Source organism: Chenopodium quinoa, unplaced genomic scaffold (assembly GCF_001683475.1).
Source record: "Chenopodium quinoa cultivar QQ74 unplaced genomic scaffold, ASM168347v1, whole genome shotgun sequence".
Taxonomy (NCBI): Eukaryota; Viridiplantae; Streptophyta; class Magnoliopsida; order Caryophyllales; family Amaranthaceae; genus Chenopodium; species Chenopodium quinoa.
Window position 1 is genome coordinate 5499068 of NW_018745650.1, and position 52822 is coordinate 5551889.

At 37.1% G+C, this 52822-nt stretch overlaps 4 protein-coding genes and 2 long non-coding RNA genes across 9 annotated transcripts; 3 read left to right on the forward strand and 3 right to left on the reverse strand.

Annotated features, from left to right (window-relative positions):
* Window positions 1-15417: 15417 nt before the first annotated feature.
* Window positions 15418-21576, forward strand: LOC110716808 (ribosome maturation protein SBDS-like). Its single transcript, XM_021895448.1, has 5 exons — window positions 15418-15657; window positions 16345-16474; window positions 16561-16761; window positions 17017-17184; window positions 20881-21576. Exons 1-5 carry the CDS (start codon window positions 15524-15526, stop codon window positions 21325-21327), a joined length of 1080 nt encoding a protein of 359 aa, XP_021751140.1. The 5' UTR covers window positions 15418-15523; the 3' UTR covers window positions 21328-21576.
* A 1131-nt stretch (window positions 21577-22707) lies between these two features.
* LOC110716891 lies at window positions 22708-26984 on the reverse strand. Of its 4 annotated transcripts, none has more exons than XM_021895543.1 (12): window positions 26771-26984; window positions 26587-26643; window positions 26448-26499; window positions 26275-26348; window positions 26061-26191; window positions 25767-25848; window positions 25489-25616; window positions 25238-25402; window positions 23774-25108; window positions 23268-23381; window positions 23090-23184; window positions 22708-22913 (listed from the first exon to the last, which is right to left on the reverse strand). In XM_021895543.1, exons 1-11 carry the CDS (start codon window positions 26793-26795, stop codon window positions 23119-23121), a joined length of 2229 nt encoding a protein of 742 aa, XP_021751235.1. In that variant the 5' UTR covers window positions 26796-26984; the 3' UTR covers window positions 22708-22913; window positions 23090-23118. The 4 variants fall into 4 exon arrangements, with proteins under 4 accessions (XP_021751235.1, XP_021751236.1, XP_021751234.1 ...); XM_021895544.1 differs by having other exon boundaries at window positions 25280-25402; window positions 25489-25633; window positions 25763-25848; XM_021895542.1 differs by having other exon boundaries at window positions 25489-25633; window positions 25763-25848.
* Window positions 26985-41025: 14041 nt separating this feature from the next.
* LOC110716988 lies at window positions 41026-44896 on the forward strand. The gene is made up of 3 exons (XR_002510655.1): window positions 41026-41513; window positions 41706-41760; window positions 44435-44896. It is a non-coding gene; the product is annotated as an uncharacterized LOC110716988 (long non-coding RNA).
* A 4817-nt stretch (window positions 44897-49713) lies between these two features.
* Window positions 49714-50779, forward strand: LOC110716869. Its single transcript, XR_002510617.1, has 2 exons — window positions 49714-50310; window positions 50500-50779. It is a non-coding gene; the product is annotated as an uncharacterized LOC110716869 (long non-coding RNA).
* Window positions 50780-51024: 245 nt separating this feature from the next.
* Window positions 51025-52039, reverse strand: LOC110717028. Its single transcript, XM_021895668.1, has 2 exons — window positions 51551-52039; window positions 51025-51453 (listed from the first exon to the last, which is right to left on the reverse strand). Exons 1-2 carry the CDS (start codon window positions 51758-51760, stop codon window positions 51025-51027), a joined length of 639 nt encoding a protein of 212 aa, XP_021751360.1. The 5' UTR covers window positions 51761-52039.
* Window positions 51856-52798, reverse strand: LOC110717029 (keratin-associated protein 10-2-like). Its single transcript, XM_021895669.1, has 3 exons — window positions 52344-52798; window positions 52039-52151; window positions 51856-51971 (listed from the first exon to the last, which is right to left on the reverse strand). Exons 1-3 carry the CDS (start codon window positions 52796-52798, stop codon window positions 51856-51858), a joined length of 684 nt encoding a protein of 227 aa, XP_021751361.1.
* Window positions 52799-52822: the final 24 nt, after the last annotated feature.

A 52822-nucleotide genomic window follows, 5' to 3' on the forward strand; every position in this document is an offset into this window, starting at 1 on the left:
CTCTTTGGCCTCATAGCTGCCGCTGATGTGATATGCAACTAGCTGAGAGTCTGTTTTCAGGCAGACATGATCAGCTTCCAGGGAGATGCACAATTCTAGGCCAGCGATTGCTGCCTCATATTCGGCTTCGTTATTCGAGGCCTTAAAAGAAAATTTTAGTGCATACTCAAAGGATTTGCCTTCAGGAGATGTTATCACTACTCCTGCCCCCGAACCGTTTTCGGTGGAAGATCCATCCGTAAACACGGTCCAGACTTTCTTTTCATTGTCTAGCGCTTCTTGGTATGAGCATTCGGCCAAGAAATCCGCTAGAGCTTGAGCCTTAATGGCAGCCCTCGGACGGTAACTGATGCTGAATTCGGTAAGCTCAAAAGCCCACTTGGCTAGCCTACCAGATTTTTCAACCTTGCCGAGAACTTTTTCCAACGGCTGATCAGTTAAGACCACTATCTGATGGCAATCAAAATAGGGTCTCAGCTTCCGAAATAATCAATGGCAAGAGGAGTTAGAGGTAGAGCCCGTGCTCCAAGAAGAGCAAGGCCGATTCCCGATCCTAGGAACAGGATTGGGACCTGGAATGGACAAAGGCCAGAGTCTGACCCTGCTGAAGGGATTAGGGCGACTCCCCTTTCCTCGGCTCCTCCTCAGAGAACGGAGGAGCCGAGCGCTTCTGGACGGGATGATGAAGTTCCCGCTGTCCTTTGGGATATCCTCCCCGGGTTTTCAGAATGGGAGAATGCCGAAGTTGCTTCGGCCATGATAAAGAACCGCCCCTACCCATGGTGGGTGGAGAAAACTTGCCAGTTCATCTCTTACCGAGCTGAACAGATCTGTATATGTAGAAGTGCGTCGAGAGAGAAGTGTCGACGAAGCACCTGAAGTGTGCTGCGCTGACCCCTTGGGATCAGCTGAACCTCAAAAGTTTTCAGCTCTGCAATGACTGACTTAATCTTGGCGAGATAAGCTATCATGGAGGGCTCTTTGGCCTCATAGCTGCCGCTGATGTGATATGCAACTAGCTGAGAGTCTGTTTTCAGGCAGACATGATCAGCTTCCAGGGAGATGCACAATTCTAGGCCAGCGATTGCTGCCTCATATTCGGCTTCGTTATTCGAGGCCTTAAAAGAAAATTTTAGTGCATACTCAAAGGATTTGCCTTCAGGAGATGTTATCACTACTCCTGCCCCCGAACCGTTTTCGGTGGAAGATCCATCCGTAAACACGGTCCAGACTTTCTTTTCATTGTCTAGCGCTTCTTGGTATGAGCATTCGGCCAAGAAATCCGCTAGAGCTTGAGCCTTAATGGCAGCCCTCGGACGGTAACTGATGCTGAATTCGGTAAGCTCAAAAGCCCACTTGGCTAGCCTACCAGATTTTTCAACCTTGCCGAGAACTTTTTCCAACGGCTGATCAGTTAAGACCACTATCTGATGGCAATCAAAATAGGGTCTCAGCTTCCGAGCAGCTACTACTACCGCGAAAGCGACTTTCTCGAGTAGAGGGTAGCGAGTCTCGGCATCCGTCAGTGTATGACTGACGAAGTAGATCGGTTGCTGACTTTTACTTTCTTCCTTCAGCAATACTGCGCTGATGGTGGCTGGGCTAACGGCCACATACAGGTACAAAGTTTCTCCTTCAGCTGGGCTAGCCAGCGTTGGGAGTTGAGCCAGATGCTCCCGAAGCTGTTTAAAGGCGTCTTTTTGCTCTTCCTCCCAAACAAGCTCTTTTGTTTTCGGGAGTTTCAGGGCTTTGAAGAAAGGTAACCCCTTATCCGAAGCTCTTGAAATGAACCTCGAGAGGGCTGCCATTCTTCCGGTGAGCCGCTGAACATCCCGCTTCGTTTTCGGCTCAGGAAGGTCGAGCGCCGCTTTGACTTTGGAGGGATTGGCATCAATCCCCCTTTTGCTGACCATGAACCCAAGGAATTTCCCTGACTTCACGCCGAAGACACACTTCTTCGGATTCAGCTTCATTTGATGTTTTCTCAAGGTGGCGAAAGTTTCAGCCAGGTCCTTTACATGGTCCTCAAAATTTTTGCTCTTGACGATCGAATCGTCGACATAGACTTCCATGTTTCGGCCCTTTTGATCGGCAAAAACTTGATCCACCAGCCTTTGATAGGTTGCCCCCGCATTTTTCAATCCGAAGGGCATCATTTTGTAATTGTACACCCCAGCGTTCGTGACGAATGCTGTCTTTGCTCGATCGTCGGGGTGCATGAAGATCTGATGATACCCTGAGAATGCGTCCATGAAACTAAGCAAGGCATGGCCACTTGTCGAATCGACTAGCTGATCGATCCTCGGCAAGGGATAGAAATCCTTCGGACAAGCCTTATTTAGGTCCGTGAAGTCAACGCACATCCTCCAGGTACTATTGGGCTTCTGAACCATCACCACATTTGCCAGCCATTCTGGATATTGGCAAGGTTCGATGAACCCTGCCTCCAGCAATTTTTTGACCTCGGCTGCAATGTCTCGGTTCTTATTAGCGGAATAATAGCGTTCCCTCACGAGGATCCGTTGGTGATCATCGCCACGGTGGCCAACCACGACGTCAGTAAGGTCCTTGTTGACGGTGGCAGTGGAGCAAACATTCTGTTCCGAAAGGCCTACAATCAAATTAAGCTGAAGCCCAAGCACCTTACGCCGGTACCCTACCCGGTATCCGGGTTCAACGGGGCATCAACTTATCCAGATGGGAAGGTGACACTTCCTGTCACCATTGGCTGCGACGAGGCAGCCAGGAACGTCATGATTGAATTCTTGGTCATTGACGCTCCTTCAGTGTACAACGTGATTTTGGGGAGACCCATAATTCATGAGATCCAAGGGGTCGTCTCAACTTATCATCAGCTGATGATTTACATCTCAGACGCCGGCTTCCCCGAAAGGATACAGGGCAACCAAAAGGACGCCCGAAGGTGCAACTACCTCAAGCCATCCAGTAGTCGCCCAGATGACGACAAGGATGAGGAGGAGAAAGAAAAAGAAAGAGAGCCAAGCACAAAAAAGCCAAAGGGCCTAAGTGCTTCGGCCCAAGGATCTGTGCCCAGAGAAAAAGGGCCCGAAAGGGAAAAGGCTAGCTCTTCAGCTGAGCCGCAAGACTCAGAGAGCCAGCCGATGAACAAAAAGACTGGGACACCTGCTGACATTGGCAGCAGACCAGATTATGAGGAGTCCAGTCCATCAGCAATGGACATGGACCAGCAGACTGAAACAATTGAGTTGGCCGAAGGAGACATTGAGAAATGTGTAGCAATCGGGATGGACCTTGATCCAAACACCCGTTGTGAACTTATTCAGCTCCTTCGGGACAACAAAGATGTGTTTGCTTTCTCGGCAGCTGATATGCCCGGGATAAGTTCAGACCTCATCTCCCATAAGCTTAATGTTGACCCAACGTGTCGACCAGTTAAGCAAAAGAAGCGGAATTATTCCTGGCCTTGCCCTTGTTCCTGGCCGAAGGGACCGCGCTCCGCCCTCTTAGAGAGGTAGGAGTGGTTTTCGTCCCTGGCTGGGAAGTCTGGGCCTCGGCTGCAGGAAACGAGAGGCGACTGCGCACGCTCAGTTCCTTGCCGCCGAGTCGGTCGAGGACGCTTCGGCGAACAGTCTCAGGTTCTCGGTGGGTAGATTCTGGCCGAGAAGCTGAGCTGCTGCTCTTATGCGTTTCTGGTCGGGAGGTTGAGGATCCTTTGAAAAATTGAGGGTTCTTTTTCCTCTCTTTTTCAGTTTTCCAGGAATCCTCCTCCCACTCTTCCAGTTCCCGGAAGGAAGGAAGCTTCCCACCATCATGGTCTAACTTCCTCCGCTGATGCCGGGTATGCGGAGGAGTTCGATCACGAGGTGGTGGCATATTTTGTGCCCTCATCGCCTCCATGAGTACTGCCAGCGCTCTTGCCACCTCTTCCGAGCTGGGCCCCGTCAAAGGGGTCCTTGGCCGAGTGTGGGAATGAGGGCGCGCAGCCGATGGTTGGCTTTGGGACACTGAATGTGTCCTATGGTCGGACTCACCCCTGCTAGACCGAGAGTGACCCGGCCTATAATGAGAGTCATGAATTACGGGAGAAAGGGAATCCTCCCTGTATGATCCTCCCCCGAGCTGGCACCCATGGGAGAGTTCCGGTCCGGCGAGGGTGATGGTGTAGGGGTTTTAGGCTTTTCGCCCGCTCCTTGACGGAGGCTTTTGCTCTTGCGGTTCTTAGCCATTGCTGCTAAGATATTTGCAAGATAATTGGCTTAAAGATTTTTGAAAGTCTTCCCCACAGACGGCGCCAAATTGTTTCGGGTGAAAACAATGGGACCTCGCCGAAGGTCCGCTGAAACGGAGAAGACTGGATTCGGTCCAATTTATGTTGAGCCGAAGGTCTCCTGCACAGTAAACACACGTAAACTAGCCTCGGGGGTGTTGCCGAGGAAGGCCCCTCCGATGCTAAAGTCAGTACAATGTGTAAAAAGAGAACACTATGCAAGAGAGTTTGTTGCTTGAGGCTTTGATGGAATATATGAGAATGTATAAATGAACATGTGAATCTATCAATGAATCAGAATCCGAATCTCCGAATATTGATGGCTTTTATACCTCTTCATAAATGGATAGGTTGGGCCTTAGCCCAATTGACTTGCTTTGTGGGTTGACCTTTGACTTTAGCACAATTGGAGAGTTGAACCTTGACCTTGGGCTTTTGATTGGATCATTTAATGCCTAGGCCCAATTGGACTAAATTGGACCCAAACAGGAAGTGATTTAATGGCACTGCATTCGAAAATAGATGGGAAACAGAGACTGTGATGAAGGAATTTCCAAGGCATGCCGTCATCATCGACCTCGTCTTTAGAGAAGCTCAATTGTGAGATGCTCCAACCCCCCTCTTCCAAGTCTCTGCAAATTTCGGCAATTAAATATTCGAAGGCTTCGTAGGGAAGAAGTGTATTTTTGGAATAGGTCCCCTAATTCTGATAAGCTCTCCACCTTCTCATTCTTTGGAGTTTATGGACTGGAGAGTTTATTAAAGGGAGTTACTTTCTCGGGGCGTTTGGTAGGAGGGATGAGATTAAGTGGGATAAGAAGGTGGAACTAATAGATGGGATAAGGATAAAAAATTCCATTGTTTGGAATGGGTTGGGATTAGATTGGAACAACTAATAAAAATACAAAATTAACCTTACTATCCTTTCTTCACTCTCTTCTTCTTCTCTTTCATTAAAGGTAGAAATGTCTTTTACCCATTAAATTTAATCCCCATCCCTTATACCACCCCCCTTAGTTATTAATTTGGAGGGATAATTCCCTTTTTTATCCCCCTCCTATCCCTCCTCCTAATCCCCATCCCTCTAAACAAACAAAGACTTGTTAAATCATTCCTCTTTTATTCTACCCCCCTTCTTCTATCCCTCTAAACAAACACCCTGTCTAAATAGCACCGAGACCGATACAGGGACAAAAATGGGGACGGGTACGGGGACGAAAAATGGCAAAATTAAAATTTACAAAAACGGATATGGCAAAAAATTCAGAAAATCAAATTTTTATGGTTATTTTTTTTTGTAAAATTTTTTGTCGACATTTTATTTTTATAAGATATTTTACTATTTTTATTTATTACTTGCTAGAAAAAATAAATAAGTTAAGGAAAATGGTATATATAGCCCTTAGGGCTACATATAAGCATTAAATACACACTATAAAATCTTAAAAATTTAGGAAATCATAAAAATATAAACACTAATTACACTGATTTACGCGTGTTTTTGTCATGAATTCCTAATTTTATACAATTTTCAAGAGTGTATTTAATGTTTATATATAGCCCTTAGGGCTACAAATATTAAGTTAAATGAGATAATTACTTAAAAAAAAAGTCCAATGAGAAAAGTCAAAGGCTAACATCTCAGATTTAAATAAAAACCAAAAGTAAAAATTACGTGGAGATATTCCCAATTCCCTCACCCCCTCAACCCACATATAAAAATAAAGTATTTACCCCCACCTACTTATGAAGCACGATTGCATAAAGTAGCAGGGCAAAAAAGGGGAAAAAAAACCAGGAGGTTTGAGTCGCTGGTGAAGAAGAAGACCACCTGACTAGTGGTGGTGGGCATTGAGTCGGCAACTGATGGTGGTCGATTAAGTCTTCACTTCAAAGAGAGAAGAGGGATCAATAAAGTGAGAAGATGGAAAAGAGACAATAATGAACTTGGGGACGCCAAATATGTTTGGATCCGTACCCAAGACGTACCCAAATGTTGAGTGCGCAGTAACCAAATTCTAGTGCCGTACCCAATTTTTTCGGAAAGGTCTCGGGTACGTATTTTAGCTGTACCCGTACCGTACCTGTCCCCGATACGGGAAACGCCAGTGAGTTGCCGTCCCCGTGCTTTCTAGGTTACTATTTGACGAAATAAAAATACTCAGGATGACATGGTTATTGACCTAAATACCCCTAAAATATTTTCAACCGCTTCCCCCTAATTCAATCAACCCCTTACTCCATACCAACACCACAACCACCTTCTGCAATACCCTACAAATTTCTTTCCTTTAAAATACCTATTTTGCTCTTTTTTAAAATACGAAATAGGAAGTTCTAAGACATTATCGCCACCGTGAAAACGGCTAAGGCTATTATCAAAGACACACAGTGGAAGACTCACTTTAGAACCATTCAAAACAAGTCAACTTAAAAAGTCAAACCAAATGAAAGTAAAGTCAAACCAAAGTCAAACAAAGTCAAATAAAGTCAACCTACAACTTGAAACCATTGTAGGCCCCTTATCAAAACCCAAAACGAATATTTAAACCTTTGCGTTAGTCTCACAAGCAAATATATAATAATCAAAGCAAATAAAACACATTATATTTTTATGAAAATTAAACATGATTCGCTCTTCACTCATGCCTATCATGAATATGCTTCATCACCTGAAAAGCTTCTCTTTACTTTGTCCCCACTACTTGCTATTAGAAATGGGTCATCGTAGGGCCAAGATAAAGACAAGGCTAAACAAACATGCAAACACACAATCAGCAAAGCTGAGTACATAAGTGTAAATAGTAGACACTAACATGCTTTTATCCTATCAACATACAACTTACCTTGTTGCACCTGTTTACAAGCATACAACATACAACATAACCAACAAATAACAAATGGTTTGTTTATTAAATTTTATTATGCATCGAACGGATTTCCCCCCTAACCTGCCCCAATAAAAGGGTACTAACACGGGAGCTAACCGTGCCAGTATAAAAGAACCACTCATAAGTGGTGGAATTCCTACGCATAATAAAAAGGAAAATACAGCGTCCTGTATTCTCAGTAGAAGCTATGGTTAAATATAAAACCCCATAACTCCCCCCATATGTTCATACTCAAGGTATATATGTTCCAAGAGTTTTGGTGCGTAATCTCTTTCACTTTACGTTGTTTACATATTTTTAGACTTGGTGATGACTCTCAATCCATAACACAATCAATCATCATTAATCATTCAAGCAATCAAACATACCAATTTAATTCCTGAATAATTAGTGATCACATTTAATTTAATGTTGAACCTTTTTTAAACTACCTTTACATTAAATAACACCTTTAGCGCATAACGCACCACAAATCCTATCCTTCGGTGTTCAAAACACCTTAAGTGCACTTAGGAACCAATATAATTTAATCCTCTTGTACATAGACACTTAAATAGCTCCTTTCTCATGCTTATAGCATCAATAAAAATTATATGAACCATAATAAAATTCCCTTTCAATATTCCAAACTCAATTAAACATTTAGTTTAATTAAACATGTTCTCAATCATGCCAATAATAAAAGTGTGGTTCATAATCAACATGCAAACATAATTAATTCCAACCAACAATTCACCTCAAATAATTCATACTTCACAAATCAATCACCAACATCAATCCAATCAACAATTCCAACCAATACCTATCATGATACTACCTTGGAATTAATTAAACAAAGCCTAGCATGCTTCTACACACTTAAATAATTAGCGAGTACGCGAACGTACCTCGAATATGATCTCAAAACGCCACGTGTAGGGAATTTTTCAAACCCAACTTTGAGCCCCACTGTGATCATGCTTTAGGCATGGTGGCGTTCAGAGGGAAGGAAACTAGAGATAAAAGAGTCGTCAACAAGTTTTAGGAACTTGTAAATCGTTCACAGGTGTGAAGGTTACACCCCATTCACGATCACGGAGATCGCTAACTCCATAGTGGTCCGGAACCATGACTGGATATTCGGGGATGATGGTACGAATCCAACCTAAAAGAGACTTAACTCGCCCTAAATCGGCCTCTACTTAATTCTTTTGATATTCATGTGCGCTTTTCGATCAACATACATACATCAAGTTAATCCTAAACCTGTTAAATCTACGTCGGTTGATTATTAATGCACAAATAAATCTATTATTGACTATCACTTGAATTAAAATTATATTAATCTAAAATCAAATTATTAATGATCTTATTAAGCGTAATTTCAAGTACAAATTCTCTTTACCCCTGCAAGAAGAGGTGTGATCAAGCAATAACAATCAATCATGAATAATCAAGCAATATATAACTAATTGACACAACATTCATCATGATAATAGTATTATTAATAGCAAGATCCTAGGCATGATACTAAATGGATTAATAACAAACCTTAGCATGTCACTAATAAAAAAAAGATCAAAGCTTTAGCCTAAACATGATAATAGAAATATGATATTAGAAATATTAGTTAACACCCTAAACATGATACTAGGAATCATAATCAACATCCTAACATGATACTAGAAATCATAAAAACATCCTAACATGATACTAGGAATTAAAATAATATTCTAAGCATGATTTCTATATCAAAGGAATAATTAAGTAATCGAATTACTTACTTTGATGCCTCGTACCTCTTTCTATCAAAATAATACACACGTTAGTAAATTTCAAGAAAGATCAAATCAAACAAATAAATCAAATATGAATTGAAATATAGATTTGGGACCAAACCCTCAGAACTATCAACCTTTCACGTCGAGGTCGAAGGCAACGTCGAGATTGGCTTGGAGTATTCAAGGCTCGTAAAGGAGGTATAGTGTTTGATTAGGGAAAAGTATGAAGGATGTGTGTTAGGACGTGTTTAGGCTAGGCTAAGAAATGAATCAAGAGAGAGAGAGAAAGAATAAGAGAAGGGATTAGATGATGATTGTTGGTGATCAAGCTTGTTGATAATTGAAAACGGGGTAAAGCGACCTCTATTTATAAGAAAAAAGAGGGTCGAAGGATAAAAAAAGAGTTAGAATTTGAATCAGAGTAAAACAACTTCCATCGCGGCGCAACAGCTTTGTCGCGGCGCGACATACAACAATTTTTGCGGTTTTTGTTTTTATCATGACTTTTGATCCAAAAATCGGAATAAGATAAATAATATAACGTTGGAAATCTCTGAAAGTCTAATTTCCAACCCCATTAGAATCAGATTGATATCTTGTATGAAATAAAAGATATGGCCGAAATAGCGGAATGGTGTCAGTTTTGGATAGAGATTGATATTTCGTTTATATCTTTTTCATTATAGCTTGGAATTGGGATTATAATATATCATTGGAAAGATAATTTCAAGGGCTATCCAACCATATAATATTTGGATAAAAATTATAAGGCAAAAAAATCATATTTGGACGTCTTTGAATTCATATAGAACAAGGATTTTCAAAAAGAAGAATTTTATTTAATTTCAAACTCTTTGATCTTTATCTTTCGGAAAGGATAGATTAGAACCTTCTAAAGACTTCTAGAAGTTTCTAATGAATCCTAATTGGTTTAGGGTTTGGATTAAGGTATTTGGACCCTCACATAGTCATTGGATCGTAGGTAAGGTGCACCTAGGCTTGGTTTGGGTCTGGTTTAGTATTTTGGCCATAACTTATTCATTATAAGTCGGATTTGGGCTTATAATATATCGTTGGAAAACTCTTTACAACCCCATCCAACTAAGCCATAATTGGACCAGGATTATGGACCAAAATAATCTGGTTTGGACGTTTTTAAGGTTTGGACATGAAATGAATGATTCTAAGGACACGAAATGAATGATTTTGGGTTTATAGGCACGAAATAAATGATTTTGAATTAAAACATTTATGGAAAGGTTAGAAATGGTCGGGGCTTAAGGAAACTTCACGAGACTTTTCAACTCTTTGCCTAACTCAATAATAAAAAACGTGAAAGGTACTCATCATTGGGTTTGGTTTCTGGGGAGACACAATCAGGTGTCTACACCACGACTATACAAAATCACTCACTTGCAAGTCTCCTACAACCCAAATACAAAGAGACATTAATATCTATTCAATATAAATTTCCAACAATATATTCACTCTTTAAATCACTTTCCAACCTTCTAAAATATGCTGAAAATTAATTTAAACCACCTACTTTTATTCCCAATTAATAGGTAATATTCAAGAAACATATAAACATATAAAAATTCCAGCATTATAAAAACATATAAACTTGCTGTATTTATGTTTAAAAACATCAATTTCAATAGTTTTGATTAACTACAATCAAATTCCATCAATAAGCAATAGTAACCTAGGGTTTTCAATTTGGAGTTTTCTAATTCAAAAACAAATCTGAAAATTATATACATATTAATCATTATTAAAACACCATAAAATCATCACACACACCCAAGAACAATAATTAATCAAGGTTGGATTAAATTAAAATCCAAAAGAGAGTAGTTTTTTTTAAAAAACTTACGAACCGCACAAGAGGGAGGGGAGAGTGGCCGACACACCACCTTCCCGCGACTGGCTGTGGTGGTGGTGGTAGCCGGCCACCGGTCGGTGGTGTGGGGGTGTGTGGGTTGTGCGTGAGGTGAGAAAAAGGGGAGGGGAAGAATTAAGGGGAAAGAAAATAAGAGGAAAGAGAAAGAGAGTTTACCTTTGGGTATTCTCCACCTTGGGCAAAGTTAAATTTGCTCATATGATGGGTATTTATACCCTCTCTCAAAACCCTCCTAACTTAAATTCCCTTTCTACCCTTAATGATTCCTATTCCTATTCAAAATAGTCATTGACTTTCTTTAAAATTCCATTGACCTTAAAACTTCCATTTTATAAAATAATTATGCCCCAAAGTTTCTAAATAATAAAATAAAGTATTTCCAAAACAATTAAATAAATAAATTAAAAATGGACTTTTAATTAAAATAAACCTTTTTAAATTAATAAAATACCATAACTAGGGGTGTACATAAATAGGACCGGACCTGAAAACCAACCTGAACCGAACCTGTTGGGACCGGACCTGATCCGGACCTGTAGATTCAGGTCCGGTCTCGGTCCTTAAAATTCAGGGATTCCGGTTTTCCGGTCTGGTCCGGGTAAAACCGGGGGTTTCAGGTCTGGACCTGAAACCCGGTAAAAATATAATTTTTTTTTAAAAATATATTAAACAAACCTTCCTTTCCAGACTCTTCTTCCATTTGCTGAAACCCTCCTTGCCTCCTTCTCCTCTCTTCTCTCTCTTCCAATTCGCTCCTCTCTTCTCTCTCTTCCATTCACGCTCCTCTCTTCTCTTTCTTCCTCCATTCACACTCTTCTCTTCTATGCTATCGTGACCATGTTTGAGCTTTATACATGGTAAATTCGGTTTTAATGGTCAAATTTGACCATGAAAATTCTAGATCTAGAGTTTTCACGGTCAAATTTTATTAAATAAAACTCATAATTGATGTTTATAAGAGGTAAGTATGCTGTTCTTTAATTTTTTTTTCATTTATTTGGTTTTTTTGTCGGTGTTCTTCCGTTTGTTTTCGAATTTTTGGGTGAATTGGGCGAGCTGGGTGAATTTGTTGTGTTTGGGGTTTTTGTTGTTGTTTTGGGTGGTTGTTTTGGACGGTTTAAGGTGAGTTGTTGTTAGGGTTTGGATTACGGTGTGTGGTGGAGGGGAAAGAGTAGCAACCATGGCTATTAAAACCGAGTTTATTAGGAAGGGGAAGACTGGAAGAGAACCGATCTAACGGTCCGATGCAAATCAAATCGCCAGATTTCAAGTTCTACAACCCCAAATTCGAAAAACCTCAATTTCAATCTTTGTTTTCGAATTTGAGGAGAGAGAAAGTTGCTGGAATGGAGCTTCAGAACACAGTGAAGGAAGCCCTAAATGCTCTCTATCATCACCCAGACGAAGTTGTTCGTATGCAAGCTGCTCAATGGCTTCAAGAATTTCAGCGTACTTTTGGTTTTTGTTAATTTAACGATCTATTTCAAATTTTTTTAGTTTGAGATCTGAATTCAAATTTTGAGCAATTGTTATGATTATTCTAGTTTTGATTGAGTTTAGTTCGATCAGGTTAAATAAAAGCTGATCGATGGTTGTATATTTTCCTAAAGATTTAGAGCAAATTTCTTCATTTCCAACAGGTTATTTATTAAAAAAACGAAAAAAAAATAGGTCTATTCGGGTCTAAACCCGGACCGGACCTGATTTTTCAGGTCTGACCCGGAACCGGACCTGTTGAATCAGGTCCGGTCCCCGGTCCTCAAAATTCCCTAATTCAGGTCCCCGGTCCAAACAGGTCCGGTCCAGGTCCGGTCCGATTTTGGACCGGTGTACACCCCTATACATAATTCATTTCGAATTATTTAAATACTTCATAAAATAATATTTTAAATTAAAATACGTATAAAAATACGGGGTATTTCACCTTCACAGTCACCCTCTACACCACCATCTTCTTCACACTCTCCACACCACAACCAGCCTCCACAACACCACCACCTTCACGGCTGCAACCGACAGAGAAAAAAGAGAAGCTCACACGTGCAAGCTAAAATTGACAACATAACTAGTATTGGGCTGATTTACAAAAGTGTTACTGTGTATCCAATTTTTAAAATATGTGTTATAAAAAAATTCCTCTTGTAGAACCTCTCTTATAATTTTCCTAAAACTTTATGTTATACTTAATTTACAATTATTACGAAACAAGGAATTATAATATCATAAAACTAATATGAAAGGAATGGTGTCCTTCGAACAAGTGTATTATTCCGATAGAGGGTTCAGAACTAATTAGAAAAGCTATATATTCAGTGAGGTCAAGTGGTTGGAATGCCTAGTCGGAGGCCGCTTCCGATCAGTAATATTAATGTATAATTAATATTACAACTTGTTCTTGACTGAACCCTTCGGGCGGGTCACACCCAATCGTGTAACCGAACAATGGAGACGAATTAATCCGAAGGATTAAATAAGTCGATAGAGATTTTACGAACTACGACATCAGATTCCGAACTTAGAGCGTCGAAGCCGAGCGTCAAGCGTCAAGTCGATTTCTGGAATCGACAAAGACGAGAAAAATGATTTATACGACGCGAGGGTCAAAACCTTGGTCGTGGCCCCGCATTGGTCTAGCATGGTGCTAACTATGCGGGGGTAGGCCAAGGATGGCTAGCTAATGTCGCAAGCATGGCAGCTAGACCGGCTAGTCTTGCGCACAACATGACAACCAACCCAGCACACCATGCGGGGCATGGCTAGCAGCCTTGTGTTGCGTGTGTGTGCCAGCCCGCACGCTAGCAGGCAGGTACGCGCACTAGCTCACTAGCCAACCGCGTGCGCTGGGTTGGCAGCAGCTAGCAGGCCCAACCAAGGGGCCAGGCCGCCAGCAAGGTTTGCCTTGGAGCCCAAGGGGGCTGCCAGCTGGCTGAGAGTGAGGGGAGGCTGGGTATGCTGAAGAAGTGGTCCTCCTCCTTTGTGGTCCTTACCTATTGCCTCCTTAGTTTTGTGCCAAGTGTCGTTTAATTGTTTGTTCATGCTATTTAATTTAATTTGGAATTAAATTAATCGCTTACTTTCTCATTTCAACAACTCTCCCACATGGAAAGTTAATTGAAGTTTTTGGGAGCATTTCCCTATAAATACCCACCTTGTGAATTGGGATTTCTCACTTAAGTTGAACTCAAAAGGTATCTCCCAAAAGAGTGAGAAAGCCTTAAGTTCGTAAAGCTCTAGTTTTATTTGGCCTATCCCCGTCTAAGTTACGGGGAAGGGGCCGGTTCGGGCACGAGCTGAGGGTGTGAGACGTTGGAGGGCTTGCACTTGCGAGTCTCGAGGTTTTCCAAGTCCGACCTCGTGATACGAGCGAAGCACGCGTCAAGGGTGAGCTACTCTTATCCTTTCTTTCTCTTTCTTCTCTTTATTTGCTTATGCTTTCATTAACAACATGATATGCTGTTATGTTGTAATTATTATGCATGCGATCCTTTTGTGGGTTTTGTTTTCGCGTGGTGTCATACACCGCAAAGCCCAACATAATGTATAAAGCTAAACTTTTAGCTAGGTCACGAGACAGTGACACTTGGTATGATAACTTTTCACAAAGTGTCGTGCCACATCGACGACATATAAGATTTAATACGACACTTCTGACGCTGGATAAGCGAATTTAATCAAGATAGATTTTTAGGATAAAAAAGTTGAATTTAAGATAGATTTTTTGGATAAGAAAGTTATTTAGAGTTTTATTTCTTATACGATTTCTAATTTTCCATATGAATAAAATAGATTGTAACTTTCAAATAAATATCTTATAAATATATTACTTTTATATCATAAAATTCTATTTAAAAATACGAATTAAATAAGATTCATTTATGATATTTTTTAATCAATTAAAACGAGACATTAAAACTTGGCATCTTGGCTTTTCGTCAAGTCGCGACAATTACGGGTTATTTGACTCGATTATTTAAAATTAGCGAATTTGATAGATTTATTATTAAGATAAAAAGTTACTGTATTAGAGTTTGTTTTTAGGTAAGATAAAAAAAAATGGAATAGAAAAAAGTAATCAAATTATAACGTACTAGGAGAGTTAAAATATTTATATGTTTAATAAATAAATAAATAAATAATAATAAAAAAAAAGCAACTCACTAAAACTCTAGGAGTCTATATCATCACAACTTTTTGGGCGATGGTACAACTTTACGAGCTACGGTAATATATTTTTATTTTTACAAATATGATTATCAAGTGGTTATTAAATTATGAGTAGCAAATTCGAATAATATAGATATTTTTCCCAAGTCAATGATATCCAACGTACAAATATCCTAAATCAAAAGAGATATACACTTCTTGCATAACATTGTTTATATCAATGATTGTTTTAAAAATTGACATCTAAATAAAATGTTAATCTTATTAGTAAACAAACCGGGCATCGCCCGGAGCACAATACTAGTTGTATGTACAATTTACGGAGTAATTTTATTTTTTTTTTTTAAATAAAGAATATGGACACGCGTACAAACAAAAATTGTACTGTAAAATGAATCCCGTTGGCCCAGGTTATAAAACCCGTATTTATGAGCATCATGTCTTTTTCAGAAAATATAGCAAGCACATTACAATTCCTACGAGTCCTACCTAAGAGTTTTGTAGGCGGCGGCAGCAGCGGCGGTGAGAGAAAGCCAAGGTCGAAAAAGCTAATAAAATGTCGAGGACGTTGTTACAGCCGATAGGCCAGAAGCGCCTCACAAACGTTGCCGTCGTTCGATTGAAGAAGCATGGCAACCGCTTTGAAATTGCTTGCTACAAGAACAAAGTCCTCTCTTGGCGCTCTGGCGTGTAATCTTCTCTCTCTTTCTTTAGTTTTTACTTTTGAAATGAATTTTTGATTGGGTTTACAACTCTATGTTTCATTTGGTTGTGTTTCTTTCTAATTCAATGTTGGGTCAAATTTGATTAGGGTTCTTTCTTACTTATATGAATGAATTGCTTTGATTTGATGAGTGTTTTGTAGCATGTATTTATTTTTCTTTTTGGGTTTTACCTTCAATAATTTACCCATTTTACTTGTATTAATGTTCTACTAATTAAAATTTTTCTTTTTGGGTTTTACCTTCAAGAATTTACCCATTTTATTTGTATTAATGTTCTACTAATTAAATTACAAAATGATGTTATTATTAAACGAGGCTAATCCAAAAAATATTTTACATAATAACAATGTTTGTATGTCTTATTATTAGGATTTCATCACATGGTATGCACTATTATGTGGTAAGGAATTGATGTGAAACATTGTCATGTTTCTCTTTAAAATGTATGTGGCGGAGATGTGTATGATATATGGATGTGTGGCCAGACAAGAAAGTTTTGGTTGATAAATGAGTTGATTAGGAAGAAAGTAGGGGTTATACCTATTGAAACACTTTGCGAGTTTTTGATTTGCTGAAATTTGATGTAACAATAGGTTTATCAATTGCTCCTTAAATGTGAACTCTTTTGGGTTTGTTAATATTTTTGAAACAGAGAGAAAGATATAGATGAAGTATTGCAATCCCAAATTGTATATTCGAATGTGTCAAAAGGAGTCCTAGCCAAGTCTAAGGATTTGGTTGCTGCTTTCGGGACAGATGATCAGTCAAAGATATGTTTGGAGGTGTGCAGGATTACCTTTGCCTTTTAATTTTGAAACTCTAATGTTGTAGGGATGCTGGTCTTTTGATACAAGTTTATTTTTGTTAGATTTTGGAGAAAGGAGAGCTTCAAGTTGCAGGGAAAGAGAGGGAGGCCCAGTTATCGAGTCAATTTCGGGATATTGCAACTATTGTCATGCAGAAGACTATTAATCCCGAGACCAGGCATCCTTATACAATTAGTATGATTGAACGTTTGATGCATGAAATCCACTATGCTGTTGATCCCCATAGCAGTTCAAAGAAGCAGGTTAGCAGTTCTTCGATTCATTGGTTTAAATTTCCTTTCCCTGAATTGCTAGCATCTCATTCTTTTGTTCTCACAATTTTAATTTCTTGCTTTGTGGATTTGACTTGTTCTGTTGTTAGAGTCATTAGTATAGTTCTGCATCTTTGTTAAGCTAATGCCTTTGATTATTGAATTGCAACTTTATCTTAGTCCTGAAATAGTCCATGCTTTTTCTTATGTAAATGAGTTCCTCATTTTATTATGAACTTAATGTAGGCACTAGAGGTTATCCGTCAGCTTCAGCAGAAATTTCCCATTAAAAGATCTCCAATGAGGCTTCGAATCACTGTTTCTCCAGAGAGCTTTCCCTCTATCAAGGAGAAGCTAGAAGCAGGGCATGGGGATATTGTGTCAAAAGAGGAATCTGGAAATCAACTTTCAGTTGTAAGTTTGTTCTCTACATCAGTGCATCTCATTTCCTAATTTTACAGACCTGATATCGTTTGTTTATATATTTTTTGCTTGACTGTTATGTTTGCAGCTCTAAATTTCCCCTTTTTTTTTTTTTTTTTTTTTCATTCCTGCAACTTTATTTGGAGTTGAGCCTGTTTCTTCAATAATACTTTTTTGGGTGTGTTATTTGAATGATTTGGGACTTTGGGAGCATTGGGAGTTAGATCATCTTTGAAGATAATGTGCCTAATTATCGTAACAATTAGGGGACATTTGGTATGTGCTACTTTAAAATTGGTTACCCAAAAATTGGTTAAGCTATCTTGATTGTGAAACCTCATAACCCGCGGTATCAAATTCTTTTCCTCAATTTCCTAAAATACTATGCCTAAACCCCCTCCCCTTATGAATGAAATTCCAGACCTCCTCCTTCATCTGCTTACCTCTTTCTCATTTAAGTGCTCTTTTCCTCTCATCTCCTCCACCGTCTATAGCTTTTCTTTTATACATGTAACTATCCATTGCATATCATCAACGAATATCTGATATCATCCCCTGTTATATATTCATCTCAGTAGCAACTTACTATAAGCTTTCAACAAATCAAGTTTCTAATAGGACTAGTCATAACATGTTATGGATGATAGGAGAGAGAGAAAGGAGTATAAAAATGGAAGCAGCAAGTTATTCTGCTTCAAATTGATTCTCCTACCCTAATACTCAAGGTGGCTGCTGTTAGTTTGGCCTTTTCTATATAAATGCTTTAATTTTTGGGGGCAAAACAAAAAATCCAAAAAATATTCAGTCTCAATCTATACCCAAATAAGATTGGTTCAAGTATTAGATTCTTATGACTAACGCTGCTGAGTGAGAATACCAATGATTAGAGAAGATACAACTTTGTTGATGAGGACGAATAGGAGGTCCTAGAATCTTTGGTAATACTTATAGATTTCTAGATTGACTCTATCTTGATGTTTCAGTTTTAATATGATTATGTGTTGGGGTTACTCTTTTGCTCATATATATATACATATTGTATAATAAATAAAGGTGTTATGGTAGTCTAGTATTATTATGTTAATAGTCTTTAGTTTTATTAATAGAGAAGGGAAAGGAAGAGGCAGGCAGATTTCTGAGTGAATTATTAGTAGTGTTGTGACCTCAAGTCGCTATTAGGATAGCTGTGACCTAAAGTCACTATTAGAGATTTGGCATCCTAAAGTTGCTAGTTTGTACAAACCCCCATTTTCAATATATGTAATCAAAGATTCAACCTTTCTCTCTTTAATTTTTTGTTCTTTGTGCGAGTAAAATCAGTCAATCTTGAGTCTATTACATATTGTAATATTAGAAGACTAAGATTCCTCTTTAGTGACTTTGCGTGCACTCCACTTGTTGGGAGGATAAATCGTAATACTTTGCTCAAGAAATAGAGACCAATTTTGTAATATCTGCGTCCTCTAAGCCACTTATGGTAAATGTATAACCCTTAATTGATCCTACTTAACTTGAAATAAGCTATGAATGATGAACCTTTGATATTAATGTTATACAATCACGAACAAATCCTTCATTATTACAACCTTTTTTAAACAAATATAATACTCAAACCAAACAACACCCAAGATCAATGAAATCAAAATCAATGAGTATTAATTTCCTATCATTCAAACAATCATATTACATGCGAAACTACTTAACAAAACCTGGTCCTACCATGACATATAAAAACCATAAAATCAAAACACAATGTCTAACTTTATCCACTTATTTTTTATAATCTCTTACTTTATCTACCTTTTTTTTTACACACTCTTTCCATCCTAACTCTCTCCATATGCAAATAATTACTGTAAAGAACATTAAAATTTAATATTATGAAAATATACGGTGAAACTAATCTAACATGTTACTTGATAACGTTTCCTTCCATTAATAAAAAATAAAAGCGGTTAAAGTTAATATGTGAACAGTGAAGAAGTTAGTGTTGCAATATTTTTTTAATAGGAAGTATTTATATCACTCTAAATTGTTTAAATAGTGTACTGCTATACAAATATTCCATGAAAAAATTGAGAGGGGTGCTGATCCCTGTGAAGTCTGCTGTTACACTTGATCATATTATAGTTAAACTTTAATTTGAAACGCCTTTTCCACCTGCCAGCTTATCTGTTTTTTGAATTTCAGTGAACTGTCTATACAAACTTCTTCTTGCTATTTCAAATCTTTAATCAATGAAGCGCAATCTGTTATTGCGCTTTGTGTAAGTTGATCTGCCTTTGCTGAATGTTCAACCCAAGGCATAAACGATCAATATCCTAATGAATAAACTCTGGATACCATATGACATACTCTGGATACCATATGACAAAATCATTAACTAATCGACGCTGATCCCTTTATTGGTAGGGTGTAGGAAGGTTTGGATGTACACTACCGCACATTAAATCTGTTGGGAACTAGTAAAGAGATTGTTTCTGAAAGACCATCTGGGGGTAGTTATATCCCCCCAAAATCCAAACTCTCAGCAGTGTTACACTGCTTCATTGTTTACGTATCTTGATCCTATAATTAGTGCTGTCTGCTGAAAGATCTTGTACATGGCAAATTATCTTTCCCTACCACTAGCATGGAAAGCTGGCCTAATATTAATATTCTGTTACAAAGCCTTGGTCAAGTAATCTAGGGCATATAGTTAAGGTATTGTGCATTTGTTTCACTGCTCTTGAGCTCCTTTAAAATCATGGCATAGACTTTGAGGTAACAATCCAACATTATTTTCCTTCATAGACTGCTGCAAGTGGTGCTGATTCATATTGAACCAGTAGAAATTTCCATCAATTCACCTTGTTATTCTACACATTGGCTTGAGCATGTTCAGTATGTGGATCGTACTTCTGGGTGTTGGTTACAAATCTATAGAAGGCAACATCTGTAGTGAAAGGATAGAAGACAGACTAGCCAACAAAAATATTAGGTCAATTTGGTGCTGTCTAGCATGAATGACCCCTTTCATGTGGGAATAGAGAGAGCAAATCGTGTTTTGGAAGCAGTAAAGGATGCTAAATTGCTAATTGATTTATAAATGGGTGGGATTAATCTTGCTTTTGGGTTAGGCAAGGACAGATAAAAGTCTTCAATAGCTTGAGCTAGATGCAACCATACTGGAGTGGAGCCCTACTTGCTACCAAATCTGTAAGTGTATTCCTGTAGTTTTGGCTTTGGCTTCATGATATGAGTTAAGCCAATATACTAGAATTTCTGGAAATATTTAGTCAGACTAGCCTTTCATTAGTGTTGTTTAGATTGAGGCCTTAGTTATTTTGCTCTCTGGCCCATTGGTCAATCATCCCTGCATTGAGACATACTACAACCTTTAGGTGCTCAACTTGTAATGATTGTTGTTATGTTTTTATTGACTTTAAATTTTGCCTTGACCAATACGAAGTATAGAATAGCCTTTTCCAATACCTTTATTGTTTAAATATTATGTATTAGTTTTTGGAGGGATGGGATTTTTGCGAGCACATGAAAATGGACTTGAGGAGATTGCTGTCAGCCTGTCAACGTATGCTAATATAATAATGTGTGAGGGCTGCTTATTTCCTGAATTCCTGCTCAGACAGGAATTATAAGCTCAAAATTTTTACCATGATATTCACGTGTTCTGATTTACAAGTGCAGGTTTGTGAATTGGATCCAGGTATATTCCGAGAATTTGATAGCTTTGTGAGGAATCTACAAGGAAGGCTAGAAATTCTTGCTGTCTCTGTTCATGCAGAGGGAGATACTGGTGTTGATGCTTTTGATGAATTCAATGAAGACATTCCACCAAGCCTGCCCAAGGAACCTGCAGAACCTTCTGTTCATCAGCTAAGTGAGAGGTTACAAAAGCAGTCGGTTTCAAGTAGTACTAAAATTTCTGAGCTGGAAGTGAAGCAAACCAAATGCAGCACATGCAACGCCGTGGTAGGTGATGCAAAACAATATAGAGAGCACTTCAAGAGTGAATGGCATAGACATAACCTTAAGCGCAAGACTAGAAACCTTCCTCCCCTTAGTGCTGACGAATGTTTGCCTGATGTGGAATTTGGCGACTCAAAGGAAGATCTCAAGGAATACTCGTTTTAATAAATCTTGAATCTCATCTTGCTATTCTGTGCCTACTGTACTGATGCTGCTATAGTGGAACTGGTTTTACGAGAAGACGTGCTTATGTACAAATTTTGACATCACCAATAAGATTTGTGTAACATTGTAAAGGAGTACGTGAATCTGAGCAGTATGTTTCTTTAGTAATCCTTTATGCTTATCAAATTCTCGAATATATTTGTAGATTCTAACCTTTTTACTGCCAAGTTTGCCTTAATTTTTGTGATATTTTTGTTCATGGTAAACACTATAATAAACTAGGTTTACATTAATATAATGTACATCATGCTTGAGTTTGTTAATGTCACGTGAAATAGATATTCAGAAAGACAGCCTACACCGGTACAGTAATGGTATACCCACTGTTGGCTTTCATATACCCTGAAAATCTCAGTGTATTCACTTTGGGTGGCTTTGCCATGTCTCTTCAATCTTCACTTTCTTTCTCCTACAATGGCGGATAATAATCATGTTGGATACCAAGAGTTGGTTAATATGGAGGAAAGTGGAAACCGAGGAATCATCACTGGCATCAGCTTTGTTGGTGATGAGGCTTGCCTCAACAAATTTTAGGAGCTTGTGCAGGTAGAAAATGGATTAAGGTAAAATTCAACATTAGTGGGTGACCTGGATTTGGGTTTTGGTAAAATGCCTGAACTATTTGAGCAGTGAATTTTAAATTGGGTGGTGATGAAAATGAGAGTACCCAAGATCCCATTGTTGAAGATCATATAACTCCATCAGGGATTTAGGGGTATGGCATTCGAGTTAGGCCGTTGAGAGTTTGGAGGAACAAGCAATGTATGATTTGATTGCATTGGAATTGCCAGAATGAGGAGACAACAATCTTCATGAATCAATAAAGGTACTCTCTTTGTTTGTTTTGTTCTACTTACTTTGCTTTATTCTAACTTAGGCATACTCCATTTACCATTTTACCCCTTACTTAAATTTTGTGTTAAGTGATTGAGAGATTAAAGTTTGGGATTATCAAATTTGTCTCTATGATTTTTGTTCAGTTGCACAAATGAACAATAAATTCAATTTTTGCATTTGCTCGTTTTATTCATTTGCTAAAATATTTAAGCTATAAATAATAAAATCAAACAATGTGTAACTAAAAATCATAGTCAAGGATGTTGATTCATGATCTTGTTGATTTATATAGGTTTTCATGATTAAAATTGCCTCTAATTTTGTTTGTTTGTTGGTAAATTAAATGAATATTGTGTACACCAATTGATTGAGATTGAGTATACCGGTAGGAGCAGATTAAAGCATTTTAGATTAGCTTTGTGGTATTGCACGTTTTGTTTATCTTGCTCACTATGGTATTTTAGAACTCTTCCCTGCTTTTCAGAAAAAACAATTATCTCCCTTTTATCTGAGAATATGGTTTCCTGAAACTCTGAAAAGAGTCTGCAGCAAGATGAATAAATACAATACTAGAAATTACATTAGCACAATGCAGTTTGATATACTTTTACATACATGTCGATTTACAGGGTATTTGTATGTTAAGCGCATCCTAAGCTGGTCGCAAAATTACCCATTGGCTGTATTATCTGCATATAAAGGAGAAATTAAGAATCAGTGATCATCCCAGCTTATAGAACTAATGAGATGCAGAAAATATATTGAATAGAAGGGAAAGAAAAAGAAGTTTTTTGTAGTATGTAATAGCTTAAAAGGTTATACTGTATTTTTTGAAGCGTCATATAGAGGGTTTTGAAGTATTTACCTTTTGAACGAATACAAATGTAAGACCTCTTATTTTCCCTGTCTTGTGAGGAATACAAGGAGGCCAAAGCCTGCCATGATCGCGATCTTCATTACCTGCATATGTATAAACAATTTTGCTTTATATTTCAGACACTGTTTTATGCAAAAAACTGATGGAGATTGAGTAAAAACAAAACCTGCCCGCCTGGTCCAGTAAAAGATATGTTGTCAGGCCGTCCGTTGGACTCCAAATTTTTTGATCCAGTAGATCTTTTCTCACTTTTTCTTTCGGTGAGGCCAGTATCTGTGAACTGAAATTATAACAAAAGAAGTAAAACATATCAGAAGTTTCCTTATTACAGTTATTTTGACGATACAATACAGCATGGTAACACATTGGTAAATTGCATTTCCTCCTCTGAGTGTCATTTTTTCTACTTGTAATAATAAAACGTTATACCACGGCACTAAGCATGAAAATTAACAAACTTGTGTGATTTCATTATTTTATTTCAAAGTGAACTCATGCAAGTTGTTTAGAAGAACTTGCTAGGAGTGATTTCATAGATTTGCTGTCAAATTAGAACATTTTATGCATGATGTGCTTGTAAATGAATGAGTGATTTAGATCTGTCTTGGCTGAAAGAGGAAGTATATGCTAGTGTAAGCTTCATTTCTTGTGGTCAGCTAGGTGTGGACTGACCTTTTCTTGATCATTATCTTGACTGCAATTGGAAAGACAATCTTCAGGAACATTCAGAAGTGGACTGTCATCACTTAAAACACATGAGCGTATCATTTCATCCAAAAATATCCAGCCGCGTAAGCTATCAATTGAGCAATGCTCATTCCCATCAAACAATTTAGATGCTCTACATTGAGAAGATTTCCATTGCTTGCTTCTCCATTTCTTATCAATAACTAAAGTGTCATTGGTAGTATATCCATACTTTTGATGGAACAAATCAGTAGAATACTGCTTTCTTCTCGGTAGTGCTTCAAGAAGTGTCTTCAACGAAAATATACTTTTTTCAGAAATAGGTGATGAATGCAACTTTTTCATAGCTTTTTTCTTCTCTCTACTCTCTTCACTTGTAGGTTGGGTATTAGATATGCTATACTCATCTGAAATCTCTAGATGAGTTGATCCGTAGTCCTTATCTTTCTCTCTTCCTTTCCCCATTTTCTCTGAAGTAGAAGAAGCTGATGCTGATTCTGAATTGGACATATCTGTTTTGGAACTCAAAGCAACTATCTTCTTTAAGACTGGCATTTTAATGGGAGTATGCACTCTCGTATTACTGCTTAACTGACCTGTTTCCTTAGTTTTATTTTTACTGGGAAACAACTTCTCTTTTCCTATCTCCTCTGGAGTCGAAGTACTAGGAGCTGCTTTGGAAGTTACAGCAACTGCCTTCTTTAAGATTAGTTCTTTAGGAGTATCCACAATTGTATTTCTGCTGGACCTATCTGTTTCCTTTGTTTTATCTGTAACAGGAAACAATTTCCCTCTTTCTTTCCCTATTTCCCCTGTAGTCGAAGTAGCTGATGCAGTTAAAAATTTGGACAAAACTGGTTTAGTATTAGCAAAAGATGTCTTCTTTAAGATTGGCACTTTGAAAGGGTTATCCACTCTAGTACTACTCCTTAATCGACCCAATTCCTTTGTTTCATCAGTAACAGGTAATCTTTCCCTTCTTTCTTCACCTACTTTTTCCTGAGTTGAAAGAGCTGGTGCTGATTCTAAGTTCGAGACAACTGGTTCAGTATTGATAACAACCTTCTTTAAGTTTGTCACTTTGGCAGGAATATACGATGTAGTATCACTGCTTGATTGAACCATTTTCTTTGATTTATTAGTATCAGGTGATGTTTCCCTTCTTTCTTTTTCTATCTCTTCCCGATCTTGAGCTACAGAAGCTGGTGCTGAATCTAATTTGGACAAATCTGGTTCAGTATTGACAGTAACCATCTTCTTTAAGATTGGCACTTTGGAAGGAATATCCACCATAGTACTACCGCTATATTGAGTTGTTGCCTGTGTTTTATTAATAGCAGGCGATTCAGGGGGGAAAAAAAATCTTGGTATCTCATATTTAAGGTGTAAATGCAATAAAAGACGAAAACTTAAAAGACACTATGAGCATAACTATCAGTAAACAGATACCTTCACTGGACTACTTTCAATAGCAAGCATCAAATTCCTTACATTGGTAGGTTTTTTATTCGACCGACTCTGCTGCTCCACGTTATGTCCTTGAATTCTTTCCTTCAGCTGTTGATAAGCCGGCAACTTATCCAATGCCCCAGTTGATTTGGAGGTGGAAAAGGCCTGTTTGCAGAAAGTGTATTTGAAACATATGTTTATGCGATTCACGAATTTACAATGAACTTTAAGAAAAACACGACAAGAATTACTTGTTTCTTCTGACCAGGTTGAGCTTTGTTCAAAACTTCATCATTGGAATCTGTGAATATTATTTTAGCTTGGTCGTCAGATGGTTCCACACTTCTTTCCTGAGTCTGATGCTGAGACTTGAGTGAATCTTGTGAAGATGCAGGGCTGATATCAATTTCAATTTAGAATCACACTACAAGAAAACTGTCAAAACAAAATTTCCCTTCGTACCTCATGTTTAATGCACACAAAATTCATGATAGTACAAAGCTGAGGAACAAAGATGATGCGGACCTACCACCAGAAGCAACTGCTAAATCTGAGCTACTATGACTCTTCTTCTGAAGATGCACCTGCTTTTTCCGAGCTGCAGATTCTCTCTGCAAGTCAATAAAACTCCTACACATTATATAAGGCAGAATGGCAATGAGATAACTCTTAGAGACTCATATATATACGTTGTACATGATAGCCACAATCATACTTTATTGGTGATTTATTCACTTTGCAATGATAATACAAGTATATCGACAATATCATTATAAGGTTCTGTTGTAGGACTGATACAGTCAAGAATCTGACAGATACTTACCATACTACGGATCCGGTTCAGCTCATTTTCTGTAAGGATAAAATGCAGTCTCATGCGGATATGCCCCCCGTCTTTAAGTGGGAATAGATCATCCCAAGTACCTTTTTCGACAATGGACCTAGTTTCAACATCTGCAAAGCACCTACACTTCCATCAGTGGCCATCACTGAATCACTGCTCATACTGATATATATGTTCAGCAGAATTTACTGACCTGTATGTGCTATTTCACTCCCTTCAGAGTCACGTATCGACACATTCAATTTGTCCCGAAGAGAAGCTAATGCACTACAAGATTCATATAGGCATAATTTCCATCATTAGTATCCAATCAAAACAAACGTGCAAAGGATTACGACGAATTAGCATGAAGATAAGTGACATTACAAAGAAGTTTCTTTATTGTCTTGCATTTCATGTGCCTGTTTTCCCATAGAAACTGCATTGCCCCAAGATTTAGAGTTTAAAATACGATACAAAGTAAAGATGTAGACAACATTTAATCAAAACGAAACATTTTCCATACCCTTTACACCCATGGATGAAGATTGTGGTGGAGATGGTAGTCCCACCAATTCAAGTACTGATAAAAAAAAAAAAAAAAAAAAAAAAAAAAAAAAAAAAAAAAAAAAAGAGCAGAAATTTGTTATATCAGTTATAACACACTTCATGTTGGTACACAAACTAAAACATGAAGAGCTACAACATACCCGATACATGGATAGTTCCTGGCATTGAAAACGAACGATTATACTTGAAAAATCGAGCAATGTCAAATTAAATGCTGATTATTAGTTGTTAAATAAAGAGAAAATAATTTTCAGGGAAATTTTGATAAGCTTTTAGATAGGATGGTTAGGAGTTTGGATTACATGTGGATGAACCTCAGTGATGAAGGCATCTAAGGCATGGACCCACCTAAACTCAAAGATTTTTCGTTGGTGACCTCAAATTTTCACATGCCTAAATCACATATTTGTCTCTTTCATGAAACTATATATATATATATATATATATATATATATATATATATATATATATATAATATATATATATATATATATATATATATATATATATATATAGCAGTCACAAGCTTACAACATCATGATCATAAAAAAAGGGGGGGGGGGGGAGGGGACTAAGAATCGGATCGAATCAGTTCGAGTTACTTCAAATTTGGGTGAAACCACATAATTTATAATTTTGGGTTAGAGTATATTTCTGTTGGTGTTATGTTCAGTTCGGTTAATGTAAATTTGGGATGAGTTTGTAATGATTTATTCGAGTTCGGAGTCGAGTTTAGATAGGTTGAGTATTAGGTTTAGATCAATTCTTGGTTTAGATCAAATCTTGGTCGGATTACTGCAGATGAAGCTGGATCAAATTATCTTAGGTTAGATCAAGCTCGAATCCAATGTGTCTTGGGTATGATTCAAGTTCGAAACAATGTGTCTTGGGTACGGGTTGGATTGGACAAGCCTCGGGTTTGAGAAAAGCTTGCACATGAAATCAAATCAACATGAGCTTTAACATTATTATGATTAGATTCTTCGAATCAACGAAATTAGAGTTTAATTAGGTTTACTGTGGTTTGATTAATAATGGATCTGATTAAGTTGGATTTGAGTTAGTCATGTTGAATTAGGTTTGAAATTATCTCAGGTTGATTTTGGCTATTAGCTAGATGGAATCGAGTTGGATTACCTATGACATAGTTGAATTAGAGTTTGAGCTGACTTAGGTTGGGTCTAGAACAATGCGGGTTGAATAGAAATTCGGGTCTTATCGGATTGGGTTGAATAAGCTCTTAAGTGGAATGGAATCCCGGGTTATGTCTTGTTGGGTCAATTGCAATTGTTCTCAGGCTAAATCAGGTAGGATACGAATTGTTGTCAATCGAATGCAAGTTTCATTTGGTTCTGTTCATACATATCAGATCCAAATTGAGTCTTTAGTTTAATTTCCCCGCATTGGTTGTAGATTGACTTTAGTTCTTCAATTCTTGGTCTAAATCATATGTTGGGTTAACATCGGATAAATTTAGGTCAATTTCTTAGATCCAAATTCTTTGGATATATGGGTTGGTTTTCGATTGGTTTCAGTTGTTTAGTTAAATTAGGTGACTTTTTGACAGTCCTAGTTCTAATCGTTTTAGTTCTAGTTAGGCTAGTTAGTTTCATGGTTCTAGTTAAAAATTAATAGTGTATATTGATAGTGCAAGATATTGCGTTATTTCCAATATTAAGTAACATACATTAGGCACATTAAATGATAAGGTCATGAGAATGTAAGATACCTCAAATGATTAGAATAAATTGGCAAGCACCTTACATAACTTTTTTTTTTGGACAAGAGCAAAGACAAGATTATTAAGTACTAAATGACGTACAACTAAGTCTATTAACATTAGCCAGGTGGTGAGCCTTGTTCACCTAGTCTCTATCCACCTTCCAAAGGACACAAAACTGGAAAAGAGAGCCCAATTTCCATATTTCCTTAAGACTCCAAACTAGTTCCACCCATCTCTCTGGTTGGTCGGGAGAGGATCTGAACTAGTAAAGTTGAATATGAGTACGCAATAATTCGTTGAAATGCCCGCTCTGCAGCCCATCGCAAAGCATGAATACAAGCTAGGAGTTCAACATCTAGCGCCGAAGAGGTTTTACTGTAGCTGCCTCCACCATCATGAAAAACATTCCCATCCCAGGGGTAGGCCCATCCAACACCCGTATTTCCTGAGTGTTTTTGCCACGAACCATCAATTAAAATTATGGCTTTTGCATTCCGAACTGAAAAGTGTGCATTCTTCAATTGACCAATACTAAAATTTAAGAAACCCGGAGGCAAACTACATACTCCCGCTGTTTGGGGGATCAAGAGTACTATAAGGCAACTCCTCGGGATCTCTGAACTTAATTAAGATATCCATTGTACCTTTAAAATTCCTGTAGAGAGCTGCCATATCCCCATGGTCTTCTCTAAACAGTACACCTTCCCATGTCCCATTCTTAGTCACCCACAAGCTCCACAAAACAACAATAAACACACCAATGCGTTCACTGTGAATACCATACTTGTTATAAACCAGCAAGATATAACTAAGAATACATTTTCTAAAAGAAAGGGATTTATCGAATTCCGAAAATATATTTAAAGAGCAATTTCTCCAAGCATATTTAGCTAGTGAATAGAACCGGAAAAGATGTTGCATATCCTCCATATCTGCTCCACAATACCCACGTTCTATATCCACTGGGATCCCTCATCAGTTGAGATTAGCCTTAACAGCAAGGCTATTTAGAAATAGTTTCCACAAGAAAAGACTCCACCTTGGAGGTACATTCAAGGACCAATAAGCTTAAACAAATTTCTATCTCTCTCGGATTGTTGCTCATGTACGCGTTCTTTTAAAAAGAAGGCATAGCCTGTCTTAACCATATAATTCCCTGAAACATGATATTTCTAGTAAAGGAAATCATCCTCTGGAGTAGTCGGCAGCTCCATACACAAAATAGTTTGTGCTGTGATCCAATCAAACCATTCCCTAACAATCTTTGCTTTCCAAGTTCTAGAATCTGCATTAATTAGATCTTTCACCATCCACGAACCCAAATCCCTTATATGGACATCATTTTGCAGCTCTGGAACCTCTCCATGTACCCACCTCATGCTAGCCACCTTAATTTGATCACTCGAACCAACACTACAAGAAAACAGCTTGATTCCGACGGAAAAAATCCGTCGGAAACATCGGAAATTCCGTCGGAAAACGGTCTCCCGTCGGAATCAGTCTGTCGCAAAACCATTTGTAGGAAATTCGACCTTTTTCGACGAAATTTCCGTCGAAAGGCTAGTTTCCGACGGATTTATTTCTGTCAGAACTTTTTTCACTTTAATTGAAATTCCGTCGCAACCCTGCTCACCACCCCTAACCCTTACCCCACCCAGATCCACCACTGTCCACACCCCTGCTCACCACCCCAACCCACCCCACCGCCACCCCCTAACCCACCAGACCCCACCTCACCACCCACCAAAACCCCCACCTTACCACCCCAACCAAAACCCACCCACACCAAACCTAAACCATCCTAACCATTAACTTACCGAGCACCAAACTCACACCAGCCCCCACCCCACCACCACCGACACCACTACACACCACCACCATTCCAAAAATAAACCCTACAAACCGAAATTAATTCTAAAAATATGAAAAGCCCAAAAAAACCGAAAATTAACCCCAAAAATATGCAAATTAACACAATATAGTCAAAAAATACCATAAAAAACAATCAAAACCAGTAGATCTACATCTTAATCAGAATTTCATTAAAAAAATTCCAAAAAAAAAAACGATAATTAACCAACGAAAATTAAAAGAAATATATATATATATATATATATATATATATATATATATATATATATATATATATATATATATATATATATATATACAATAAAATTTATAAACTTAACATTACAATTACATACAAATTAAAAATAACTAGCTTTACACTCTTGACGGTGGTTGTTGGCTCGCGATGGTGGTTGTTGGGCCGTTGTTGTTGTTGTTGGCTTTGTTGTTGTTGTTGTTGTTGTTGTTGTTGTTGTTGTTGGCTTTGTTGTTGTTGTGTCGTTGTTGGCTCGCGATGGTGGTTGTTGGCTCGCGACGGTGGAATCGGAGAAGAGGAGTAGAGGAGAGGGAATCGGAGAAGAAGAAGAAAGAGAGAAGAGGAAAGAGAACAGGAGAGAGAACAGGGAAGGAGAAGAGGACATGAGAACAGAGGAAGGAGAAGAGGAAAGAGAACAAGAGAGAGAAGAGAGATCAGAGAAGAGGAGTAGAGGAGAGAGAATCACAGAAGAAGAAAGAGGCGGAAGAGAGAATGAGAAGATGAGAGAGAAAGAGAAAAAGAAAAAGAAAAATCTCTCTCCTCTAAAAACCAGTTTCGTGGTTTAAGGCTAAAAAGGAATCCTATGATGTTCTGACGGAAATTAATTTCGTCGGAATTAATAGCTTCCGACGAAATTTTCCGTCGGAAGATATTTTCCGAGGGAATATTCCGTCGGAAGCTTGTAATTCTGACAGAATTAATTTCCGTCGGAAACATTTCGAGGGAATATTTCGTCAGAACGTATTACTTCCGACATAATTAAATTCCGTCGGAACAGTTTCGAGGGAATTTTCCGTCGGAATAGGGATTTTCCGACCGAATATTCCGACGAATCAAAATGCATCGAAAAATCCAAAATTTTCGACGGAATTATGGGCCCGTCGGTAAACACTCTATTTCTAGTAGTGAAATTTCGAGGAAAATCCTTCCATAAATTTGTTAGCCACATTATGAAAACACCGTCTTTCCCACGATGGGTTACTCCTCAACATTGTCACTGATTTCCCTAAGCTAATACTATACGTGTGGTTAGGAGAATAGGCTATTGCTAGAAAGAGTACAAGTTATGGGTAGAATGCATTTTAAGACCTGTTTAAAAAGGAGTGCATCATTCATACAAGACATAGCTCTAATATCCAAACTCCCTCTCCCTTTTGGTTGATAAATTGTATCTTTATTCACCTAAGGCATTCCTTGAACTCATTTGTAGCCCAGAAGAACCTAGCAATTAGGGAAACGATCACATTAGAAGTTTTTAAAGGTAACTTAAAACACTTCAACATATGCTGAAGTACTGATTAAAATTGAGCAATCAAAACTAGTTTCGCCGATTGAGAGAGGTGAAGAGGTCCCTACGCCAAAATTTTCTTTGTCACTTTATCTTCTAAGAATTGGAAGACATGTTTCGTTCCTTCCATGACATCAATTAGGGCCCCCAAGTGACGATCCATCACCATTCATTGATTAATGTTGAGAATACTTCTAAAAATCTTAGCCTCCTCTGCTGTCGTTGTCACACTAAATTTCACAAAAGATTTATTCAGGTTTAGTTTATGGCCCGAAATTTTCCCAAACCTGGGAAAGATGTCAACCATTGTTGCATACGTGTCCTCCATTGCCTGGTATAATATCATAGCATCGTCAGCAAAAAATAAATGCGAGATAGGAGACCAATACTATCTTTCAAAAGAATCATTCTTGAAAGGATATCCATACAGAAAAGGAATAGATAAGGGGAAAGAGGATCCCCTTGGTGAAGCCCACAAGCTGGCTTAAAAATGTCCGATGCCTGGCCATTAATCAAAGTCTTGTATGACATTGTGCTAACACACTGTGGAATCCACTGTATCCATTGTTGTGGAAAACCATACACATAAAGAACCTTTAACAAGAAAACCAATTCACTCTATCATAAGCTTTTGACATGTCGATTTTAATAGCCACCATCGAAGCTCTTTTCTTTCTTGTATTTTTTTTATGCAATCTTGTATTTATAATATGTAGGAGTTCATGATTCAAAATGAAATTGTCCTCCATATATCTTCTAGGGATAAAAGCATGTTGGTATTCTGTTACCGAATCCGGGAGCGATGACTTCAACCTGTTCACTAAACATTTAGCAATACACTTGTAAATGGTATTACACAGACTAATCAAACGGAATAGGGTATCTAATTCTGAGATGACGACCTTTGGAATCATAACCAACAACGAAGAGTTTAATTAATTCCTTTAGGAGGAAACATGTTTCAAGAAAAATTTGGACAGATCTAATTACCGTAGCACCCACGGTATTCCAGTGCAAGTGAAAAAATTCCGCAATAAACCCATCCAGCCCGGGAGACATTTGCATTCCAATAGAGAAAATAACCTTCTTAATCTCATGGGGTAAAAAAGTCTTAACCTACTCTAATTTTTCAAAATCAGATAGCTGAGAGAGGGTTAACTCCCTTAAAACCAAGTCAATTTCAACCCCTAACTTTACCTCTGGGGTAATAGTCGGGTTATAGACCTCGTGTAAAGAGTCACGAATAAGGGTCTTAATTTCCTGGCCCGTGATCCATTCATCCTTACTATTTCTTAGAGTAAAGATATCTCTTTTCTTCACCCTGCTAAACATAAGCTTTGAAAAAATGTCACCTTATTTAATTCACTTGTCTTTCATTCGTTGTTGCCAATATTTAAGCTAAGTTCACGCATAGGTAAATGCTTGTTTATTTCTTCTAAATACGCATTACCATCTTATAGCGTTGAAACTCTATCCCCATATGAGGTCAATCCTTGGAAACAATTTTCCAATTTATATCCCACACTTTTTTGTGATCCAAACACCAGTTCTGAATTTTACCTCATAACCACCAAAACTTTGTAGCACAACTAAAAATTTCAGAACCTAAGCGAAACCTCCCCATAGCTTCCTCAATAAACTCTTAAACTTGTGGGAAAGTTAAGGACCAATTTTCGATTTGATATGTCGATTTGAACGTTTTGCTGTCAAAGTTGAGTCATACAAAATAGCTGCATGTTCCGAAGCTACAATCGGTTAATGAAAAACTCAACAATCTGGAAAATCCTCTAGCCATTGAAGAGAAGCATAAGCTTTGTCAATCCTTTCCATAATTAACTTCGTTCTTAGTCTCTTATTTGTCCAAGTAAAACGGTACGAGGTCCAACAAAAGGTAATTCAAAAAGATTCGATTGGATTCTCCAATCTAAGAAAGCATCTAGACCTTTGATAACTGTAGATTCTCCAAGTTTATGATCACTTGACATTCTACGTGATTAATATCCCCTATTAATAAGAAGTTTGGAGTAGTTTGAACCAAGGAAATAACCTCATCCCATATTTGTGATCTTTCCTCCACTTTTGACGCATCGTACAAAACCATAATATTTCTACTACTTCCATTAGCATCAACCAACTTACAAAAGATAATGTTTTGAGAAGAAGCTATACAAGATACATCGCTTAAATACCAACTAAACAAATTAAAGCAAGACCCCCCTTTTGACCCATTGATCCGAGTCCATCCCATAAGAAAATTTAGGCTCGACTTTTGAAACCTAGCCACATTACTAAAAGGCATTTTTTTATTCCGACAATTAAGAACAAAAAAGTAGGTAATTTAGTAGATGATAACCACACTAGATATGGATGTGTAGGGGCTAGTGGGTCATTTAAGCCCCTACAATTCCAACAAATGATCCTCATTTATCCATGGGGTGCTGATTCGGTTCAGTAACCTCACCCGTTTGATTGTTTTCAAAAGATCCATAATAGCTTGTTAAACTTCCAAGTCCATCTCCATGACTTCCAAGCAAGCCCTTGAAGTAACATCTTCACTACATTGCCTCTAAGGCGAACCCAAAGAAGAAGACGAAGTACTCTGTGAACGCTTCCTCCCTGCCAATTTTGTTTTAGAAATTCTAACTTTCACACCCCATTGTCGACCTATATCAACATCAGATATTGCTTTTGATTTGAATTCAAAAGTGTTGTTTTTGTCCTAAAGCCAGATGTTGAAACCACCCTTTTCAGCCAACCCGCTAAGAGTCTTGAGTCGTTTCTTCTCGCCCCACCATAAATCATAGGAGCTTGCTTTAACACAACCATCATCACACGAATGAAGAGGGGAATCCTCTATATTTTGAGTCCTCTTCCTTGTCTAGTTTCTTTCATTAGATTGAAAAAGATTGTTCACATCAACCAATTGCGGAAGGGGGGGGGGGGGGAAGCCGGAGAATTTGGGAGGTCAAATTCTGTTAAAGGTAAATTTGGGAAATCACCCCCAAAAAATCTCCGGTGCATATGGAAAAAAAAGCTGATCTTGTTGGAAAACGTTGCAGTTAGACCCTTGTTTGTAGGGATCGGAAGAGGTCACTACGACACTCACCGAATCACCAACTTAAGACAACCAACCAAATATCCAAACCAATCAACCCAAAATATCACACAACAAGAATATGAAATATGGACAGCAGTATTTCACACACAAAGCATCAATAATAAGCGGAATAAAATGCAAACAGCACACACGAATTATACGTGGAAAACCCCTTCGATGTGAAGGATAAAAACCACGGGACCTCTTGAGGAGTCCACCCTTATTTTTCTCTTATTGATAATAAAATTGAGGGTAAAATGAACCCAATGTAGTTCACAACAATTCACAACCCACCAACAACAATAAACAATAAGAGATCGAAAATTAGAGAGCAAAAGAGTAGAATTCACCCAAAAGACAGCAGTTCTGTCCAGAGACGACTGCGACCAAACCAGAGCTCAAAATGACGATCCAATAGTCCAAAATGAAGCCCTTGATGTCTGGAACAAGCTGCCAAAATTTGAGCACGATCCAACGGTGAAAACTCTGGCAACAACTAGTTTTGTAAGGCTGCCCAGAAGAACTCCGAAGTTGAAAGCTCTTGTCAAAGAACTCTAACTCTCTCTCTATTTGTGTGTGTATGCTTAGATACTAGCTGCCTCACTTGGTCACTTGTTTACCACAAGATTTCCCATCTAAAACTTCCAAGAGAAGCCACAAAAGGCATCCCAAAAAACTTCTAGAAGAAGCCACAACTTAAGTCCCTAAATTCGACTTAATTCAAGCTAGTAAAATGTAATATAAACGGACCAAGTAAATGGACCAAAACAAGATACATTTTACTTTAATTGGGCTGGACCCATAACATTGTCCAGGTCCTAAAATTTATTAAAGATTGCACAAATTGACGACAATTAACATGATAGTATCTTAAAAATTTTCAAGGGAATTAGGAACTACCATTGGGCTTAATTGCTCTTCTAGTAGCACATCTTCCAACACTAGATCATTGCTAGAAGTTATCCCTGCAACAGTTTGGTTAAGTATGTCTTCCGAAAGCCCTGATCTTGTAGAAGCCTATCTTGAATACCTTACATAAAATTTATGGCTATAAAACGACTTAAGTTTTAATGTTACTTTGACTCTTTGAGTAACACTTTAAAATAAAATGTTTAATTCATTATATTTATCTACGTCATCTCTTTTTTTTTTTTTTTTTTTTTTAAATTAAAAAAAGTTAGATTGCCAAAAAATATGGTTTGGAATATGATTATGAGTTGTGACCATCGCCAGACCAGTTTTTCAAACCAGTTTTCTGGTAGGCCAACTGGCTTTGTACACTGTTCCATAATCAATCAACTAATCCGATTTGACCAAAATCGATGTGACCGAGTCAACTAGTAAGACAAACCAATGTGACCTGGTCATCAACTCGCTAGACAAATTGGTTAGACTAGTCGGTTTGTCTATATCTGGCCGATTAACCAGGACACACCAATTATAGTCAAACCATTCTTTTGCTTTTTCGGTGGGTAGTGGTGGTGATGGTGGTGGATTATTGTGCTCCAATGGTGGTGGTGGCAGGGGTCGCAGATGTTTGGTGGTGTTCTTGGTGACATTGGTTGTTGTGGGTTGCTATTGGGAGGAGTATAAGAGAGAAAAGGTGAAAGGGCAATGATATTATCAATTCACTATGAAATGGGGGCGAAGTAATTTGGGTCGTTATGTAGCGATATACTGAATCTATCGAATATCTATTTGTATAAATAAAGGAGATACTTTTCAAGAGTTTTTAGGGTGCCACATAAGAAAAAGTATTATTTCGACCAATAAAAAAAAGTTATATATTATGTTAAAATTAAATTGTTATTACCACATAAGAAAAATTAATGAATTAGATTTGAGAATTTAAATTCAATTGAAACAATGAATAGTGAGTGTTACACCCAAAAATCGGATTTTTGACCTTTATTGACTTTTTCTTGACTTTGACCAAGTAAATTGGACCTTATAGTCAGTGAAAGGTTTTGGCTAAACTGGCAGGGATATAAGGAAAATGGGCTGTTATTATCTAAAAGGCCCAATACTACAAGAGCCGGTTTGGAGGCATAATGGTAATTTAATTTTCGAAGAGAGTTGACGCCAACAAGCATAACTGCACAACAGTCATGGGAGTTAGCCATAACCGCTCCAATTTGCCTATAAGTAGAAGCATGAAGATCAAAGGAAGGACATCAGCAAATTAATCAACAACAAGCATTTCATTTCTTTTAAACTTTCTTAACTTTTGTAGTTTCTCTTGGCTTAGCAGCCAAGAAATAATTTAGTTTATCTTAGCTTGTATTGAAGATCGTTCATCTTTTCCAATTGTATGATCATGGAGGTAATCTCTCCTTCAACTTATACAATTGTAGACATGACTTTATCCCTTAATTAATGGAATGTATTTGTATCTTTTGTCATATGTTTATCTACTCGTTTCTTCAAGCAATCTAACTTGTTTTACTTTCTTTGGAAAACTTCCTTATTTTTTGTTTGTTATGTTAGCAAGGTTATCAATATTTGAAACCGGTAACCCGAGAAGCAGCCGCTTAATACTCTAGAACAAGATAGGGTATTTGATTGTTGGTAAAGAACAATATTTGCCTTAATAGTGATTTAATATAAAAATTTAGAAACAAAAAAAATTATCTTTCGATATTAAAATTTTTATCTGAATATCCGATGAAGAAAAAAGTTAATTAAATTATTAAGTTTTATAGAGATGACAAGATTTATACACCCTTTGGTTTTTTAAGCGCCCCACTTTTCAAAAGCGTTTGTTTTTGTTTAAGTTCCCCATTTTCAAATTTAGAATCTCCACTCACATTATATATTATTTCTTTCTTTCTTTTGACCCCTTTATCATTTTATAATATTTCTCCTTACCCCCATTCATCTTTTACATACTATCTTACTTTTCCAAATCTTTTTTCCCGTCAAAAAAAAAAAATCATTTTTATTCCTAATACCCACATACTTCCTCCGTTTTTTTTTAATTATTATTTTTATAATTTTTTAGTTTTTTATTTATAGTTACAACAATTTCCTAAAACGCAAATGTCACAATAGTTATAACACACTGAAAAAAAGGTTTTTGTGGTAAAAATTATACTAATACCTTTATTTAAAGCTCACGACCCACTTAATTATACTCCTAAGTTCCTAACAACCGTTTGACCCCATTTTAAGTATATTATACACTACGCGAAAAAACGTCTTTAGCACCAGTTCAAACCCTCCTTTTCGCACCGGTTTTGAACCGTTCCAGATTTGAGGGATGCCAAATCTCTGAAGATTTGGCACCGGTTCAAAACCGGTGGCTATTTAAAGATTTAGCACCGGTTAACTGGTGCGAAATACCCTCTTTGGCACCGGTTAACCGGTGCTAATTACCAATGGCGCGCTTTTTTTCATTATTTTTTTATTATTTTTTTATTTCAATACAATAGGCAATGGTTTGAAGCCTGAACTGGTGCCTTTAACTGTGTTTTTTTTTCGGCAATAAATAATAATATTAATACTAATATTAATAATAATAATGAGAACTTGTACATCCTGCATTAATTCTAGCATTATTATATTACAATAACAATAATAATAATAATAATTATTATTATTATTATAATATTATAAATAATAATAATAATAATAATAATAATAATAATAATAATAACAATAATAATAATAATAATTTGTAAATTGAAATAATAACAATACATAGATATTAATTAATAATCCCAAATGCAATACTATTTACAAACAATACTAATTAAAAAAAAGTGTCATAATTACAAACAATACTAATCAATAATGTAGTTAACAAGTTCAAATATAAATGATATTTACAAGTTAAATGTGATGAAGGACGACATGTCTCGAACTTCATTAAGTTCTTTGCTCGTCAACGGACCTCCCTTTTGTAACTTGCAAAACAAGGAATAAACAAAAAGTATGTTAGAATTAATTACTTAGGTTATGCATGTAAAAATACATTTACAAGTTTAGTTAGGCAAAAATTTATTACTTAGGCCTATATGACTACTAGGATGCCTATTTCCTGCATTTCTTATCAAATGAACTCATTCATTCTCATAACATGTCATTATTACTAAGTTATAGGAGGCTACGACTTGAAATCACATGAAAAGAGCAATTTAAGGATTTTTTAGGGTTCATTTTCATCCAAATTGGCCCAAGTAAGGCCTATTTGACTATTAGGATGCCTATTTCCTATATTTCTTGTCAAATGAACTTATTATTTCTCATGACATGTCATTATTACTTAGTTATAGGCGGCTAAGGCTTGAAATCACATGAAAGGAGCAATTTAAGGGTTTTAGGGTTCATTTTCATCCAAATTGGCCCAAGTAAGGCCTATTTGACTACTAGGATGCCTATTTCCTACATTTCTTGTCAAATGAACTCATTCTTTCTCATAACATGTCATTATTACTTAGTTATAGGCGGTTAAGGCTTGAAATCACATGAAAGGAGCAATATAAGGGTTTTAGGGTTCATTTTCATCCAAATTGGCCCAAGTAAGGCCTATTTGATTACTAGGATGCCTATTTCCTACATTTCTTGTCAAATGAACTCATTCTTTCTCAATTACTTATTTATAGGCGGCTAAGGCTTGAAATCACTTGAAAAGAGAAATTTAAGGGTTTTAGGGTTCATTTTCATCCAAATTGGCCCAAGTAAGGCCTATACGACTACTAGGATGCCTATTTCCTGCATTTCTTGTCAAGTGAACTCATTCTTTCTCATTTACTTAGTTATAGGCGGCTAAGACTTGAAATCACTTGAAAAGAGCAATTTAAGGGTTTTAGGGTTCATTTTCATCCAAATTGGCCCAAGTAAGGCCTATATGACTACTAGGATGCCTATTTCCTGCATTTCTTGTCAAATGAACTCATTCTTTCTCATAACATGTCATTACTACTTAGTTATAGGCGACTAAAGTTTGAAATCACATGAAATGAGCAATTTAAGGGTTTTAGGGTTCATTTTCATCCAAATTGGCCCAAGTAAGACCTATTTGACTACTAGGATGCCTATTTCCTACATTTCTTGTCAAATGAACTCATTCTTTCTCATAACATATCATTATTACTTAGTTATAGGCGGCTAAGGCTTGAAATCACATGAAAGGAGCAATTTAGGGGTTTTAGGGTTCATTTTCATCCAAATTGGCCCAAGTAAGGCCTATTTGACTACTAGGATGCCTATTTCCTATATTTCTTGTCAAATGAACTCATTCTTTCTCATAACATGTCATTATTACTTAGTTATAGGCGCCTAGGGCTTAAAATCACATGAAAGGAGCAATTCAAGTGTTTTAGGACACATTTTCATCCAAAATGACCCAAGTAAGGCCTGTATGACTACTATTTCTTATATTTCTTATCAAATCACATGTTACGAGCAAATAAACTAAATCAATGGCATACCTCATCAAGCTGTAGTGTGTCTGTACAACGACTCACTATGTCAAAAATGAATCTCATCACGTATAGGCCAAAATCAACTCTGTTATCTTGTTGTGCGCACTAGCATAGGAACAAAGTACATGAATCAAACATGCATATATAGCAAATTAGTAACATTTTACGCATTGTTTAATACAAAAATCACAATATCATGTGGCATTACCATCGGTGATTTCCATGTGGGACCTGGTGGAGCTCGACAATTTATCTTCTTCATAACACTATAGAAAAGTAAGGTCAAATTTGATTAGTATGAGTAAAAAATGAGTTAGGTAATGATAATCAACACTAGGTAGCTTTATTTACTTTTGCAGTATGGACTTCACGAGGAGCTTTTTTGGATGAGGCAATCGAGCTGAATCAAAAAGGAAGATTGTGTTACTGGAAACACAAATCACCAGCAGGGTCCAATGCAAACTACATAAATTCACAATAGACAAACAAATCAATTATTAGCCATGTAAAACATATAATCAGGGGAAACAAATGAATTTGACATGGTTAGACGTACTCCCACTACTACATTTTTGACCAAATGCAACGGCATAATAAAGGCTAATACAACGGTATTTTAATTGCCGTTGCAATAGAGTAGGCTATTGCCACGGATTTAAAACTAATGTTCATAGAGGTAGAGCTATTGCCACGACTCTAAAGAACCGTTGCAATAGCCTAGCTATTTTAACAAAAATGAGAGCTATTGCAACGGTATGCATTGTATCATGAAAATTTTAGAAGCGCGCATTTCTTCCCTCTAATTTTTTCACCAAATATTTTGAACAAAATGTGTTTATTCACAACCCTTCTTACGGATTCTCACAGTACCCAATCTACCCATTCTTCATTTTCCCCATTTTCCCCCAATTCTCAATTTTCCCCATCTTCTCACATTCACATATTTGCTTCAAAATCACGAAAAAAATCATGAAAATAAGCAAATAAATCTGCGGAAGTAGACGAAGGCGACAGTCAGGAGGTGATGGCTGATAGCGGCAGTCAGGCGGTGGTGGCTGATAGCGGTACATAGTATGTCGCTTCTTCCAATCTTTCGTTCTTCGCTGCCTCACACCTCAGTCCTCACTGGCCTCCTGTAGTCCAGTAGATCGACCGTTGCCCATGATTTGTCGTGCCTCAGTGCCTCACAGGAACTCGGCCGTCGTTGTTGCCACACCGTCGGCCGTCTTCGATGCAACAATGGTATGTCTTAATGTCTTATACTCTTAATTAATTAATTTAGTATATCTTGCTCTTATTATCGAAATCCCCAATTTGAAATTTTGATTGTTAACCCTATTTTTTAGATTTTAATGTTTCATTTGGAATAATAAACAAGATCAATTGCTTATTATTCGATTTTAATCCCCAATTTTAATCTTCGTTGTTTTGTAGTCTTCTTCTCCTTTCAACCTTTTATCTCTTTCCTCCTAATCTTCACAAAAATTAGGTACCTAATTCTTCCTTATTATTCTCTATTTTGATTTTTTCATGTAATTTTTTTAATTTTGATTGTTATATTATACCCTATAATAGGTGTCGTGAAATTCTATAGGCGTGAGAGCAACCATTAGTGGCGTTTATGTTGACTATGTTTTTTCAAATTCTGTATCTGTGCTGCATAGAGGGATTTTGTTTGCTTTGTGTTCTCTGTGGCAATCTTGTTCCCTTGCCATGACATATAATTGTATACTTGTAAATTACATCTCTTCGTCACCTCTTGTTAGGTATTGACTACATGGAAAGAAAAGTTTGTTACTTGTGGAGTTTTTCTAATCCATTTCACTTTTCATATTTCAGTTTATGCTTTGGGGCCGGGTTTGATTGAGAGAATTTATTGCAACGAGTTTTAGTAGTAAATTGTCATACAGTGAATGTGATGGAAGGGCAGGTTTACATTTGCAAATTATAGTGTTTTCACGATTAATTATCTGATAGTGTATTAATTGTGGTTGACAAGTTTCATTGTTGGTGGACTTGCTAATATCTCAAAATACAGAGACTAGCATCATGTTCTTGTTACCTTAATAGTGAAATTGTAATGATTATGTTTGTTTATTGAAATTTTTGCTTAGATATTATGGATTAGATATAGGGGATAAAGATATGGTTTTTGCAGTGTTCAAAATAATTTATTCTTATAAGTATAAAGTATTCATGTTGTTTTCTTTATTCACTGTGATTACTACTCCCTCCGTCCTTAATTGTTTGTCCCTAAGACATTAATTACTTTGTTATTTTTTGGTTGAGTGGAGTTGATGGATACGAGGCAAAAGTGGTCGAGCCAATTGTATTGTATGTGAGAATAAAGTTTTGGACCCCATGGTCAAAAACGGAAATGGGGCAATTTTTAGGGGACGGTTTTAGAAGGAATATTGAGTTCTGACTACCTCAAGCTCAAGAAGATAGATACTCTTGATAATCAGCTACTGCTTTTGGAATATTGGTTTTGTTTCCGTAGGACTATTGAGTTTTGACTGGCTCATGCTCATGCCAGGCAAAATATTGCATGAGATGGCCTTGTCAACCCAAATCTCATATGCTGCCTGCATCCGATTATAAACTTTCTCAGTTGTATGGCTCATGTATAATGCAAAACCCGCTCTTATATTCCTTCATCAAGCTAAATGAGCCAGTGAGACATTTGACTTGTAGAATTCTTGAGTTTTGTTGTTTCAGCAAGAATGAATGTTGAAGTATGCATCAATCTTAATCCTGTTAGATAAAGTTATTAGTCCTTTGAAAAGTGTCAATCTAGTAGACAACTTGGACGGCCAAATTTCTGAACTGGTAATCAGGACTTATTTATATTTTCTTCTTATGCCTGCTAGCCATTGACAATGGCAGCTTATAAGCTAAGATTTTTTAAATATCTACTTTGTTCGAGTTGAATCCAGAATCGACTCTTCTGAGATGTCAACTGTTTAGAGTATTGGTAAAGCTTTGCTGATTTGAAGGACTACTTCTCTGCTCCTGATCTGTGTATATATCTTTGTAGAAGGAGCATTGTAATTTAACCACTGGAGATGGCTCACTAGATTTTTCAGGAAGCCTGTCCTCAAGAGCAAAATTGGAAATTGGAGAGCCTGCATCTTCATTCTTGGTGTGTTGGACTGCAGAATGCTAGTCTTTGTGCAACATTAAATATTTTTTCACGAATGCCCTAATCACAAGTCCTAACCGTATAACTCTCCCCTGCCTCCTTTTCCCTGGATTAGTTTTTTCTTTACTTGATTCTTGTATGTAATGGAGACTTGACCATAAGACATTACTGTTTGGTTGGGTCATGTTTAGATTATATGCTCTTTGCTAGATTTTGGTAAAGTTTATAAGGGTTGTTGAGTATCTTAGACAAGTGGTGGGTCTTTATTGCATTGGATTTATTTAATCTTGAATCTTGTGGGTTGCTCCCTTATATTTATTTAATCAAATTTTGGCTTGATTCCCCATATTGTGATTTATGTAAGAATAAATATGTGACGCTGTAGCTGTAGCTGTAGCTGTGCCTAGGTTTTAAACGTTTCTTTGATGTAACTTTTATTTATGTAATATTGCAAATCCTAGCTTTAGGATTGGTTGTCTGGGAAAAGTGAATATGGCATATGAGAATGACTAGGACTCGATGATTTGCTTCTATGGATTTGTGGCCAAGTCAATTTTTTTTTTGTTTCCCTTTTTGTACTTAAGAATTACTAAATACTGATCTAGTTATGAGTATCTTGTCCAAGTTAACTTATCATTTGTTTAATTCCTTGGAGTGCTGATCTAGGGGACAGGGTCTTATATTGCAGTATGTAAAGGGGGATAATGAAGTAAATCTTGCATATTTACCTTTTCGTTGTTACTTTCTTTCTCTTAGTGAAGTTGATATCCTGTTATATATGTATAATAGCTCTGTTAAATAATTTTGACTTTGAAAGGGTCAAAACAGAAGTTCTGCAAACCATAAATTTGTTCCAAGTTCTTCCCAAATTGGTTGTCTTTGATCTCGATTTTACTATCTGGCCTTTCTACTGGTATATTGCAAACCATAACTTTTCTCATGTTGATTGTGGCCTTGGTCTATTATAATTTATAATTTAGTTCAATTATATTTCTATTATTTTTTTCAATTTTACGTGTAGGTGCATGAGGAGTTAAATGCAGCGGAAGAATAGTGACTAGTCATCTAACAAATGGTGCATATATGTTGGCGACTCTAATTCAAGTTCCGGCTTTGTGAAGATTTGGAAATTTCGGCTTATATATATATATATATATATATGTTGACAATATGTATTTTGGACGATTAAATGCTTTATATAACTTTTATTTTTTATTAGTAGGGTATGTCATACCAAAAACAAGCGAGTAATATTTTGTAATGTACGTATTTCGCATTATAATTATTATATATAAATGATACTTTATTTTGTTTCTGTTAGTATATTTAGATTTGTACTGACTAATTATAAATATATTAATTACCATTCTATCCCAACAAAAAAAAAAAAAGATCAATCCGTTGCAGTAGATACGTACTCCTATCATTGTATTAATTAGCTTCATCCGTTGCAATAGGTTCAATTTCATCATAATTATTAGTCAGTACTCTATTGCCACATATAAGTTATGCCGTTGCAACAAGTATTGGTCTATTGCCACGGATCAGTGGTGCCGTAGCATTAGGTGTCATAAGCCGTTGCATTAGACCTACTGCAACGCCAGCAGATGCCACGGTACATGGCCGTTGCATTAGGCCTAATGCCACGGATTTTGACGCCTAATGCAACGGATTTGAGGGTTGCAATAGATCAAAAATGTAGTAGTGTCCTCATAACATGGGGCGAATATGAACTTGTCTCCCGCATGCACTGATTCCTTGATACTCCGTTCAACATAGTACAACACGTCAGGGTGGTTGCCTAAGATTCTAGTAATGGAGATCTGCTCGGGGCATAACCACCCAACTTGACACGGAGAATCAATGTCACGTAAGTGCTCCTGTAGTGCTCTGCATGCATGATAATAGAATATTAATGGAAAAATAAACGACAATCACCACTAATCTGAATAACATACTTTGAGCGGTATTGAATTACCTCATGAATGTTTGAATGAGGGAAATGTTAAGCATTGATCCACTTAGAAATTCCTTCACATCTTCTTTGCTGAGCCATGCAATTGCATCGTCATCACACTACTACATTTTCGATCAAATACAACGCCCCAAAATGAGCTATTGCAACGCCTTATCCAAATGTCGTGGCAATAGATAGCCTATTGCAACGGTATTTTTATTGCCGTTGCAATAGAGTAGGCTATTGCCACGGAGTTAAAACTAATGCTCTTAGAGGTAGAGCTATTGCCACGGCTCTAAAGAACCGTTGCAATAGCCTAGCTATTTTAACAAAAATAAAAGCTATTGCAACGGTGGTATTATATCAAATGAAAAATTTAGCTTAGATAAAGCGCGCATTGTTCCCTCTAATTTTTTCACCAAAATTTTGAACAAACACACGTGATGTATGTTTACCCCAATTTTCTCACCCAATCTTCTCACCCAATTTTCTCACCCATTTTCGTTCTCCACTCATTCTCACAGACTCACAGTTGATTTCTCACCCAATTTCTCCATTTTCTCAATTTCCCCCCATTCTCCATTTTCTCAATTTCCCCCAATTCTCTATTTTCCCCATCATCTCACATTCAACTCCAGAAATTCACAGTACCTATTCTCAGAAAATCACGAAAAAAAATCAGTCAAAAATTCGAAGAGGAAAAAGACGAAGGTGGTGGCTGATAGCGGCAGTCAGGCGGTGGTGGCGGCAGTCAAGCGGTACAGACGGTCCAATTTCATTGTTGCATGTCCCTTCCTTGAGCTGATTGCTCGAAATTCTCTTCAAGGTAAACAACGAATTTTCGTTTTTGAGAATTAAATTTGAAGTTTTTGCTTTTGTGTTTGGGAATTTGTATTTGATGCCATGGAAGATGAAGTTTATGCTTTGGTAACTCTTGGAATTAAACGGCTTATGGGTTTCGTTTAGCAAAATTGAGATTTTTATTTTTTTATTTTTGAAACCTAGAAGTACTGAATATTGTATTTGAGTAGTCTATTGGGGTTTTTTGGGGGGAATTTCATATAAATGGATAAGAAGATATATTGATTTGGGGTGGCTGATTTGGTTCATGGGGTAAGACTTAAGTGATCCAAGTTTCTAACTATTTATTTTTTATAATTGGTGGCCGAAATTTGTTTTTTCATAATTGCATGTGTATACAACTCAATCTGTTAACCAACTGATAAGTCGTGGGCCAAGTGTAAGATTATTAATTTGATAGAAGGTGAAAGAAGCTAAAAAACAGAGTATTCAGAGATTTGAAATTAGTGGTGGGCATTGGGCAACTTCAAATAAACGCATAGGGTAACTGGGATTTGAAAGCAACAAAAGCTTTATTCTTGAGTTGAAATTTGGTCCACCATTGTGTTACTAGACCAAGACGAGAATGTCCATGAGGATGAATCAAACTCTTCTTCTTCTGTTAAACAAACTGCCCCAATAATTCTCTATTGCTACCATTTTTGTCTTACTGCTATTATCTACCCACATTTATAAAATCGTAATATTATTTTTGTATTTTCATTAGTTATTCTTTTTTTCCGAGGTAAGGAAAACGACCAACCCTAAGGTCAAATTTCTAAAGGCTGAGGCCACCTTCCTCATACAAGTAGAACCAAGTCATTTTCAATATAAATAACCTTGGCTTAAAAGGTTTCCTTCTTAATTCTTACCTGCCAATAAAATAAAATAAATTAATGAATCATAATATAGTACTGAGTATCATGAATGCAGTTGCATGCATCACCTAGCGCCAATAACATACAATATTAGATTTAGACACTTAGCCCCAATAAACCTCATCAGTAGAACATAAGATTAATAATTAGATTCATAATTGCATGTGTAAATTTTAGTATGGGCTGTTATATGTCGTGGGCCATGATATTGACTTCAACTGATAAGTATACTCTCTTTGTTTTCTTTAAGCCCCTTTGTGTATGTGTGGGGGGGGGGGGCTTTTGGACAATCTTAAAAACTAATAGTTCTTTTTGTGGGTTATAATGACTAGTCGGAGAATTGAGCTTCCATGATGCTGCTTTGCTTAATTGATTCCTTCTGTCTCTGATGATTGAGTTCTATTTTTTCAGTTTGAAATATCTGCTTCTTCATGTATAGCTCTTTTCTTAGTCGTATGAGTGTATGAGATCAAGCTGCCTCTATTCTTGTTATCAAATTTTTAAGAGTATTGTTTAGAATTATGGGATTTTGATGTGAAGTTTCTGCATGGTATGATGTTGTTCCTGTGACGTGATGATACTATAAAAACTATTTTTATGTAAACAATGCGTTAGCTTCATCAATGCTGCATGAAAGCAAACTTGACCAAATAACGGTATTGAATCGATTATAAAGTTTCTTTTGATTTTTGGTGGCTCTTCTGGTCACTGTAAATATTTTGTCATGATTCTTGCTTTATTGTAGACACCTTACCTTATTTCACAATAGGATGTGAAGACACTTTATATGCTGGCTGAATCTTATATTCTAGTTCTAGTTGACATTTTGGTTGTTACGTTATGAAAAAGATTGCTTGTGTATCTGAAGTTTTTTGTTGATATGTTTTGCAGACTTTGAACTTAGATAGAGATATAAATCTGTGCATATACTATCATTTTTCATATGTGCTGTCAATTCTTTTGTATTTTTTTCACATTAGCCTTGTTTGTTCTGGTTTTCCTTTTATATTCATTCTCATATTTTCTAATATGTTGTTGGCATGTCTCTATCTCTGGAACCAAACCAGGAAACGTTGGGTAGATAATAAAAATCAAAGTAATAAAGGGCAGCAAGTTCATGCTCCAAAATTAAGGTTGGTTGGCTATATTATTTTGAATCTGTTCAAATTACTAGCTCTTCATTTGCAAATTCGGTAATTTGTTTTGGTTTTCGTTGATGTATCTGAGTATTTGTTTATGTTTCTCGTCCTAAGTTAGTGAGGGTGTGCCTATTCTACATTTGTTGAATTTTAAAGGGTAAACAACAAATTTTCGTTTTTGAGAATTAAATTTGAAGTTTTTGCTTTTGTGTTTGGGATGAAGTTGAATATTGATTTGGGGTGGCTTATTTTGTTCATTCATACATTAGAGATCCAAGTTTATTACTTTTTTCTAATTGCTATAGCCATGGTTCAAGCTCATGTGCGTGCTTGACCTAAACGAACAAATGAATGTAATCAAGCTAATTAATCCACTTTGATATCTCTTATCTTGGACAGTAAGGAACTCTGATTTAATATTAATAGGTTGCATAATGAAGCTATATTTAGTTAATAAGATGACAAAATAGCATGATAAATTGAATGTCATTTACCCAATATTGATTGTGCTTCTTTTGTCTCACTGTTTTTTTATTTGTCTTTCATGTAATAGTCAGAAACTTGGATCTCTAAATTGTCAAAAACTATTTATATAGCCAACTTTATTTATAGTTTTTACTGCATAATCCAACTGGCCTTCAAGTATTTTTATGTTTTCCTTGTTTTTCGTTGCCCAAACTCTAGTCTATCTTGATTTGTATTGTTTACTTGAAATAGCTGCGCTCATCATCTCTGTTTACTATTGTTGTTTTCCCTGTGATTAGCTCCAATAGAACAACCCCAAAGCTGTAAACATCGCCTTTTTCATGCGCCTTTTTTTTTTTAGGAATCAGAACTGCAGTTTTAAGATTAGGACTAACAGGAATGTAACTACACACTACATCATTTCTCAGAGTAAGAAACATAATTCATAATTACATAAAGTTAATTAGTCTCATGCTAATCCCAAAAGTATCTTCCAAACTGAAACTCCCTACAAATACCTGTCCAACCAAGTAAGAAGCACCAAAACCCCCTTCTTACCACCCAAAATCAGCTACCATTGCTCGAAATTCTTTGTTTAGAAAAATGTTAGTGGCTTTCACATCTCTATGAACTATAGGCGGGCTGCAACCATGATGCAAGTAATCCAGTCCTAATATATAGAGTTACACAACAAATTAGTGATCTGATAAAAAAATGTTGCCTAATTACGAACCTCAGTGCTAAATTGCTTAGGGGCCTCGATCTTTGAGAACACCTTGACTGCTAATGACATCCCATAGGAAGTAGTGGCACGGGATTTTTCGGTTTAGAAGGATTTTTTTATGAGTGGGAGTTGGAAAGGAGCATACAAACTTGATAGCTAGTTCTTCAGGTTATTTACTTCTGCTCCTTTTATATCCAATTCCTAACACTCAACTTTTTCCTATTTCCACCTTTTTGAGAAAGGTTACGCATGTTTGAAGAAACTTAATACTCGAAAAAGCTCCACCTTTTTTAATAGCATGCCAGGGTATGTGTATACTGTATACGCATGTTTGAAGAAACTTAATACTTGTGAGAATTTTTTGGCTTGAAGGCTACGTGTTATCTCCTTATGTGTGTCCTTGTGCTGTGCTAATGGAGAGGCACTAGACTCGTTTTCATGGACGGTGTTCCTCAGAGTCTCAGACATAGGCTATTGGGGGGGGGGGGGGGTTAGCTGGGTTGTCCCTGTTACTGTTTTTGGTCACAATCAGGCGCAGTATAAAAAAAATTTAAGCAATGTACGGGGGCATTAATTTTCTGCACCGTTTTGTTTTTTTTTTTTTATGGGAGAAGAATGATAAGGAAATTCTTGGTATAAATTTTGGCATCTTTACAGACTTACAGTTTTTAGCTTCTCTTAGGTGCACACTTCTAACAATTTTCCTAATGTGTCCCTTCCAGAAATAATGGTGGCAACTTAATTAGTTCACCTACAGTGCATGAATCTGGTGCTTTTGATTCCAGAATACTTTTGACTACTACTTATTTCTATTTCTTGTTGGTTATTTAGCTAGTACTTTGTTATATTTCGGGGTGCTATTTTGTTTTTCAGACTTGGAATGCTTATCTTTTGGTAATTAATGTGGCTACTGCCACTATAAATTAATAATATTTTCCTTTCTGTGTAAAAAAAAAAAAAAATTCTTTACTGCCATCTTTTAAACAACCATAATCTGAGCTATGTTGATTGTGGCCTTGGTCTATTATAATTTATAATTTAGTTTAATTATATTTCTTTTATTTTTTTCAATTTTACGTGTAGGTGCATGGGGAGTCAAATGGAGCGGAAGTATAGTGACTAGCCATCTAACAAATGGTGCATATATGTTGGCGACTCTTATTCAAGTTCCGGCTTTGTGAAGATTTGGATATTTCGGCTTATGTATATGTTGACAATTTGTATTTTGGACGATCAAATTAATTATCTAACTTTTATTTATTATTAGTAGGGTATGTCATACCAAAAATAGGCAAGTAATATCTTGTAATGTACGTATTTTGCATTATAATTATTATATATAAATGATACTTTAATTTGTTTATTTTAGTATATTTAGATTTGTACCGACTAATTAATATTATATTACCATTCCATCCTAACAAAAAAAAAACCCAATGATCAATCCGTTGCAGTAGATACGTACTCCTATCATTGTATTTATTAGCTTTATCCGTTGCAATAGGTTCAATTTCATCATAATTATTAGTCAGTACTCTATTGCCACGGATAAGTTATGCCGTTGCAATAGGTATTGGTCTATTGCCACGGATCAGTGGAACCGTGGCATTAGGTGTCATATGTTGTTGCATTAGACCTACTGCAACGCCAGCAGATGCCACGGTACATGGCCGTTGCATTAGGCCTAATGCCACGGATTTTGACGCCTAATGCAACGGATTTGGGGGTTGCAATAGATAAAAAATGTAGTAGTGTATCATAGTGGAACAATGCCTTAGGTAGTGCAACTTGAACGGGAGTGTCACTAGGCAACATACTAACACGGTTGTGTAGATAAGTTAAATCTTTAGAGAGCGATTGAAGGACCGTGTCTGCAACAAGTGGAGTAGCTTGCATAGCTGAACCTCTCGAAGAGTTCTTCTTCGACGCTTTTTCACTCTCCGACCGTTGTTCACTTCTCTTCTTTGGCACCGATTGATCAATGCTTTTAGGCTGCTCTACCCTCCTTCTCTTTGAAGTTTGGCTTTTCTTCGAAATCTGATAAAGCAAATCACGCAATTGGTTAGAAAATAAATCCATCCAACTCTTGGGAAGACAACCGGGCATAGAGTAAAGAGTGAACCCAAAATCTTACCTCGTTGATCAACCTTACCCAATCATATGGCCATTGCACAAAGCTACCTTTCGTTTCCCAGAGTGTAGTAATCCCATCCTCCTCTACGGGCACCGGTACTCGGATGTACTCGAACCCCGCAACCACATAATTGATCCCGACCGAGTAATGTTGTGGCCTAAGCGGTCGCGAATGGACCGTACCACTGGTCGGTTGTGCACGCATTAGCATACGCAACCAACTGCAAAGGTCCCCTGTTTGATAGCCCCGGGTGTTGAAGTGCACAACGGGTCTCTTCCTACACCAATTTGGAAGATCACTTATAATTAAGAACCAAACATATCACAAGTGGCCAAGTATCCACCAACAATCAAACAAAACCGAAAACAAAACAAGCAATGGAAAAAAACTTTTCTAGTTAACACCACAACACCGAACTCACCTACACAAATAAGCAAACAGAAACTGAAATCACACTCAAACAACAAACAACAAACAGCAACACACACAGCAAAGAGAAGCAGCCAGCAACACAGCAACCAGCAACACAGAAAACAGCAACACACTCAAACAGCAAACAGCAACACAACAACGAGCAAACACAGAATTAGCAACACAAAAACTGCAACACTCAAACAGAAAACAGCAACATAGCAGCTTGCAAACAACAGCACAGAAAAAGTAGCACAGAAACATCAGCAACACATAAACAACACAGAAACAGCACAACACAGCACAGAAACAGTAGCAACACAAAAATAGCACAGAAACAGCACAACACAGCACAGAAACAGCAGCACATCAACACAGAAACAGCAACACAGAAACAGCACAACATAGCACAGAAACAACAGCAACACAGAAACAGCAGCAACACAGAAACAGCACAGCACAACACAAAAGCAGCAGCATCACAGAAACATCACAACAGCAGCACAAAAACAAAAACAACAGCAGCACAACAACAACAACAGAAATAGCACAACAGCAAGCAACACAACAGATTAGAAGCAGACAGCAGTAGGCAGAAGCAGATAGCAGCAGACTGTAGCAGGCAGCAGTAGCAGACAGAAGCAACATACAAAACCAGTAGACAGAAGCAGGCAGACACAGGCACACATTAGACAGGCAGGGGTAGACACAGCAAGCAGAGGTAGACATAGCAGACAACAGCAAAACAGAAATAGCCAGCACAACAACAGCACAACAAAACAGAACAATGAACCCTGGCAAACCAGCAGCCAACCGAAAACAGAAACGAAGAAACATCGAGCTATCTTATCAAGTCAACGT

Bases quoted from the DNA above. Each gene is read 5' to 3' on its own strand.
- LOC110716808 (XM_021895448.1), top strand. From the start codon at position 15,524: ATGTCGAGGACGTTGTTACAGCCGATAGGCCAGAAGCGCCTCACAAAC. The intron at 16,475-16,560 runs GTGTGCAGGATT...TATTTTTGTTAG, and splicing joins AGTCAAAGATATGTTTGGAG to ATTTTGGAGAAAGGAGAGCT. The intron at 16,762-17,016 runs GTTAGCAGTTCT...AACTTAATGTAG, and splicing joins ATAGCAGTTCAAAGAAGCAG to GCACTAGAGGTTATCCGTCA.
- LOC110716891 (XM_021895542.1), bottom strand. From the start codon at position 26,795: ATGCCAGGAACTATCCATGTATCGG. The intron at 26,644-26,770 runs GTATGTTGTAGC...TTTTTTTATCAG, and splicing joins AGGAACTATCCATGTATCGG to TACTTGAATTGGTGGGACTA. The intron at 26,500-26,586 runs GTATGGAAAATG...GGGGCAATGCAG, and splicing joins TTCATCCATGGGTGTAAAGG to TTTCTATGGGAAAACAGGCA.
- LOC110717028 (XM_021895668.1), bottom strand. From the start codon at position 51,760: ATGCTAATGCGTGCACAACCGACCAGTGGTACGGTCCATTCGCGACCG. The intron at 51,454-51,550 runs GTAAGATTTTGG...TTGCTTTATCAG, and splicing joins GGGTAAGGTTGATCAACGAG to ATTTCGAAGAAAAGCCAAAC.
- LOC110717029 (XM_021895669.1), bottom strand. From the start codon at position 52,798: ATGTTTCTTCGTTTCTGTTTTCGGTTGGCTGCTGGTTTGCCAGGGTTC. The intron at 52,152-52,343 runs GTTTCTGTGTTG...TGAGTGTTGCAG, and splicing joins TGTGCTGTTTCTGTGTTGCT to TTTTTGTGTTGCTAATTCTG. The intron at 51,972-52,038 runs GTGTGTGTTGCT...TTATTTGTGTAG, and splicing joins GCTGGCTGCTTCTCTTTGCT to GTGAGTTCGGTGTTGTGGTG.